The following is a 71,426-nucleotide window of genomic DNA, read 5'->3' as shown; positions in this document are numbered from 1 at the left end:
TGCAACTTCTTCTGTCTTGTAAAGAGTGTACCATTTTTTGTTAGTGAACATCCCACACTCGTTTTTCAACACACATACACTCACACACACACACACACACACACACACACACACACATATATGCACATACACACATACACACACACATTATTCCCCCAGTATATTTTGCCAAAGATTCCAGCAGTTGTACAGATAAAAGTCTCACTGAAGAGGTCATTACACCTCTCTTTGGCTTTGCAGGTAGGCCAGCCTCATGCAATGAGCTCCCAGAGCAGTGTGACTTTTTGGTCCACTGAAATTGGGCATATCAATGAGTTAGATCTCAGCAGTACTGTTAGTCACTTTGTCTTTAAAATTCTGTGCTGCTCTGTCTACTCTAGCTCTGTTTGCATGATGCAAGAAAGTTGTGGGTGGAAGGGATGTTTGACTCATGTGACCAGAAATAATTAGAAAAAAAAATCAAAGTACGTGCCCAAACTGAGCCTCTGGTCATAAGCTTGGCTTACTCACTATAAGGCAAAGCAATCCTGGGAGAGATAGCCCCAAATAAATAATGGTTAACATTTATTCAGTGCTTACCATTGTTGCTACCATCCCAAGGACCCTCTATGGAGTGTATAGTGTATACATGTATGGGTGATTTTATGCAATTTTCTTATCAGTCATATGTGGTAAGAATTATTTTCTGAGTCTAACCTGGTGAACCACACGCAGTCTAATTCCTCAGTTCATTCTGAGCTCTCATATTTTCATAACACATCTCTCATTTTGTAGAGAGTTCCAAATCAATCATATCATTTGATGCTCAAACAAAGCGATGCTGGGAGCTTGGGAGGACGGTATTTCTAAGGCACTCATCTTACATACAGAGAAACAAAGGCCTGGAGGTAAATTTCACCTCAAACTTGTAACTTGGTATTCTTTAGGCAATTATTTTGAGCAACTATTGACATCTTGGGTGGCTAAGAAGCTAGTTTCTTGCACACTGCCCAAGAATTGAACTGTTCATTAGCTCCAGCATTTATGAGTGTCAGCTGTGTTTTTCTCATTACCACTTGCAATTAACTCATTCTGAGCCTAAAGCCTTTGGGATTAATTTACATTAAAGTTGGGACTCTGGTTTCTTTTCTCCTGTGCTTGCTTTCTTTTTCCTTCTGTGCTTTTCTTTTTTGTTTTTCTTTCTTCTCAGGTTTTCTCTCTCCTTTCTTTCTTTTCTCTTGCAAAGAAGTTAAGATTTTTGGACATATACAACTGGAAACACTGGGGGCAGATCCCTTGCTGGCATTCCTGGGAGGGAAGAGACACACACTTCCCACAGGGACCCTGCCAGGATGCGTCAGTCTATTTTTTTTTTCCTCTGACAACATAACTGTGGTAGGCTACTTTTAAAGAAAAGTGGTTTGTTTTGGAGGCTAAAAGTTCAAGACCGGGCAGATGGCATCACAATGGTGAGAACGTGTGTGGGAGGAAGAGAACACATGGCTAAACAGGAAGCCAGAGGGTGATTCAGTGGTCTAGCTCGCTCTTATAACAACTCTCTCAAGAGCTCAAGGTCCCATGAGCAGTACATGAATCCCTCCTCACAGTAGCTTCCCAGTGAGCTAACCCCTGGAAGGTTGCATAACTTCTGTATCACCATACTGGAGGACAGCTTTCCAACACATGAATCTTTTGGGGACACACTCAAGCTCTAGCACAAAAGGTGCTTTCCTAGCCCAGAAAAATTGAATACATGTTTAAGACCCGGTTCAGGCTTTCTTCTAAGAGGCAACTGAGGCTGCGAGATGACAATTCAAGTGAGTGACGAGGTAAGGTTCTGTTGGGCTTGCGGAAGAGGGGCCCTTCTGTTCTGTGGGGACCCATTGCTCAAGGACCATGGATATAGTTCCACGGAGAGAACAACCATGTCAGATAAGATCTATCATCCTCACTTTGTAGTGAAGAAACTGAGCCACACAGGAGGCAGTGACTTGTCAAAGTCACACATCTAGAAATCGTGGAGTGTGAATTCACACCAGTGAGGACACACGCACACCGGGAAGGTTGAAAGTTTGGGAAGTTGAGTGGCCATTCCCTAAAACCCCATGTGAAGGCTTCTTGTGATAACTCACATGCCTTTCATGCATTTCTTTAAGAAACACTTGCTTTGATTTCTCCCCTTTCGGAGTGTATATTAGACAGCTGATGGACACAAGAAAGGAAATTGTCAAGATGACTGCTGCTTTGGACTGGCTGTCATAGATTAGAATAAGTCAGTTCCAGCCAGGCATCCTAAGAGCAGGTTAGGAAGCAGGGAGACCAGGGAGCCTGAGCCAGGCCTGTGACCGCTAGAGCCAGCAGACTGCTTTGGAATGGGACACCATCCAGTAAGGAACTTGGACAAGCCTTTCCCACTTGTATAGAGTCTCAGTTTCCTCCCCCCCCCCCCTGCAGAGCAAAAGGCTGGAAAGAGCCACTCTGTGTTATCTCCCACTTCCAAAGCCATCTGCTTTATGTGAGAGATTTGGCTTCCTCGTTCCTGGGGAACTCATGTGTGGATAGACACACAGTCTGCATTTGTTTTCTTCGGTGCATTCATTGAGCTGTAAATTCATTGAATTATCTATGTCCTTGATTAAAGCCTTTAGTCCTTATTGCATCTGAATTTAGAGAGACACCAGATGAACCTGAAAGCTGAAGTTTTCGGTGCCGTCGCTCTGACATCCCCAGTCATTGGCTACCAAGTAAGGCATGTAAACCCCATGCACATGTACTGCATTTTGCAGGCTAGTTTTTGTTTCTCCTTTGGAGGGTGTTTGCCTGTCTGAGCAGAAGGAGATGGAGCGTGAAGAAGCTGAAAGATCTAACAAAGAGGAAAGACCTAAGTTTATAGGGAAGATGGCTAATCCCTGCCAATGGGGTGAAAAAGTCAGACATCTGGTTGCTAGTTGTATTTCCTGCTGGAATTGAGGGCAAAAGGTCCCCTACAAATTTCATCTGGGAGGGAGAAGAAGAAAGGGAGTAGGAGGGTGGATGTAAGACAGGAATTCAGCTGCTGGGGAGGGAAGAGGCGGAAGACAGACGTTCTATATGCTCGCTGCTGGAATCTTCTGCCAAGAGTGGGAAGGAAACTTGGCAAAACATTCAAAGCCCTCAGCTTCCGGGGAGTGAGCGGTCTTTGCAGGTTCACTCTTGGCTCAAATCCTCATTTGTAGGAGGAGCCTCTGGGGAGTGAGCGGTCTTTGCAGGTTCACTCTTGGCTCAAATCCTCATTTGTAGGAGGAGCCTCGAGGCTGGAATCCAAAGTCCTGCTAGATAACAGGAGCTGGGAGTGAACCTGGAATTCCTCTTCAACAGTGCAAATTAGCCAAGAGAGAAACTCCAGATAGCCGGATGCTTTGTGTGTGCCCCCGATTACCAGAATCCATTACATTTTAAGCGTACTGTATGCTTTGCACTTTTACAAAAGCCAGTGTCTTAGCTCTGGTTCCCACTATCCTGTCTTGTTAGCAGGGAGGGTAAGGTGGGCATGACTGGAATGTGAACCCCATTTCACAGGAGGAGAAATGGGCTCCAAAGGGGAAATTAGCCAACCCACATGGCAGAGCCCTTTTAGGCCTCATGTGGCCTCTAGGCCCAGCTGTGTTACCACTCCCAACACCTGGGGTACCACCAGGAACTATGCAGAAGCCTAACCTCTGCGGATGGGAGCCTGTGGCTTTCTGACCACAGAGGGACAATGCAGCACCCTGAGGAGTCTCTGATCCTAAGGACTCCAGAAGTATTTGATAGAGACTACAGAATATTTATGTCACAACCAGCCAACCTAGTTTTAGTTTTTTAAGGAGTTAATTTTTAAAATTTAATTTTAAAGGAAATAGAACAATAAAGTGAATCAAAACATTGGTAAGACAGTAGGAAATCTACTATAGTTATGATGTTGCACATTGTTGTTCTCAAAAAAGTTGCTTGGACTACTGGCTTTATGCTTGCAAAGTCAATCAAACAATACATCTCTTCTAAATCAGCTGATTGCTCACCGCCGGAGAGGTGCTGTTCTGTTCCCAGCCCCTGTGCCAGCTGGCTCACAGGCAGACTTAGCTTCCTTCCTGGTTCTCCCCAGTCTGTACTCTGGCCTGCTCACAGGCAGGGGCCAACCTACTTTTAAATTCGAAATGAATTGATGTTTTTCCTTAAAAAGATTTTTGCTTAAAATTATTGCATGCTAATAGTTGTTGAAGTAATATTGCACAATCTCTCAACTTCCTATACATTTTAACATTTCTGTAATACACTAACAAAAAAATAGTTTTTGGGTTTTTTTTTGTCTAAAATGTCAAATAAAAGTGGAATGTTGGCCTTCTTTCCCTCCTTCCATTCATCACCGGGCAAGTGTTCACTGGGAGCTGTGCACTGCGTTAGGAATACAGCAATAACCAAGTGGATAGGAACTGAACTCCAGGGTAGAGGAAACTGACCATACACAAGTACACACATTGGAAATATCATGATGTCCCTTCCTAAGTGGCTAGAAGGAAAGAGGTGTGCTACAGTAGAGAAAAATTAACGGCAGGACCTGGGTTCAAGATGGTGAAGGAGAAAAACAATAGTAAACGAGTAAAGGGAGAACAATAATGAAGCCCAGTGGCAGGCAAGAAAGAGCACAATGGGTCCCAAGATCCAGAGCAGAGAGCAGTGAAGCCTGAGCTCCAGAAAGGCTCTATCAGAGGCTGCTCAGCCAATATCTTTGGCAACACTTTGTAGAGATAGTGTTCACCCAGAACCTCGTTTTTCTTATCTGTACCATAAAATGGGTCATTCCAACCTCACTGGACATTTTAAATGTTTACTAAGTTGCATCCCTGTAAAATAAAAATCCCAAGCCAAGATACTCTTGTACTCTTCTTATACGAGCAGAATTACTTCCTCTTATTACTGATCTTCATTAGAAATGACTGGAGGAATCTCAGATGGTTGAAGTATTAAATGATCCCTTCACAGACACTGGACAAGTTGCACCCCCTGTACAAGGTTGCTGCAGAACTTTGGGTCTAGGCTCTTCTTCACCTTCTCACTTACCCCTCAAAAGCTTTCCCTCCTGACGCTGTCAGAGGTCTTCTAGCTTAGACCAGATACAAGGCTGCTACTCCGCATTGAGATAAAAAGTTATTCTTTTTCTTATAACACTCCATATCCCTGTGTACTTTTTCAACTGATGCCATCTGGATGGCCTCCCTCCTTTGAGGGAAGACATAATAGAGTGAACTCTGTGAAGGAAGTAAAGGTATAATTGAACTCGAAGAGATAAAGGGAATCTGTCCTATGGCAGAGGGGGAGTACTACTTAAATTGTGCTTTTTAAAAACCAACTGTCTATGACAGGGTCATCATAAGTATGTTAACTTTTTTAAAAGCTGCAAAGGTAGAATACAAAAATGTATGCCAGTACTGTTTTATATTTGAATTATTAATGAACTTATATGTGTTTTCAAATATTTATCAGTATTTATTCAAGTGTATATTTGATTTATGATTTTTGCTTGAATTTCTTATGAGGGTATCTTTTTCCTTATGTTTGTAAAAAGCGCTTTATAGATTAAGTATATTAATCTTGTGCCATTCATATAGCACATACATTTCCCCAAGCTTATTTACTTCAACTTTGTGAAATTTTTTAAACTTGAAAAATGTATATACCCAAATCTCTCTCATTATATATGAATATATAATAATTTACTGTCATCCATGTTATTTCTTTAGAGACCTTGTACCTCCTTTGATATCAGATAAACATTCACCTGTGTTTTCTTCATCCTTTTTAATATTTTTTGATTTATATACTAATAAAATTTTTGAATGTTCTGCAGTGTTTTATTCAGTTGTACTTACTGGTTCCACACCCACGTATTTATTCTCCTTAAGACAGCACATACTCCTTGGAATTTGTCTCCATTATTTATCCTTGAAATACATAATTTCCTTTCTAGTAATCTTTATTGCTTTTCCCATTTCCTCTGCATTTTGTAAAGACTGCTAGTTTATCCTCTATATTAATGATGCAATTTTCTGGGCATTAATCTAATTCTTTATTGCCTCCTACTTGATGGTTTTAATCTTACTGTTAATTGATGAGTTTCCTTGCCCTCCTTATATGCCTTTTATTCTTCTCTTGTTTTCTTCTCATGGCTTTCTACTTCCAGTTCATAGAAATGATGTTTACTAGAAGTGCCAGTTTTCTAGAACCTTTTTCTCTTTTTACCTTAAGTCATTTGCACTGTTTTGTTGGTTCTCTGAACTTGCAGGGTGCCATTTGTTTTCCCAAGTAGGGTTTAGTTGTCCCTCTTAGGTTCCTCTGCCCCACTTGGCTCCTCATAAAGAGAGAACTGCAGTGCAGTGCACAGATGGCCTGGCCTTTCTTCTCATGAACCCAGCAGGAGGGCAGGTGGCTGGAGGAGCTCCTGATGCAGATTCCAGTAACATCAAGGATAGACATACAGTTCATACCTAGAACTCATCATAAAAATGGATAAAACTTTGACTGAAGAAAACAAAAAGCACCCAGGACATCACTCTAGCCATATGTATCTCTTGTCCTAAAATGTACTTTCTCCTATTTTCCAGTTTCCACCTCTCTGATGGGTTGGACTGATGGAAAACAAAAGAATTACAAACCTTTATTGGGTGCTGCTCTGAAGATACTCTTTCTTACTGCCACGCCATTGACCATGGGACCTCAGTCCTCCAAAACTCTCCACACCATCTCCCTCCCACCCACTGCAAGGCTCCTCCCCTCCTGCTTCCTGGGAACTGCAATCTCTGAATGGCCCTGGAAACTGTGGTGCCGGCTGGGAGTGGGAAATGACAATCCTCTGGGGACCTAAAAAGGCGGCCTCCTGGGGTTGTGAACCGCCTGCCTGATTTTATGGTCGTCCAGAATTCCCCCGAGGGATGACAAACACAGATTGCAAAAGATGCATTCTGACTTCTTTCAAGGAGCAGGGATGCCCTGTTTCTTGGGGGCTGCATGCTTGCCAGTATTTATTTCTATTCCACTGAGTAAGTGATTTTCACAAATTCAATTTGTGGCATTTTCTGCATACTGTGTGTCTCGGGTCTTTTCTATGGCTGCCACGGTATTTGGTAGGAAAAGCGATAGAATTTATTGAGAGGCTGCAGGCTCATATTTAAATCTGCAACTTCTTTCTTTTTTTCTGGTACTAAGAATCAAACCCATGATACTGTACTGTTCAGGCAGGCATTGTGTTGCTGAGCTATATCCCCAGCCCTAAACCTATAGCTTCTAAGGAACATTTTATGATTCAGTCGGAGGTCATGGGCTCTTACCTCACAATGAAAATGACTTCTATATTTATCTTAAAATTTTATCTTTTACATTTTTGACCTTTGTTAGTTTATGCGACATTAAAGATATCCATATAATATGTTGGAAGTATATACTGAGAAATGCTTACCAACAGAGGGTGTTGTGTTGCAACAGGTCTGTAAGGTATTCTGGTTTGTCTGACCCAGGAGGCTCATGTCCCACCCTCTGTCTCTCCTTTATTGCTCCCTCTGGGCTCAGGCCTCAGCTCTTCTGGGCCTCAGCCTAGACAGGAGGCACCCGAGCATCGTCCCTCCAACTCCAGACCCGCCTGCTTGGCTCCTACCAGACCCAGGGCTCAGACACAGGTGTGAAGGCCCCCTTTCTTCCCAGGTTGCTACAGCCATGACCTTGCTTGGGAATATTTTGTTCTGTTCCAAAACTCAACAAAGTCAGCATTTAGCTAATGGGCACCATATTATTGGGAATGTAAAAGACCCCATTGTTCCCCTCTCCTTTATGAAGAAACACAGGTTCCTGAGGTAAATTAACTTGCCGGAGGAGTCAGAATAACTAAAGCTTTACAATGAAAAACCCCTTGTGCCAGTCGTGCATGAGATGGAGCTGAGGAAAACAGAACTGGGGAATGTTTGCCTTCACTTCAGTCTTTTATGAAAAAAAAAAGATGTCTTGAAACTTTTGTTAAAGTGTTTGGATTATGAACTTGAAATTATTTTTAAATGCCCCTCTACATTCTTCCTCATCTTGCAATATCTGTGGAAGAGTTACAACTGCTGGACTGGACGAGGTCCCTGGAAAGAAGAAAACAGCCTACCTGGAGGAATTCATATGGAGTTTAGAGGGGATCACAAAACGCCTCACAGAGGAGAACAAAGGGTTGAGGCTTCGGGCAGTTGCATGGCACTAAAGGGGAACTGGTGGAGAGAAAAGCCTTGTGAGTGTGTGTATGTGTGAACATGTGCACATGTGAATGTGTGTGAAAAATTTTTATAAACTTTTTAATATTATTTTCAATTTTTGGTGCTGAGGACCAAATCCAGGGCTTCCAGCCTGCTAGGCAAGCGTTCTACCACTGAGCTAAATCCCCAGCCCCACTTTTTTATATTATAAAAGTCACCCTCAAGTGCTGGGAGTTTAGCTCAGCACATAAGTGCTTGCCTGGCAAGTGCTAGCTCATGAGTTCAATTCCTAGTACAAAAACATTTTTTTAATAAATTATAATGAAAGTAACTCACAAGGAAAATTTCAAATAGCCTATAAGGAAATACAGTGATTCAGGTACTATAAAAGTTAGGGAAATATACATTTTTATATATATACACACATTTATACATACATATAAACAAATATATACAGTATTTAATATTCAAGTTACTTTTTAATGAAAGTAATGTTTCAATAAGGTATTCAAACTATGAGTGATAAACAGTTTTCAAAAGCTGCCATGAACCCTCCTTTCTCATTTTCAGATACTTTTGGAATGAAATCCATTTTCAAGCACAACAACTATGTTAACCGAACAGCCAAAAATCTAAAAACAGGACAATAAAAGTCTGATATTATACAGAATAGATTCTCTATATGTACATATGTGAAAAAAACTGTCATTTTTTAATAATCTGACTTTTTAAAATTAGCAGTATAATTTCAGCATCTTTCCCTACCATTTGCTAGAAATAAATAGTGTTATTGCTAATAGCTGCATTGTGTTACATTGTAGGACTGCATGGTACTTAATTTGACCTGACTTTTGGACAGCTAAGTACATCCAGTTTGTTTTATGTCACAACCAAAGCAATGAACATGGTGATTTGGCATTTCCTTTGCACATGAATATGAGTCTTTCTGTAAGATAAGCAACTAAGAGAGAGAAAACTAGGCCCCAGAGTGCAGATAACACAGAATTTCAGGATAAGACACTAATTTTCTCTCAACAACCCTAAATAGAAGTGGGAAAGGGATCATGAGGTCCCATGCTTTATCTCTTCATTTCAAGTAGTCTTGTCTCAGTGCTCAAAACCAAGTTTCAGCAACTGTCTGAGACTGGATGACCGCAGAGCAGGACGAGGAAACACCAGGGCAGGCAGTGTGTTTAGTGGGTGATCTCGGGAAACACTCAAGGCTTGCAGCAATGCCACAAGCAGCAGAGGGTGGGCTATCAAATCCTGTCTCACTGAGGACAGCAGGGACTTGATGCTGCACTATACACCGACAGTTACCCTGACTACGGGACACAGAACCTGGAGTGTGTGCTCCTTACGGAAACACTGACGGAGAGTCCTCTGACATCTGTATCCCTGCCTGCTAGTCTGGTGTCTAACATTCTAATGAAATGTGTTGGCTGTGAGCTGAATCTTTGCTCAGGAGAGGTGAGTCCCAGGAGGATGCAGGAATGAAATGACAGCTTCTGTCTCGTCATTTCTCACGAAGCATCATAATTTTCACGCAGACCTGAGTATAGATGTCAGAGATCTACTGGTGACTGCTTAGATAGATACATGCCACTTCCAGCTGCCTGGAATTTAAAACTCCTCCCATAGGGGAAGACTTCTTTATTCTGCAGGTCCTTGAGGAAGACTGATCTCCTTTGCTACCATGAAAGTTCAAGCAGGCAATGTTTACACCGTGCTTGCTTGTATGTGAGACCAACAACCATGCATGGTGTGAGTAGTTGACTTCAGAGCCAGCAGAAATATAGTGGTACAGTAAAACTGGCTGGAGAGCACAACCAGGCTGTTCTCACAGTCGCCTTCCCAAGCATGTCACCTCCATGAGTTCTTAGCCATTTTTCAAGCCTGCTCTTCTAATTTGTCCTTCGATTCTTAGAGCTCTTTAACAGCTATCAAATAGCTGAGCACTGTGGCAAATGCTGTGGTCCCAGAACTTGATAGGCTGAGGCAGAAAGACTACTGTGAGTTCAAGGCCAGCCTGCACTACAAAGCAAAACTCTATCCTTAAAAACCAAGCCCAACCAAACCAGATCCCCTGAAACAAAAACAACTGTCAGATAAAATATCAGAAAGTTTACATTGTCCACAACAAAAGCAGTTTAATAATTATCTTGAATCAGTTCTCCTCATCCTATACCTTTTTTCATGGAAATGTCCATACAGTCACATAAAGAAGTATCACACGTCCTTAGAACATTAGACACCAGACTGTTAGGCAATGGTTTAGACATCAGTAGTACTCTCTGTCAATAAGTAGTAGAATTATGAGTAACATATTCTTTTATATTCATGAAAACATGAAGCAATAATACAGTCCGTGTGGAGACAGGGCATCTTAGATACCAATGATCTGTTTTTGTCTGCCGGCACCTCTTCTAGAATGACCCCATTACTGCCAGTTTGCAGCGTCTGTTTACCGTGGCCCTCTCCCCAGGGTCTAGTGCAGTGCCTGCCATGCGGCTGCCCTCTCTGGAGAGCTGAGGGCCGATGACTATATCTTCATGCCAGCCACGGATACACTGGACAGTTCCTGGAACACAGACAGTGGAAGCCAGCTCTCAGAAACAGGGCATCTTTTACTGAGCTTGCCAAGGAGACGCTCAGAAGATTAATGGTTTTTGCACCAGCTTCAGCACAATGATTTAAAAAAAAAAAAAAGAGATCAGGAAGCAGAGTTTCCAAGAAAAAGCTAAAGTCTAAAGAGCAGAGGGATGGCACAGAATGGGAGAAGGCTCTGTGTTCCTGTCAGTCCCTTGTTACCCAATAGCTGCACTCACATCCTGTATGTAACGTTAAATAAGATGACCTGGAAAGCTTCCGGCTCAGTCAGATTTCTTCTCCAGCGTGAGAATGGCAGGCATCAGATGCCAAAGATGTAGTGGGAACATGAAACTGCAGTGTTGGAGGGGCCGCCTGAAGAATGTGCAAGGCTTGATGATAAAAGGGCAGGCTATGTCTTTAGTATTAGGACCGTGGCTTCCAAGACAATTTCACAAGCATGTTGGTATTTGTTTCTGGGGCAGTGGCTCTGGAGTGAGCAAGACCTGTGTTTGGGTGAGGCCCTGGCAATTACTACCTGTGTGATTCAAAGCAAATTGCTTAACATCTCTGAGCTTCCAGATTTTTTATTTTGTTTTTTAATTTTTAATGTTTTGAAAATGAACAATACTGTCCAAACCTACCATCTAGGGCTCATCCAAATGCGTGTGCCTTGAGCCTCATAATTAATGGAATGTGCAGCATAGTGCTGGTCCCTAAAGAGCATCTGGTTTGTCATTTTAATGCTATTGCTGTGTGTCTGTGCAGGTAGGCTAACCAGAATGGGGTTTGGCACACAGCAAACATTGATCGACTGCAAAAATGATGTTGCAACGTCTCACAAAGCTAGCAGCAATCAGAGTAAACCTGGCAAATAAACTTCTTCTGGTGGTTGGGTTTGTGGAAGGTGACAGCAGTGAAGGGAGGTGACAGGCAGGGATGGTGGTAATGGCGGGGAGGGACTTGTGGGGAACTGGACATTGGCTAGTTACCAGCTAGTTATCTGTACATTTAACCACCAGCCCAGACCCACATAGCTGACCCTAAGCCCTGGCCTTGGTCTTGAGGCCGATGTGAACCCATGGGTGCTGTGCTCTCTCGGCCAGGGAGTCACCTGTCAATGCTCACACAGCCAGGGTCATTGCCCATCAGGCCACTACCTCCTCTTCGGGGAACTTCTTTGGGTGTTTCCCACTCAGGAAGCATCTGCACCCTCCAAGCAGGGCAACTTGGACCTGCCATACGATGTGCTTCTCCGCTGTCCCATGGACAGGCCTCTCTCCAGAATCTTGCCTGCAAGCCAGGGCCACATGGTCCCCAAGCTTCCTCTGTGTGCCCTGGTCCTTTCCCCACCCATGTTATGCCCTCTGCCATACAGCTGGGTCTTCACTGCCTGCCTGTCATCCCCCAACCTGGCCGGAGAATTCAGGGACCCTGCCCATTTGCCCATTCCCCTCCACCGAAGGAGCCGCTGGACGTTCCCTGCTCAGAGGGATGGGGCTGAGTCTGCCTCCCCACCCACAGCCAACTCCCTCTCAGGAAGTGGCTGGTCTATTTTGAGCAGAGGAACATGTGTCGCACCTCCCTGGGTCAGAACACCTCCTTTCTTGCCAAGAAACCACACTCCAACTGTGCTGAGACAATGACCTTTCAATCCATTTCTGCAAAGGCCTTCAGGATTATTTGAGTGGGCCAGATCTGCTGAGCTTCCAAAAAGTAAATCTTATTTTCTTTCTTCCCAACCACCAGCTATATATAGCTCCACACACAATAGCTGGCCTTGGACAGCGGAACCCTTGGACGGGCTTGGCCCATGGACCCCACACCCACCCACGTGCAGCCAGAAGCCTGCAGCTGCCAAGCAGGGCGCTGCCTGCAGGGAGGAGCCCAGCCAGAAGGAGAGGGGTGGCCATTTCAAGCTCCGCAGGCCTGGCTCTGTCACTTCCTCGCTGTGCAACTTTGGAGAGCTGATTTGAGGTCTTCAAGCCTCAGTTTTCCATGCTGTCAAAAGAGTATAAAACTGGGGCTGGGGATTTAGCCTAGTGGCATAAGTGCCTGCCTTGCAAGCAGGCAGTGATGAGTTTGATCCCCGGTACCGATAAAAAGGAAAAAGACAAGAAAAAGAGTATAAAATTGTTGGGAGGAGCCAAAGGATTATTCTATGTGCTTTTCAAGCGTCTGACCCACGGTTGGGGTCATGGTGGCAGCTGAATTCGAACTTGCTGCTAATTAAGTATCCAGCAGCTTTTTGAAAGCTTGGGTGTTTGGGCAGTTGAGACAGATGTCTTATTTTCCTTCTGTCTCTCACATACATGTCACACTTACACATGCGGCTCTGCTCCTCATCTTCTTCATGTTTCACTTTTTTCTGTCCACATACTTCTTCCTAACTTTGTGCAGCCCAGGGCTAGATCCATAAACAGGCTCATTTACTATTTTAGGTTTACTGAGGTATAATTTGACACACAACAAAGTACACACGCGAAGTGTTTGTTTGTTTTGAGTTAAAGTCTCACTATGTAGCTCAGTCTGGCCTCAAACTCATGGCAGTTCTCCTGCCTCAGCCTCCCTGAGTACTGGGATTACAGAGGTGTGCCTCCATGCCACGCACGACAGGTTTTGACATTTGTCTATGCCCATGAAATTACCACACGATCAAGACAGTGAACATGCAGCATCGTCCTGAAAAACACACCTCCTCCACTTTATAATAAGTCCTTCCCACACCTCCTGGCCAATCCACAGGCGTGGTTTGTTCTCCATTTTCTATCAAAGTAGATTAGTTTGCATTTTTTGGTTTCATACAAATGGAATCATATAGTAAGTACTGTTTTCATTTGACTTCTTTATGTCAGCATAATGATTTTGATATTCAGAAATGTTGATACACCTTAATATTTCATACCCTTTTATTGTCAAGTGGTATTCCATTGTCTGAATAAAAAATAGGGGTTTTTTTTTTACCTGTTAATGAACATTTCAACTGATTCCAGTTTGAGGCTACAATAAATGAAGATACTAGGAATATGTATGCACAAGAATTTATTTCTCTATATGTTTCTATTTTTTTAAGTAAATATCTTATTGTGGAATATGTAGATCATATGCTAGTATACATCAGAAACTGCAGAAGTCTTTCTTCAAAGTGGGGGTCCACGTTACACTCCCACCAGAGTGTTTGAGACTTCCGGTTCCTCTTTATCTGATTACTGTAGCCTCAAAATTGGGACACATTGGCATTCCAGTTTCACTCCTTTTCAATGTTATTTGGTTCTTTAATTTAAGTCCTTTTATTTGTATATGACATTTGGAATCAATTTGTCAAAGTTTTACAAAAAGAAAAAAGCCAATTAAGATTTTGATTAAAAGTGTATTGACTTATAATTGAGCTACATCTCTAGTCCAGAATTTTTATTTATTTTTAAGAATGGATGCTAGATTTTTCAAGTACCTTCTATAGCTATTATAGGATGATAAAGTGTTTATCTTTGTTTTAACATGACGAATACATTATCAACATGTGTAATATATTGTTATTTCGAATCAATATATGTGTTAAATGTCTTTCAAATGTTTGATTAACCTTTTATTCCTTATGGAATTATCCTTTTTATTGGGTTCTATTTATTAAAATTTTTAAAAGAATTTTGCATCTACATTTCTGAACAATATCGCTGTTGTTTTGTTTAATGAGTTTGTCTGTTAGTATTACCTGAGCACAGTTGGTCTCACAGAGTAAGCTAGCTTTCCCTTTGATGTGGCAGTTGTTGGGAGGAAGCCTGTCAAGCTTGGAAGCAGGCTCAGGGCTGTGTGGGGTTGATTCGAGGCTTCCACCTTCTGACAGTAGAAGTCCTATATATGTGTGCTTTCCCTCAGTTTCTTAAGTTCCTGACCACCCTGTGGAGAGGCGGGCACACAGAGCTCTTTCAGGCACTAGACTTAGGGCATCGGTCTGTTTATCTGGGATGAAGGTGTGCCACCTCCAGGAACCCTTCTGACACCCTGCCTGGCTCCCATGGGGACTCCTCACCCACTACGAATCCCATTATTTTCCCTCTTAGAATCCTCCCTTTATGAATCATCCTAATAAAACGCTCTGTAGTGTGTTTTTGACTCTTTTGTTTAATCTTTCTCCTTTTCAGCAGCATTTAGACATGCTCAGACTTCCTCCTGCAAGACCCATCACTGAACAAAGCCCTTCCTGCTCCTGAAGTCTCTTACAACCCATTCACAGCTCAGCTTCTAGAAAGAGCAGAACACCCTCATTCTGTTCCCAAGTTGCAGTCACCCCTTAACAAGCTCTCACCACTACCTCCACTCTTGCCAAAATCATCAAGGAGCTCCTTGTCGCCACAGACACTTGGGAACCCTTCCCTGCTCAACTGTTTACAGCCTCCAGTGTATTGGTGTGGTTGGTCCCTATCTTGGTTTCATTTCTGTTGACTTAGCTTGCATCGTGGATTTTTCTCCCGCCTCTAGCTTTTGCTTCTTCTACAGACTCCTCCCTTCACATTGGTGTTTTCTGAGGTCTCGTCTCTCTTCTCACTCCGCAATTGATCACCTAACTCCAGATGACTTATCCCAAACCCACTGGCAGCCATGTAATTGGCTCGTTTGGTGCTACAGAACTCCAGAGAGTTCCTCTCACACTGTGATCACTCTTAAAGGTGGAGCTCAGAGTTGAGCTATGTATGACTTAGCTTTCTTAGCAGGCTACTCAAAACTGTATCACTTGACCTCCTTCAGAGTAATGGTCTGTTTCACTTGTGGCTGTAAGGCTTTTGAAGGCCGAAATCAACCACCTTTTAATTGGTGTTGAAGGGACTGGTGCACAGCACACGGATCTTTAAAGGTGAGCTGAAGGGATGAGCCCACCACTGCATTCCAGCCAGCACAGACGTGCTACTGAACAGGGACACCACCTCAATGCTGATAACTGTGAGGGTTCAGTGGAGAAAGCAGCCAAGCCTCCCCTGGCCAGGCACTCAGTTTTATTGAGCCTGACAATAGCTGTGTGTCTTCCTTTGTTGATCCAGCAAATAATAAGATCTACCTTGCAGACTGTGGTGAGGATGTGGGGATTACCAAAGCAAAGATGTGGAAAGCTCCTTTACTCCTCCCCATACTCCAGGGAATTCTAAGATAAGGCCTCTGCAGGAAAAATGTTCCTATTAAGAAAAGGCATAGAGAGAGAAGAGAGATAAAAACTTTGACAGGTATTCCCTACCTCATTCACTGATAGGTCACAATTTCAGTTCTACTTCTGCTTGTTAGTATCACTTATTTATTATGCATCCATTTAGTTAAAAGTGAGTGCTTTCTATTGCTGGTGCAATGGCAGGTGCTGGTCGTTTGTAAGACAGATACAACTTCTGTCCTTCTGTCACCTGCACTCTACAGCACTTGGCAGTGTCTGGGTTTAGGTGTGTATTTGTTAACTGAGGAAATACACAGTATGTGACAGAGTAAGGGACGAGTGTGTGGGGAGGAGAGAGGAAGGTCTTCAGACAATGTGTCAGAAAGGCTTTCCAAGGAGGTGGCTTATGAACTGAGTGGTAAAGAATGAGCTAGGAACCGGGGTGGTGGCACGCCCCTGTAATCCCAGCTACTCATGCTGAGACAGAGGATAAAAAGTTCAGGGACAGCCAGGGAGATTTAGTGAGATTTTATTTCAAAAAATGGCTGGGGGTTTAGCTCTGCCTAGAGAGCTGAGATCTTATTTAGGATTTACAAAGATGGGGGATTTCATTACGGTCCAGGAACATTTGCCCACCAGGGGGAGCACCTGAGACACACCGGAGGACCTGAATTTCTGCTAAGTCAGTTCTCTCCTAAATTCAGGCTTTTCTATCCAAAGCCAAAATTTGATTAGGTGGATGGGAGGGTGGGCTGGGCCTGGAGAGCAGGAAATAATTGATGGCAACTCTTTCTGTAATTGTTTACAAAGCTGACTGTGTGCCTGGCCCAAACAAGATGCCTTATTTCAGCATTAACAGCCCCTTTGGGTATAACAACTTGGCAATTATATATTTTAATGTATAGTTTATTCAGCCCTGGCAAGTCTGTTGCTGGGACTGTATCCTGCAGGAACATTTGCCCAGAGTCATGAAGCAGCCTGTGCAAAGGTATTCTTTGCAGCACTAGTAGTAAATCAGTAGAAAAAAAAAAAAAGCAGAGATGACTTCCAGTTCCATCCTACAGGGGATGACAAAACAAATCAAGGTTCCTGTGCTCTTGGGGGCAATCAGAAATGCTGACAGACCTCCAGATGACACTGTGGGAGGATCTCCAAGATGTACTGGGAGCTTCCCACACAGAAGGATGTACACAGTGTAGTTCCTTCCTATCAAAGTGCAAAGATATATATTTTTGATTACCTTTATATTACAGAAAGCAAAAATAGTTATTTCTGGGGAGTGGTGTAGATTGGTCAAGAATGCATTTTATTGCCTGTAACCGTTTATTTAGTTTTACTAACGTATTTTTGCTTAACACAAAACGAACATCAGAAAACATGAAGAGCTTAATGCTACACTGCTAGAAGTGGGAAGCTGGGAATCAAACCCCAAATTGGGGCAGCACAGTTCCTAGCAAAATGCTGCCTTACTTTCCCCCTCAATAGCTCACGTAGCCCATGACCATTGAGCGTCTACGTGGATGGGACACTGTGCTGGACCTGGGGTAACAGCAAACACCGGAAGATCCCTATCTGTGCAGCAATCCTTTGAACTATTTTAAACTACGATAGGCAGACAAGCAGACTAACACTTCGGGTAACTCTTTCTCTTCCTGAGTTCAACTTTAGGTTCTCTATAGCACTTTTCCTAATTCCTAACATTTCAGTTTCTTAAACCCACTGACTCTCAGTTTATTTGTCTGCAAAATGGGGCCGAGATTACAGAGCTCAGAGTTGTCCCAGTCACACTAAAAGATAAATTCTGACAGCAGAGCTTGACACGTGGTGTGTGCTCCATAAATGGGGCTATAATTATTGATTATCCTTGAAACCCTTCCTTCTTGGTTAGCAACCATATGGGAAAGTTGCCATAAAGTCCATGAGTGCTCTAACCGGGAAGAAATGCAGACAGGGAAGTGGGGTGGGTTAAAGGAGAAAGGCATCTCCAGACTTTAGACAGGACCCTGACGCCTTTCTTGAGCTCGGAGGCTTTGAAGTCCTGAGTTTTCTCTCGAGCCATGGTGTCCTATTCATCATTCAATAGTTCATTTAATTCTCCACCATGAGCACCGTCCTTGGGGCCCAGTTCAGGACCTGGTATGGAGAAAAAACGACGGGGATCCTGCCTTTGAGTGGGCGATTTTAAGGCGGCCCGTGGCTGTCTCGTCGCCTGCCATAAAACTTCTGCAAGGAGGGGACTCTGCAGTGGCCTTGCTGCGAGACCCGGAGGCACCGTGACCCGCTCCCCTGCGCGCCCCGCGCTCTTCTCTCTGCTCTCCTAGGGACTCTGTGGCCTCCACGATGCGGAGCCAGGACCTGGCGGGCGGACGCGAGCCCCGGGAAGACCAGCTCTCCGGTGGCCCAGCGCCCGCCGGAGGGACGGGCCAGCTGACGCGGGCCTCTGGGGCGGGGAAGCCGCCGGCCCGGCCCCCGCCACGTCACTCCTCCAGGGTTTAGAAGTTTCAGCAGCGGCCCTCTCTCCGGGTCGGCTTTAGCTCAAGCGGTTACTTCCTCACGCTGGACTTATCATCTGTCTACATCCTGCGCTGGGGTTCGAGACCCGCGGGTGCTTTCTGACCCTTTTGTGCAACTTTCGCGTACACCGACTTCCACGCGCTCCCTTGTTTTGGAGACTTGGGTTGCGCTCTTTGTCCCTTTTAAATTCGCTGAAACTTATTCGAGTGGCTTTGATGATCTGACGGGCGGTGTGGAGGGTTCACCCCTGGGCTTGGCGTCCCTCGATGCTATAGAGGAGCTGATCACCTTATGCTGCAAATTCAAACACCTGGGAACCCAGCGCAGCAGAGCGGGGCGCAGCAGAGGCTATGACCTTGCGGTCAGAGGCGTCCGGACCTCCAGGCAGTGGTGTGGATTATGGATGTCATATTTCAGCAAACCTCCTCCCCCCTAATAACAATACAGACCACCTTTTGTCCTTTCAGACTATTTTCTTTGCATACATCGCCACCCACGAGGACTTGCTTGCTAAGTCCAGCTTGGGAGGCCCTCCCGTCCTGACTTGACAGCTACCTGGGGGCTGCCTGGGGATTTTCCTGTGAGTCCTCAAAAGCCCCAAGTTCTTTCCTCCTGAGCTGTGCAGTCACGCGTGGGTCGCTAAAAGTTCCTTCTCTTCCTCTCTCCACTCTATACTTGTTTGCTCCTAGTAGTCTGCACAATCTGCAGACATCGTATGTGATTTCTCTGTTTCCTGCCCTCTAGGATATACCATGCACCAGGACGGGGACCTCCTACCGTCGCGGTATTCCCAGTATTAAGCACATCGTGGGCCAGACTGAGTATTTTCTGAGTTAAGCGGAATACGGCGCGGAGATAGGCTCCAGTGTTTTCACATTAATTCCTGTCTGGAGCTGTAGCCCAGCTGCCCAGCCCTAGGGCGTCAGAGAAAGTGGCTGCCGCGCCCTTGGGGAAGACTGAGTTGGTGTAAGGCGGTGTCTTCCAGAGCGCAGAGAATCCCTGCGTCCCCGGGAGGAGGAGACCGCGCCCCGAGGCGGGGTAGCGGCTCTGGGGCTACCCTGGGGCCTCTCAGCTCTCTGAGCCTGTCCAGGATCCCGGCGAGGGCCCTTTCTCGCCACCCATCCCTCCGGGTCCTGATAACACCCCTGCGCCTTTGCTCCGGTCCCGGAGCCTCAGCTGCCTGTGCAGCCTCGCAGCTCTCGAGCGTGGGAAGAGCCTCCCATTCTGAGCAGAGGGTCTCGGGACCTTGCCCCCTCGGCTCATGCAGGTCGTGGCCTTCTTCCCGAGCCCCGCTGGCCCTGGAGGGCGGTAGGGAAGTGCCACACCATTGAATTGATGGCCTCTGGATTCAGTTCCTTTCCGTGGCCTCTGCAACCTGATCCCAAGAACCCTGACTCTGACCCTCCCTCTCCTTCCACCCGGAGCACTCGCAGCCACCCAGCGGGGCCCATCCGCCTACCCTTCACACAGAAAATGACCCTCCATTCCTGTTTTCTGTTAGGAAAACAGTAAGGGAATGCTCAGAGATCCTGGGTTCATATTAGGATACACAAACTAGCTGTCTTGGAGGGAGTGGGAGATGAACTCAGCTCCTTACGTGTGAAACCCAAGAGGCCGGCTGGAGACACACGCCAGCTTAATGCAAGAGCCTGGGCAGGAAATCGCGGATAATGAACATGCGTGCATCTGGCAGATGAAGTGGAGACAGGCGCTCTGCTGACCGGCTGCCTCCTGCCGCCAGGGACACGCGGCTCATAAAGCTCTCTTCCTTTCAGACTCGTCTCTGGGTCCCGACGTCATGGGCATCCTGACTACTTTTCCATGAAGGGCTCATCCCTCAGCAATCCGGGCCTGGCGGGAGGGGACCCTGCTGCTTATTTGGCCCGTCTTGTTGGCGTTCTGATTTTTAAGAACTTTTGTGTCAGAAAGTAAGCCTCATGAGACCTCCTAGCCCAGAGCCCTGGCGGTGGGAAGCTTGGAGGGCAGGGGCTGTGCTCCGGGAAGCCAGGGGGCTGCTTCTGTCCTCCACCCCCATGGCCCAAGGCCTTTCTTCTTCTCTATTGCCCCTTCCACATTCAGCTGTACCTGAGCAGTCCTGTCTTCAGAGCCAGGGAGCTCCTGCTCAGAGAGCTTTCTGGGCCCTGTGTTTAAAAGGGAAATCCTTGGGCTGGTGAGCTGGTGTACCTCTGTGATCTCACCTGCTAGGGGTGGGGGATGCTGAGGCAGGGGGGTGCTGCAGTGCAAACCCAACCAGCAATTTAGCAAGAGCCTGTCTCAGTAAAAGGTAGAAAGGGGTAAGGATGTAACTCAGTGGTAGGGCAACTCTGGGCTGGATCGCCACTACTGCAAATATATAAATAAATAAATAAACAAATAAATAAGTATTTGAAACTCCCACCCCTATGGAAACCAGTAGTCTTCCCTGAAAAAGCCCCTGATGACCCCCACCTTTTGGGGTCTTCAGGGCAGAGAAGGAAGAGGGCTCCATGAGACCCTATGAATTCTGAGAACTGGACAGTGATTCCAGCTTATTCTTCTCTGCACCATCGTGACCCCAGTGACCAAACTGTACCAACAGTAGGAACCAGTGAAAAGATGGTCAGTACTAAGTAAACAGAGACGCTCCATCAAGCAGCAGTGGTGCCCAGAGGAAACATTCAGTCTTGTCTTTCTTTAGCTCTCCTGAAGCCTGCGTACCTGTGTGGGTTAGAGGCAAGCAGAGTCAGTGTGGGAGGCTCCACCAGACACAGCCTGGTTAATCCGTCAATTACTAGTAGCTGTTTCCTTCACATCTCTAACCTAGAGCCTCAGCTGGGTTTTGCAGGAGCACAGACACAGCTATGCTGTCCGTCTTCCTCCCTGATCTGTGGCTCCACTGGCTGACTGTGACTTGGGCATATGCCAGTTTCTTCTAGCTTATTTATTCATCTGCAAAATTGGGGAATTAATATTACCTACATCATTGGGGTGACATGTGAAAGCTCTAATTATAAATAAAGATACCATTAATAACACAATAAATCATACTGGCATTCCTCCTGCCACTTCCTAGCACAGAGCCTGGCTTACGACAGGCATTCTGGAAAGAATGGAGGAATGAATGTAGAATGATAATCCTGGTCACTCCTATCAGAGAGGCACTATCTTTCCTGTTTCCTCAGCCCTGGGATACCCCACAGCTTTCCAGAAATGAGTGTTTAGGCTCCAGAAATTTGAGAGTTGAATTGAGAGAAAACAAACAATTCTGTTTTTCCTCTCCTTGGCAGTTGTTGGTGAACCCTTAAATGACATCTGGAGAGAGGTCTGAGCCAGGCCTCATTAAAATCACAAAGTCAAGGGCTTTTCTTCAAGAATGTTGCTTTTTGCATATTTACATAATGATACCAATGTGGCTGCTCCTGACCTTGTCAGGAAACAGAGTTCCTGCTGGGTTCCAGATGTGGCCGGCAGGAGCCTCCTGTGCTTCCTGCTAGGACTGACCAGTTTAAGCCCCCAGAGGAAATGAGAATTGGTGAGAGTCAGACACTCCCTCTGTGCTGGCCCTGGGCTACTGTACCAGATGTGTTCCCTACCTCTGATAGTGGCCCTCAGACTGTACCCCACCCCCAGGATCACCTAGGGAGCGTCCTAAATTTACAGGGAATTTGTGATGCAGTCAGGCTGAGATGGGGCCCCTAATTTCATCTTTAACAAGCACTCAGCTAATGTTGTGGGTCTCAGAACTAGACTTTAGAACACATTGATCTAGGGCAGATCTTCCAAACTGGGGACACTTGCCACTCAGAATGGGGCCCTGGACCAAGTAGCATGTGTATCACTTGGAAACTTGTTTGAAACACTTAACCTGGGACTTCACCCAAGAGTCCAAATCTTCATTTAAACAAGTTTTCAGATATACTAATTCCTGGACTTCTCCAGCACAACTGAAATAAGATCTGACAATGTGTAGCCTGGAGATCACACATGTATTTTTGGAGACTCGTTGTTTAGCACATTAAGAGTACCTGGGGAGAATTTTAAACCACTGAGAGTTGGGTAGTCACCGGACCAATAAAATCAGAATCTCTGGAGTTAAGGTCCAAGGATTAGGATTTTTTTTTTTTTTTTTTTTTTTGGTCCTTTTCATTTTTATTGGTACCGGGGATCAAACTCACAACCGCCTGCTTGCAAGGCAGGTGCTTATGCCACTGAGCTAAACCCCCAGCCCCAGTATTAGGGTTTTTAAAAGCACCTGGGAGGATTCTAACATGGAGCCAGGACGAGACTCACTTCTCTATGTTCTCTTGCCATTTATACACTTTCCCATTGGCTACCCAAAGCAGTGGTTAAGAGAGACTGCACTGAGAATCTTGGCTCCATCACTTCCTTAACAGTGTTTCTGTGGGTAAATTAACTGACTTAACTCAGACAGCTATAACAAAATACCACTGGCTTTTGAAAGTACATAAAATTATTACAGCATTAATGTCTGGGAAATGCACAGTCAAGGTGCCAGCCAACTTGACTCATGATAGAGACGTTTCCCTGATTTATAAATGGATACCATTTTGCTGTATCTTGGCTTAGTGGAAAAAAAGAGGAAGCAAGTTCCTGCTGGTCTCTTTGCAGAAGGGCACTGACTCCAGCATGAAAATTCCAACCTTATGACTTATGCCATAAAGCCCCATCTCCAAATGCCATCGCACAGCAGATTAGGATTTCAGCATATGAAGTTTAGAGAAAAACAAACATTCACTACATAGCTGTTACTCAACTTCTCTGAGCCTCAGTTTTCTTCTCTGTAAACCAGGAACATAAGATAATAAATTAGAATGTAAATGTAAATTACTTATCATGAGGCTTTGTATGAACCAAGGCTTCAGTAAGATGTGGCTTTGATCATAATTATTGACACCAGAGGGTGTGATTGAGGAGCTCCAGGGCCCTTTGCAGTCTAATCTGTATCTAGCCAGCCTTGTGGCCACCTCTGACTGCTATAAGGAAGAACCACTACGTGTTAAATGCAATGGTGCACCATTGATTCTAGAAGACCCCATCAGCTCTCATAGGCTATGCTCATGGGGAATAGAGCTGGTCGGTCCAATGTTATGCCACCATGCATGGATGTCCTTGGGTCATCAGCTATTGAGGGAGGGAGTCTGGAAACATAGAAGTGTAGGGATCATACAAAGTCCCTACCTGGGGTTAGCAAGTCTTTTGTTGGTCTGGGAAAGTTTTGGGGTCAGGGAATCACTCTGATTCCTGCAGTAAGGGAGGCCCCTTTCTGCATGGTGAGTGTAGGTGTTCACTGGGTCTCTCTGATTTCTAGGCCCAGAGATCCCTGCTGACCGAGGACCCAGGCTTTCCATGGTGCAAAGTGGCCTCTGCAAGTGATTAGTGAAGAAGTGCAGTTAAACTCATACAATTATTCCCAAATACGCACTTTTTCTAATGTTAAACATATAGTGAGAAGGGTTATGATGAAAGGGTGTTGCTCTTATCAGCCTTCTCCCTGTGTTAGTTTTCTATCACTGCCTAGCAAGTAACCACAAACTGAGGAGCTTCAAAGTAACACCCACTCCTTGTCTCACACATCTGCAGCCAGAATTCTGAGTGGGTTCTGCCGGGTTCTCTCTTTAGTTTCTCAGAATGGCGTCCATGGGGCTCTTACTGGAGGCCGCAGAGAGAAATCCCTTTCGAAGCTCAGTGGGATAGGCGGCTGGCTTCAGGTCCTTGTGAATGTAGATCTGAATGGCCAGCAGCTGGGGCTCTCTCCCTTCAGCCTTCTCTCTCTCATGGACCTCTACTCACTCACCTGTAAACCAGCCACACTGCACGGAGTCCTTCTCAAGCTTCTCTCTGATTCACATTTCAGTCACCGGTTTAAGGAAACTCTACTTTTAAAAGACTGTGTGGTTGAACTGGGAGCTCCCAGAGTTGTCTTCCTGGTGCCATCAAGGCAGTAACACCAGAGCTGAAAGTCATGGAAACTGTCTTAAAATTCTGACTCCCACATGCCTGTTTTATTTTGGAAACTTATTAATAATTATTTGAGCATAATAAAGGAAAATTACAATATGTTATAGATGCTCAGATTTTCCTCAAAAACAAAATCTGGAAAGATCTGCTAAAGTAATTTGACAATGTGTGCCCTGGCAGAATTGTATGTTTGAGTTTTTCTTTTTGCTGTTCTAAATTTTCTAAAACTTTTGCAATGAGAAAGTGTTAATTTTGTGAAAAGGAAAAACATTACCTTCAAAACCAAAGAGATCTAACTGTATACGAAGTTAAGAGATACTAAATTAACACCTATTTAAATGGTGTGCTACAGATGTAAGCATAGCTATATAGATCAAAGGGACAGAAAGTGTGACCCAGAGACAGGCGATATGAACAGGAAAGAAACATAGCAGCAGATGGGGAGGTAATTGATGAATTTCTGATGGAAAGGTAATTTGTAGGCGAAATTAATTCATTAGGACCCTGAATTTCCATCTTAGGGTGAATCAAAACAAATAAGCTAATGATTTTGTTCTAACACTAAAAAATTCATTTAGAAAGATGATAAAGGCTTTTATTTTTTAATCGATCACTGGTATAGACTTCATGAGCTCCACAATAAAGGATAGACTGTTGATAAATGCCTTCAAGATCTACTTCCTATGAATATGCTTAAATATGTAAATGATGAAATACAAATAAAATGATCCTATGTTACTTAAGTGCTTAAGTAGGAGTTTTTTGTTGCTGGTTTTGTCTTTGTTTTTACTTAGGTGTCCAGGATTCCCCACCAGTGTGATTTTCCCTTGTTAGAAGAGTTCTCCATCGTTCATCCAAGGAGTCCATGTTGCTGACATCACAAGGTCTATAGTGTCCCCTTACCGAGGTGGCCGCACTGACTTCTGAGGGCTTCTCTACCTCACACTGGTTGTTGCTTTCGTCTCTTTTCTTTCTGTCTCACTCCCTGCTATCGAGGAACAGCCTCTATCTCCTAATACAAGTGAAAAATGGGGCTTGGCTTGACAGCTGACTGGAGTTGTATGTATGTGTTAACAACCTCCTGTGCTCAGGGTCTAAGCCAGGTGTCTTAGGACTTGCTTGTCACATTTGGGAGGCATGAGGAGCTGCAGAATTCAAGTCAATCTCTAGTGTACTTAAAGGAGGGGCTTTAGGAAAAGGGTAATCGAAGTTGTGCGTGTTGTAAACATCTCTACATTTTCCTGAGGAAATGTCTGTCAGGAGTCCCTGGCCCGAAGGATGAAGTCTCCTGCTCTAGACTGTACCCAGTGGATCCGAATACAAGCTGTTTCTCTCGGAATGGGCCTGGGATTCAGAGACCCCATCCTTCCTGCTCTCTAGCAGGATCTGAGGAGCTTCCCCATGTGGCTGAGGAACCAAACACCCAGGAGTACTAATCCCCCTCCCCGATCCCAGGGGAGGACTAGGCCTCCTCTGCTCTAAAGCTGATGGGAAACAGCCTCTCCAGCAGGCCTTTGTCTCCACCCTCCAGTGAAGAGCCCAGCACAGCTGTCACCAGGGAAAGGTCCCTGCGTGCAACTGGCTTCCTGAACTTGAAATATTTATGGGCTATTGCCAAAAAAACCATAGGGATCCATTGGTCCCACTTCCAGGGCAAGAGAGTAATTTTCCATCTGTTTCCTCAAAAACTCATTTCTGCCCAAATGAGGACATGTAATCAGGAGTCTTTCCCTCTGCCTGTGCTACTCCCAAATCTCAAACCTCCCTCCTGCTAATAGAACTGGGGGAAGAGGATCTCGGAAAAGGAAAAAACTCTCTAAACATGAAACTTCCTTCTCAGAAGAGTCAGAGGGTGGAGTGGCCTACTGGAGAGGAAGGGACCCATTCCGTCATGTGATTACGAGGCCCTTTGTCTTTTTCTTGTACCCAGTTATTCTCCCCTCCAGAAGGATACCCCAGATGCCTGGGGTGGGGGACTTCTCTTCCTTTTTCAGGGGGAATTACGAGTCTGAGTCCACCTTACTGAGTGAAGAGTCAGTCTGTTCTCTGGGAACCAAGCTTTGGGTTAATTACTTTTGAATACTTCCTGTGTGCCCCGTCCTGTGCTGAATGCTAGGCAGAGCCCCAGCTCCTTCTGAGTAACTCATACCTAGGGGAGGAGGCCAAAAAAGAAGTTTCACAACAATGCGACATGTGCATAATATCACTGAACCATATGCTCAACGTTGGTTTAAGTGATAAACTGCATTTTAGCAGAATAAAGCAATGTGACCATGTGTACCCCTCCCCATGCCTCTCCCCAGCTAGAATGCTCCAGTGGCATTGAGAATACTGTCCAAAATGCCTAACACAGCCCCCAAGGTCCAGCATGGCCTGCTTCCTAGTCAGCTCACCAGGGAAATTTTCTCTATTCACTCCCTTCTTGCTGCACACAATTCATCCATTTGTCTCAGGTTCAGATTCTCTTGCACAGCCTCCACATTTATACTGTAGATCTCAGTGTAAATTCCACTGGGTCCTGGTATAGCGGGGCAGAAGGGAGTTGTGGGTTTAGGAGTAAGGATTCTGCAGTCACGTGGGCCAGGGCTGTGTCCAGCCTCTTCTCACTGTGTAACCTGGCAGATCGCCCCTCTGAGTTCCCATTTCTAGAGCAGCAGAGTGAAAATCTTACAGTACTTTCCTGGGCCACAGCCTTGCTGGCAGGAACAACAGAGACAATGTAGCCAGGCACCCAGTTCCCTGGAGAGGGTCTTCTCTGGTCCACCACTGGGGCCTCTCGATTGGCCACTGGGGACAAGTACGCCCATCCTGGAGCAAGCTCTGTGCCCCAATACTGAGGATCCTTGTAGTCCATATCCCAGAAGGCCCTGCCAGCCCCAGAGGGACAGCAAAAAAGAAAAGAGAAGGAACAAGGTCTGTTCCCTTCATCTGCTCCTTTTTCCTTGATGAGGACTCAGCAGTCAGGGCTCAGGAGAGGCCTTGACAACCTTGCACAGCCTGGTTGTGCTGGACTCTGCCTTGGACTCTGTGGGAGACTCTCCTGTCCCTCACCCACTCCAGGGAAAGCCGGTGGCTGAGCCCTCAGCCCTAAAGTTCCTCCTCCAGATGGCAGCACCTGATTAATGCTTAGCCTGGGACCTCATGAGAAACAGAGAGAGAGAGAGAGAGAGAGAGAGAGAGAGAGAGAGAGAGAGAGAGAATGTGTGTGTGTGTGTGTGTGTGTGTGTGTGTGTGTGTGTGTGTGTGCTGTGCTGGTGTGGTGGGCAGGCACTGTTCAGGACCCAGGAAAACGAACTGGATGCTCTTTGGCTAGAAGGTTGCAAGTGGTTCTCAGTGTTGGGACTCTCCAGGAGAGAAACTCAGACCCTCCCTTCCTGGAAGGGCTGGGGCAAGGGCAGAGGCTGGGGTGGCAAGGGAGATGGAGGGGAGACACGGGAAGGACCTTAAACATGCATTTGAGGATTTGACATTTTTAAGGAAATCATGTGGCAATTTCTATTTTAATTTTCAGGACCTTTAAAAGTTACATTAGTCATCTCTTTGGATAGGATGCTGTGTAAAGTCCAAGTAGGTATGTTGGGTGCTCAAAGTGCAGCCTAGCCAGGGATCCCAGAAGGAGCAAGACTGTCAGGGCACTGCAAGCCCAGCGACTGCTGGAGAGGCATAGCAGGGAAGAGCTGTGGGGAAACAGAGGCCCTGGGTGCACACACTAGGCTCAGTCTCACCTCTCGGGACACCTCCCTGACTCCCTTAGCTGCCCTTCCACTTCAGCTAGCTCTGTCCTTCCTCTCAGCATCTCCTGCTTCAGGCTGCCCTGGATACACCTTCCTCTGTCCTCCATTCCCCAGCTCCTTGTCTTATCTCTCCCAGAACTGCACTGCTTCTTCAGAGTCATAATTAGCTGATTAATGGATCTTTCCCCCTCCATAGGGGAGCTTCACGAGAACAAGGGTATGTCTGTTTCCTAGAGTCTAACATGGGGTGCGCATAGGTGGCCATCAACAAATATTTGTGGAATAACTGGGTGAATGGTTTTAGTGAATTTAGTGATATTATGTCTGTCCTTACATCAACTGGAAGCTCTTGTAAGGAAAGAACTCTACCTTTTCCCTCACTCTAGTCCTAGCAGTATACACTGGGTGGCATTATACTGCTGTAGACATCGTCAGGTCACTAGGTCCATGTAATGGGGTGAATCAGCCTTGGCAGAATGGAGTATAGGTGGCAGGACCAGGCCATCCTCCAGGAAAGTGAGCTGCCTTTGTGAAAGATACATACAAAAGCACATAGCTCCCCAGATCCTGAACATCCCAGACAGCATGGTAACATTCAGAACCTTTGATGCCGTACCCAGCATTCTGTAGGGATCATGAGATGAGCTGATGATTCAGAATAAAAGCAGATGAGACAGTTCTTTTCCTGGTACAGAAGCGGGGGCCCGGAGAGGCTAAATGATTACCCAAAATCACACAGGTAGGAGTAATGCCGCCACAGCTAGGTAGTACAGCCCTAGAGTGCTGAGCACTGTCTAGACAGCAGAGATTCAAGCAAGGAAGTGATTTCAGCATGGCTGGCCCAGAAGGTAGCATCCAAAATTTCCAGGCTTGCTCTTTGGTCACATACTGGTCTCTGGGAGCCAGCAGACTAGGGTGGCAGCTCCTTCTCCTGAGCTTCTGTCGCCTCATCTATGTAACGGGACAGTGCTGGCAGCTACTTCAGAGTGTGGGGCTGGGGAGCCAAATGTTCAGTGCAAAGATAGGGAATCATCATGCTGGCAGATGATGCTTTGGAAAAATAGGACTAAAGTGTCAGGCATGGGGAACACTGAAGACTTGAAACTTTGGGGATATGGAGGCTGAGATGAAAACGTTTAGCTGGCATGGTGCTGTGTGCCTGCAATGCCAGCACTTGGGAGGCTGGGATAAGAGGGTCGCTGCAAGTTTGAGTCCAGCCTGGGCTACAGAGTGAGTTTAAGGCCAGTCTCAACTACATAGCAAGACTCTTGTTTCAAAAAAGAAGAAAATGAGTTCATCATAAGTTTGGGCTCTAACAACTCTCGGTCATCTGGGGTCTGAGGGCTGCTGCTGGAGGGTCTCAGACACATCCTTTTCAGCTCTTTGCTGAGCTTCTCTGCATGGAGTTGAGTATGAGGAGCATGGCAGCCCCTGAGGAGCAGAACCCGCCCTGACACCCAGGCCAGCGCATGATCCCATCCGTACCCCGCATACATTTCTTTGGTTTTATTATTACAAACACACCATGACTGTGTCATATTCAGGGAACCTGGGCTCTACATGCTCTATCTACCCCTTCTTTTCTATCTAGATAGGGCCACATAGAAAGGTCCAAGCCACGCATAGATGCAAGACAGCTACAGAAACAGTTCAATTCATAGCTTATAATGATGCCATTTCTCCAGCTGTATAAGAGCTTTAAAAAACTGCTCCAGGACTTCCCAGAATGATGGCTTGCTTGATTCATGTTCTGTGAGCTCCATGATACCGCAGCTTCTTCTTCCAGGCACTCATTTAAGTAGGAAATTCCAAGTCTGGGATAGGTCCCTTCTGGAAGTGAATGTCAGGTGACGACATTCAGATCTCTGCATGCAGTGGGTTAACAGCCAGGTTTAGGGAGAACAAAAAATAAAAAATAAAAAGCACATCTCTCTCTCCCATTCCCCCACCTATCTGAGGCTTGGATTTCATGTTGCCGCCCATATATACTGAAGTGTGACCACTTGCTTTGAACACATTCAAATAGTCTCTTTGGCAAACTGAGAGAAACTGGTAAAAGCAGCTGAGGTGCTTTCCTCCTGTGGTCCTCGGTGCTAATGCTTCATCCTCTCTAATAACCTCTGATAGACAGGGGCTGAAAGAGAGAAGTTCAAAAGGTAAGTGAGATGTGGCCTTTCCATGGCTACCCAGACACTGTCAGAATCTTTAGAATGGAGACTCAATGGTGTCCTCCTGCCCTGCTTGCCTGCATACAGCAGATGCTTTTCGGTTTGTGAAACTTCACTTCATACTCAATGATGGTGTCCTGGGACTTTCTCCATCCGTCAGCTTGGAAGCCCATTGTCACCACAGGTTCCTATCAAGCTCTGTGTAATATTTCCATGCTCCCAACGCCAACACTCACATCAGCCCTAAAAGGCTGTGTTATTCTTATTATCTTCATTGTGCAGAGAAGGAAATTTCATTCTCTATGTTTAACCTCACTTCACCCCAGTGGTCTGAGCCTAAGGGTCGGGCTTATTTTATTGTATTATGACCTTATGTATATAGCATATGGCAGCCTTGGGTCTGCTGGGGTGAGGGGCTTGCTCAACAAGACTGCAGGATCAGCAGACCCAGACCTGACTTACCTAGTCTCACGGATCTCTGCGCAGCCTGAAAGAAAACACAAGACATCAAGTTTTCTCATGAAAATTATACCTTTACCCATTTATGACATAGCGTTGTCCAGTGAAACAGCTTTGTCCACTGCTGCCTTAGAAATATTGGGTTAAGGAAGAGGAAGAGAAAAACAGAACTGATAGGCCCTGGAGAACCACTTAGCCAGCCTCAGCAGCCCTTCCTAGCCTGTGCAAGCCCCTTTAAGTGGAGTCTGAGGTAGGTATTCCTGAGAGACCCCCATGCCATATTTCCCATGGAGACCACAGCCACAGTTTGAGAGCTAGAGCTGTATAGAAGAGGAGTAGGAGCTCAGGCACTGTAGTCTCCTGGAGGCTGCTGGGAGACCTTCCTGTTCAAAAGTGGGCTAGGATTCCACCTCTGGGCTCCCAAATGTGCCCTGCAGCCTCTTCTTTTGAAATGCAAACTTCTATAAGGTTGTACCCAGCGTGAAGCAAAAGAGCCTGTGTCCTGGGGAGCAGGAAGGGATACCCAGAAGGAAGAAGAGGCTCAAGAGGGAGGCATGGCTGTGGCCAGCAAGGGAGGCTCCACATAGAAAGCTGGTTCAGTTAACCCCATGCCCAGGACCCATATGGAGTGGGAGAACCAAGCAGCACTGAGGATGGGTAGTGCCACGGAAAATGGAAGACCACTCAGAGGCCCAGGCACAGGGCTGGGCAAACTGCTAGAAGACAAGCTCAGAATGGGCTGCCCACTTGGCCAGGTACAGTCAGTCCAAAGTTGTCCTCACCAACAATGGCTTCCTGGTGATCTGTGGCTCCTCTGTCTAAATGCCTAGGTTTTAGCCCACAAAAGAAATGGGAACTGAATTCTCTGAACTCCACATAGACTGGACTGAGGATGTCGCAGGGAAGGGAAGAAGTTTCAAGAAAGCCCTGGGAAAGCAGCCAAGGGCACCAGAGAAGCTCTCCATGGGCCCAAGCAGAGGCCCAGCAGTGCTCCTGCTAAGCACAAACCTAGTGGGTGTCTTACCTTGGAAAATGCTGATGCTTGTTTGAAGATTTCAAGAGCAGAGTCTGCCAGCTCATCCCCTCGTTCCTGAGGTCTGTTGGCTGGAAAGGAAAGAGAAGATGCCTTCAGTCAGAGTATAAAGCCGTTAGAATGGCATTCTCAGCAGCCAAGAGTGAGAGTTGGAGCTGAGCTTTTGGGCTCACATTTCCAAATGAAATTTTCCCCTGTAACTTTTCATAATTCATGGTGGATTTTGACCCATAGGGAGAGACCTCAAAGAAAGGTGAATGCACAATGAGAAGAGGAAGAACTGAGGCTCAACCGTGTGTGTGTGTGTGTGTGTGTGTGTGTGTATGTGTGTGTGTGTGTGTGTGTAGGTGGGGAGGTGAAGACATACCGTAAGAGGAGTGGCTGGGAACTCACAACCAGTAGTGGTGTGCGCATGAGCAACTGGGCCTTGGAGTAGTGGGGCTGAGACAGTATTGGCAATTCAGCAAGAAATGTGCCCTCCAGTTCCTTAGTGTGGTACATCTGAAACCAGTTCCCAGTTCCCTTCTTAGCCACATGAGCACTGTGTGAATGTCACCATGCAACAGTATTCTGATAGCTATTTAGCAGTTTTCTACTGAACACTGCTGGCCACTTGCAGAGCCAGCTGCAGAGCAAGTGGGGCTATGATGAGCCCACCTCACCTGGGGGCTGCAGAACACTGGTGATGGCGTAGACCACGCCATTTGTGGCCATGATGTCAGATTCGGCAACAGGCTCCTTATTGACGCTCACTACACCATTTTTCTAAGAGAAAAAGCAGTAACAACTGTTAGCCACAGCGCACGGCTCCCTGGCTGCTTGTTTGGCCAGTATGCCTGTGCCAGGTCCCATGCACATACTAGGAACAGTCTGGTGAGTGAAACAGTCCCCGCTCTCTGCAGATCTTCTATCCCTTCGATGGATTCGGCACACTGCAATTTAATGGGGATTAGATTGGGGAATGTTGATATTCTTGTCTCATTTAACAGAAGTGAACACTGAGACTTAAGAGAGGCAAAGTGCCTTTTTTAAAAGCTATGTAGGTTGGAAAGTGGAACACAAAAGACAGGCCTTCGACTCCAGCCGAAAGTCCCTTTCATTCTTCTTAAATCCCAGCTTAGTATTTTTTTCATGGAGGGTAAATGTATCTTCAGTCTTCCTGAACAGCCCATGGACTCCGGACAGAAGGACCCCAACACCCAAAACTAGATGCTGGGAAATTCTCTGGTGATCCGCTAAAGTCAATGCAGTCACTTCCACCCCTAGGTCCTTATGTGTTGTCCCATGTTCCCAAGAGACACTGGTAAGCAAGCGATGCTAAAGATCAGGAGAGCAGGCCAGGGAGCCACAGCCACTCATATGCCCAAGAGAGATCCCTCTATAGGGAGGTCAGTGGCCTCTGTCCAGGTAGCCAACGGGGGCTCCCAGAGCTTCTTGGCTCATTTGCTACTGGCTTTCTATTCTCCTCTCCCTCTTTACACTCTTAGCAAAGCTCTGAAGTAAACCAGCATCTTCAAAATGCAGAACAAGGAAGGCTCCGAGCACTGACAGGGGAACTGAGAAAGGCTATTGAGATGGTCTGGTTCGTGGGTTTGAGGGCCCGGGTTTGAGGGGTAGGGGTAGGGAAAGGTTAGGGAATGAGTCTCTCAAGATTCCCCTACTATCACCAAGATGCCAAAACAGATGGTTTATTCCCCTGAAAATCTGGAAGTTATAGGTCATTTTGTATTTTCACTTGATCTCCCCAATGACTCTACTCCTTTCTCTCTTTCGTTGGATAAATTGTACTTGGAAATTCAGAGTGTATCTTAAAGCCTGTGTGTCTAATGCCATCTGAGATGAGCTGAGCCACACAGCCCTGGTGGCAGGGTGTGGCCAGCCTTTTACTTGCTGGCACACTCACCGAGCTAACTTCTATCTTGTCTCCTTGGAGAGACTTCAGTCGTACCAGGGACCCAATGCCTCCGCTCACCAGGATTTCATCACCAATGTGGTATTTCAGAATGTTGGCAAGTTCCTTGGCGTTTCCTGCAGGTTTGTGGGGAAAAAAGAAGTACAGTTAATACTTAGATTAGTAATTGGCATGGTCAAGGAAAACACACAGGAGAAAAGCCAAATGGTTACCCAACATGGGGAACTTCCTGTCCTATTAACAAGCATTTACTGAGCACCTGTTGCGTGCTCATCCCATGACCCATCTGTCTGTCTTATGGTCACAGGGAGGAAGGATACAGATGCAGAAGAAATACATCCATAGCCATGAATCTGGGCTCTCTGGGATGCTGAGATCCCTGGCTGCTAAGAAGGAGTTAATGCATACTCTTCTGTGGTATGACTCATGTTTCCATGAGCTAAATATTTGCCTGGAAATCTAGAGACGTCTCCAACACCGGCATCTGGGACATTTCATCATCAGTATGGCTTCTGCCGGTTATAACACAGTAGTGAAATATTTACACATTCTACCCTCAAATGCATATTCTGTTTGAGACGGCTGTTTCCTGAAGGGAGGACTTAAAAGAGTCAACAGCTGTGCTCTGGAGGCTCGATGGAGCCTAGGAGTTCAGGACCGAGGGGCTATTCCCTCTCAGCATCCCTCCTGGCATGTCCCAGCCTTTCTTTCACCCAGCATCAGCTTCTCCACCAGTGAGGGAAGCGTCTGGTTGCTCATAAAGGTGTCCTGGCCTTTCCCAAATTAACTATGGGAGGCAGTTTCTAAGGTGGCCAGTGGCCTTCTCACCCTGATACTCTTGTTGCCAGCCAATGGCTGATTTACCAGGGCTCACAGGGGGCTATTTCTAGCACCTTGAAACTGAAAGTAGAAGACGTTTTGAAGCACTGCGAAGTGTCCCATTGGTTATTGATAAAAACGCAGCAGTTCCAGGGGATGGAGACACCCGAACCAACTGCTTTGCAAGCATCCACAATTGGGGCTGGCAAGAGTTCTCCTCCCCCAAAATACTGCCTGCAGGAAATGAATCAGTCAGGACCTGAATGCAAAGGTCCCCTCCTTTTCAGGTCACTTGGACCACGGTGCATGGCTACCCTGCACATAGGCCTGGGGATACTTCTGGGAAACCTTCCCTGTGCCCCTGCCTGGCTCTCACACAGCTGAAAATGAGAAAGAAGTAGGGCAGGCTCAGGCCACCTGGCCAGCCTTCCTCTCTTGCCAGACTCAGAGAAGATGGAAAGTTTATGTTGGGAGTGAACTTTTCCCCTCTTCTCAGGAACAGCCATAGCCTTACAGATGCAGGCAATCATTTAGCAATAAAGAAAATTAAACAATATGAATGTAGCTCAGAGTCAAGTGCGACCTGAGCCTTTTAGTGACCCACAGGAAGGGAGGCATAAACAATGTGCACCTGGATGCTTGGCTAAGGTCCTTCCTCGTCCTCTTCTTCCTCCTTGCGCTTACCTGTCTGCAACAGTGGAAGCGTCTTACAGGCATTCATCAGAGCTGATTCATCACTGCACCCCATCCCCCTCACTGTCACCATAGTGTCCACTGAGGACACGAGAGCCAGAATTTGAATGCATTTTCAGGTAATCCAGGAGCCCAAGCTTGTAACTGCCAGCTTGTCTCCTAAACATTCTCATCTAAATGTCTCAGGCCATTAGTAACCTGATGGGAAGGCTTTTATCCCGAGGAACATTTAGTATAGGTAAATGGATTCATTATTATTCTTACAGGTTATGAGTGAAAAACACACTTTCCGGACCTGACTGCTGGTTGTCACCTTCATTCAGTTCAAGTCTTCCTGTGGTAGCCTGGTCTGGCGCCCCCTGCAGTTGACCTCAATGAACTGCATAACCCTGGCCTCACACAGTTTAAGGAGCTACCACAAAGCCCAGAAGGCAACTGGCCTGTGGGAGGTATTATGGTTTATACTTAAAATGTCTCCCAGAGCTTCGTGCACTCACAGGTGGGGCTTTGGAAGGTGATTGGATTATGGGGGCTTACTGCTGATTTCAGTTAGGATGTAAGATCTGGTTAGAAGAGATCGGTCGGTCACTAGGGGTTTCGAAGGGTGGATTTATGTCCAGCCCTCCTAGGTTCAGCTCTGTCTACCTTCTCACTATCATGCCCTGAGTGTTTCCTACTCTGCCATGCCCCTCTACCATGCTCTTCCTGCCTTGGAAGCAGCTGACTATGGACTGAACCTCCACAAACTATAAGCCAAAAATAAACCTCCCCTCCTTTAATTTGCAGATTTTGGATATTTGTCTCTGATGAGAAAAGTAACACAGTAGGAGAGGGGCACTAGGGAACTTAGTGGCCTCTCTTGTCATTGTCCTGTTAGTGGCCACAAATGGCCCTGGTTGCTATCTGTGCCCTTTGTCTAAGGCTCAAACTCTCCCTGGCTCCTGCCTGCACCCCTACACCCAGGCCCTGGGGTGGTAAAGTTTTCCCACAAAGGTCACCTTGTTATGACCCTTCACTGACTCCCTTGATCCCACCCACATTTATTCAAGTTGTCTTATTATTAAATCTCTGGAATCAGCCTCTTTGCAAGGTGTCAGGTGTTTCCTGATGGGCTGTGAATTTAGAAAGGTGGGAACATGCACTTAAGTTGGTCTTTACCCAAGAGTTTGTTCAGTTCTTCTGGTGGTATAGCTCGGAAGGCTTCGTTGGTGGGAGCAAAGACTGTGTAGACTCCTTCCCGATTAAGGGTCTCTGTCAGCCCAGCAGACTGGATAGCGGCTACCAGCATGCTAGAGATATACACATAGAAGATGTCACTTACCTGTGAGAAAGTGAGAGGGCCACATTTTTTTCACATACCTTCACACAGAGAGCAGCAGAGCCCAGAACATGGTAGTGCACACACCTCACTGACTTTTGTATCACACTATGCATAGAGGGCATGATTCTAGTTTGCATCTTCCCTTCACCCAATGTAAACGTTATGATCCATTAAATGGAGAGAAGTCAGAGCCTAGAGAGTAATGCTTCTAGGGACAGCAGTGGGGGTATTGTCCTTGTGCAGGTGGCTGAAATCAGTGAGGTCAACATTGAAAATGATAGCACTCAGTGGTGAATAAGCCAGAGACAGAGAACAGAGTATAAGAATAAACTAATGTGGAGGTTTCAACTGCCAATTGATAGATTCTGCACAGAAGCTGAGACACTTGTCACACCCTCCAAGCCATGTGATATTCCTGCAGTAATGCTTCTTCTCTACTTAAGATTTCAAGGTGACCCACATCCTTACCCACCCCAAGCCTGGATGGTCATACCAGTGCATCTCTCGTGTCAAGCAAGTCTCTGGGGAAGTAAGAAGCTTGACAAAAAGCTGAGGTCCATCATCCTACCCAGTATGACCACTCGGCACAAGTCCCACTCTGGGAAGAGACTGGTTACCTAAAGCGATTGTCCCCCTTTAGGACATCCATGACAGTGCCCGTGGGTGGGGTGAGCATCCGGTCCATGGTGAACAGGGCCCCGTACCGTCCCCTCTTGTCATGGGCAGCGATGCAGCTATTCTCGATGCACAGGCTCTGCAGACAAGGAGCACAGAGAAGGGGACTATTATTCTCCCAAGGGGGAGTCTTAGTATGTCCAGGGGCTCATGAGGATGGGACCAAACACTCACAAAGGTCAGTGAATTTATGTTGGGTGAAGATTGGGATAACATGGCATATATTTTCCAGGTGAAAAAACAGTGCAAAATCATCTTCTTCAAGGAAAGAATAGCCTTAGGAACCCCAGTTAAGTTACACAGAGGCCCCCATAATGAGCATATCAGTTACATGTGAGGCCCACTGACAATCAAATAAATAGACAGAGGTCACTGATTCACTTATTCAATAGACAATAACCACCTTTAACCAAACGGTGCTGATTGGCCCCAGACCAGACACGATGTGGAGTTATGGTTCTCATTTGCTATCTCAGTGTAAGAGAAGACACAGAAGAGAAAAGGAAACATTTTGGGCTAAACTGTGCTTGCACTGTCTGCACACAGAGGTTTCTCTCTATGTAAGCTCAGGAGGATTCAAAACCACCATCCCTCTTCTGTGTGTTCAGTCCTCTGTGTTTCCAGTGGCTTCCTGCTTAGCAGTCTGGGTCAGACAAGTGTGTGGTGTATTCTCCAAAGTTTCCAGAGAAGATTCTAATCCTCCTGCAGAATCTCACTTAACATTGTATAAACATCCCAGAAATTACTTCCTTATTAGAAACCAGTTCTGAGACAAACTCTTGCTTATTAAGGTTCTTTTTTTTTTTTTTTTTACACTGCATTAACTCCCATTTCTTAGAGCTAAGGCAAAGAAAGAAGCAGGATTTGGGACCCAGAACTTACATTACGATAAACAAACACTCTGAGTTTTTTGCCACCGAGTGTGTCCAGGATCTGTCCGTGGTACAAATTCTTGGAGGCCACCTGATCTTTAACTATGTGGTTTAGAAGCAAATTCTTCATTTGTGCATTGACAGGAGGAGCTCCGTCTGTGAAAAGAGGTGAGGTTAGGTCCCGTGAGACAGGCTCCTGGGATGAAGAGAATGGCAAGACAAAGACAGTGCAGAGCCCACCCCTCTTTGAGTTTAGAAATGGACACTGAGAAATAAAGCACGTTGCAAATATTCCTTATCATCTGGCATCTTCTTTGGAAAAAAACAGTGCAGATGACTGGGGGATGTTGGCATTTTTCTCAAAGAGAGAAGGGACAGCATCTGGATGCTTTGGCCCTCCTTCCTGTCTTCTGAACACCTGCAGCTCAGCCAAACCCTCGCGTGGACCTCTTGCCTATACATTGGTATTGGCACTGCAAATCCAAACACTAGGAGATAATCTACTCTCCTGGCAGATACAAAGCCTTGAGTTCTGAGGCATAGATCCCCAAATGCCTTCTCAGTTCTACCAAATGAAACAACAGTAAACCTAAATTTTCTGCTGGAGTCTCATCTGCTTTGGACTGAGCTGGGAGGAAGGTCTAAGGCTCCATGGTTGCTGTAGGTCAGGAGAGTGTCATGGAGTCGAAGGGTGGGGTGGCTGCTTCAAGAGACAGACAGGGGTGCTTTTGTCCATGTTACCTTTGAACACAGAATTCAGGGGGGCCAAGAGGGTCAGACGTTCATTTCCAGAAAGATATGCGCTGAGGCCAGCTTGTTTGAGGAGGTCAATGACTGTGGAAACGTCAGACTCTGCAGCCAACTCAAACAGTGTCTTGGCTACAGGAAGGGGAAAGGGGTTCAGAAGTTAACAGTGCTGTTTGCACTTATCATTCATCCACCCTGGATCGTGACACTCATCAGCTGGAATCTCATCTTGCAAGTCAACAGCCCTCTGAACATGGCGGGGCCCCGTGGGTTTGTCATCAGAAAACCTAACAAATGGGGGAATGGAATGAACCGTGGTTCGGCAGAAGACAGCAGCTGTCCCAGGCCCCAAGACAGCTTAATCGAGGTCTGCCTAATGGGTGGGGGCAAGGAGACCACATTGCTGTAAGGTGCAATCAGACCATAACCACTTACATAGAAAGAGCCTATCTCTCCCTGTGAGATTCCCTCACTCATGGGCTTAACAGACATGTACCAAAGCCTATGCAGTCACCCACCCTACATTAGTGCCCTGGGATGGGCTTGCGTGCAAAGCATGCGCTCTGAAGTCAGCTAATAGCCTTCTGCACCTAACTATAGCAGGCAGATTATCTGAAAGGCTTCTTGGATTGTGTCTCTCTTGCTATGTACCCTTCATGGCCCCCACTGCCTCCAAGACAATATCTGAATTCCTGTGCCTAAAACTCAAGTCTCTTCATAATCTGGCTATAGCCTACCAGTTTACAGTAGTTAACAGGTTGTGAGCTGAGTTCAAGCAGGGAAGTGGCTCAAAAGGCCCCTGAATCTCCACCGTCCTATCACTAGGAATGGCAGAAGGATAGCAAGCTGGACATGAACAAGGTCCCTGGAGGCCTGGTGTACCTGAATCTGGGATAAGCAGCTCATCAATGAAGTGGATCACACCATTTGTAGCCAAGATGTCCTTGTTGGAGATGATGGCTTTCCCATTGATGGTAAGCTGGTCCCCACTGCAGCCCACCTCCAGAGTGGTGCCCTCTATCGTCTCCATGGACAGCCCTGTGACGATAGCCTCGGCACACATGGCTGACTTCAGGATGTGGTTGTTCAGCAGATCTGGGGGCAGCACAGGACACAGGTAAAGTCAGAGGCCCGAGCCGTTAGCCTGCAGCCTGCCCCAGCTGTGAAAACCATCTTCTGTCATGTAAGTACCTTGAGACAGGCTGGAGCAGCACAGGCTCTGGGGCCTTTCCCTCTCCCACCTGTCGCTCCCTAAAACTGGCTGGACTCTGCAATCTGGCTGCTTGAGTTTGAATCCCATGGCCACTGGCCTACTGTAGGACTCTAGGCAAGCCATTTAATGTCCTCAAGAGTCATGTCTTTATCAGTAAATTGGAGATAGGAACAGCATGGGTCTCCTCTGCAGAGTTAAATACGCAACTCTGCCTAATGGCAGAGGAAAGGGTCAAAGAATGCCAGCCATTAACTTCTAAGTACTGAACTTCAGGGGGATTCTCTTATGAGGACCTAAACTTCAAGGGGAAAGGGAAAACTTAAGTGAGCCTACTATAGGGCTTTTTAATCTACTGACCTTTATAAAAAATGTAAAATAGGGTAGGAAAAGTGGAAACTGCAGAATAGGAAAGTTGTGAATTATTTGTTTGTTTTATTTGTCCAGGTTTTGTTCATTTACCCAAATGACCAGGATTTATCTTAGAGGCTGAGAATGGGGACCCTGAGATACAGCCTTTGCTACCCCATTTGCCTCACCTGTAAATAATAAATCCAATTGCTTATCACTCATCCAAGTGTTACTTTAGGGAAGGGCAAGGGCTAAGGTTCCTGAGAAGGCCTCTGATGCCATCAGGGTTCTTCCTGGCACATTCATGACCTCTATATGGAGGCAGCTACAAGGACAGTTGAGGAGGATATGCCCCACCCCAGGCTGAGCAGTTTCCTAGCTACGTTCTCCAAGGCCACCAAGGCCCTTTGTTTTGCATTCTCACGACAGAGGTGAGTTTCACTCTGTTGCTGAGTGTGAGAACCCACACTGCGCTGTCCCGGACAGGAGGAAGTTCTGAGGCCCCGCGAGGCCTTGGGCTGCTGGCACTGGCTCAGAAACCCAGTGCTGACCTGATTCAGCCAGTGGGGAAGACAAAAGATGGCAAGACCCTTTGGGAATCTTTTCTCAGAGAAGGAAACTGAAGCCCTAGCATGGGTGACTTGCCAGGGCCACTCAGGGAGTAAGCAGGGCCAAGACTGGAGGTCAGGCTTCACACGAAATGCTCCAGCCTGGGGCTGCTTTTTGTCTATCTTCCAGCCCACTTGTAACAGCAGGAGAATGTGTGGTTAAACCTATTCCTTCAAGTTCACAGCTACAGCAAGAGAAAGAGAGGGTCCTTGCTTTTGGTAAACCAATTACTCAACAGAAAAAGTAGATCCACAAAGGCATAAATTAAAGGTTCTTCCACTTTATAATAAAGGGTGAAGATAAAATTATGCTCTGTAAAATAAGGTGTTTTAACGGGAGCTACAGTGTGTCCCTCAAAAGCCCATGTGTTAAAGGCTTGTTCTGCAGGGTGACGTTATTTGGATGTTGTGGAATCATTAAGAGGTGGGTTCTAGCAGGAGGACTTGGGGACAAGGTTTCAAAGAGGACTGGAAGACCCTATCTCTTTCTCTCTCTTTTATTTCCTTGACAACAACTAAGTAGCCTCAATGCCACAGGGATACAAGCAATGGGGCCAACCAACCATGGACCGAACCCTCCAAAACTGCGAGCCAAAGGATAGTTTATCTTTCTGAGTTGATTATCTCAAGTATTTGTTATGGTAATGGGAGGCTAACAAAAACAGTAGGAAACACGGTTCTCAATGGGACACAAACTAAGCTGAGACTTATCTAAATCTCATCTCTTCCGGCAGACTTTGAGATCCCTGACCAGTGTGTTGAGTGTCTTCCTGTTGATCATCTCTGTCATTGCACTCACCAGTTCAGATCCCAACATCCACTTTGAAGCCTGCCATGCTACTAGACTAACGTCTTGAAGACACAAATTTGGCTGCATTCACTTTTGGGGCCCCAGTTACTAGCATAATACAGGCATATAGAAGCACCCAAACCATCTAGAAACAGAACAGATCCCATCTGTGCTTTCAGAAACATGTCCTTTCCTAACCCTGGCAAGCCAGGAGGAGAACATTCTGAATCTTTAGGCTATCTGGGAGTGGTAGGCATTTTATATAGTTGATAGCAAAGGTATACTTAAATATATTCAAGAGAAATGAAGTCATCTCTGGATTATATTTGGAAGGAATAGCATGGTGGGGGACACTGGGGACTTAGGACCTACTCTCCTTTCCAGGGGAGTCAAGGCTCATCAAGCAGCTTAGCGTTTACAGATCTTGAGAGCTCCTGGAGTTGAAATGGTCCAGGTGAGGAGAGGGCAGAATCCCCCAATTTCCCTTCCTTTCCTCCCTTCACCAATGGTCATGCCCCACCTAACTCGGCAGCCCATGTTGGGCTGCGGAAGGAGCCAGCAGTAGAGAGTTAAGAGCTCACTATTGCTGGTTTATACTATAATTCTGACTTCCCTATGAGCCATCTAGCCAGACATAGGAAGCTTTAAAGAATCAGCATGATGATTCTACCTCAAGGATACCATGACCCCCCAACACACACACACACCTCCCGTACTTCCACCTGACAGCCTTGCTCTGGTCTTCATCATTAACTTTATCTCTTCTTGTGTCTGCTGATCCTCAGCTATGGACTTCCAACTCTGCCTCCTTCCTTAACCCTGTACAAAGGCTTCAAGTGTCAAGGCTTGTCCCTTAGAGCCAGGGTGGGGCTGTGCTTTAGATTCTGTGGAGACCTAGCTGGATGGGAGTCATGGAACTGGATGGTCCCAAGTTAGGTTGTAGTGAACTTCCTGAGAGTCACCTGAGATCAGGTAATGTGCTCATCTTGGACAAAAGTAGATCTTGGGGGACTGGGGATTTAGCTCAGCTGCATAAGCGCCTGCCTTGCAAGCAGGCAGTCGTGAGTTCAATCCCTGGTACCGGTAAAAAACCGAAAAAGACAAAAAAAAAAACAAAAAAAAAAAGTAGATCTTGGGCACAATCTGGCTTCCCCAATGAGGCAGAACGAGGAACTGAGTGTCCTTACCTCTCAGGGCCTCTGGATCACCCAGGATTCTGTTCAGAGTCTCAGCAGGGATCTTCTCAAAGGCTTCATTGGTTGGCGCCAAGAGCGTGAACTGGCCATCGCCCTCAAGCAGGGTGTTGAGCCCTGATGCAGCTACAGCAGCCTGTGAGACGGAAGAATGAATGCTCCCTGAAGGCTCTGGGTTCGGCCAGGCAAGATGCACAGGCATCCTTGCATGTTCTCCCTTGGGGACTCAAGGCCCAAGACGGAAAGAGAACCTGGTCTGTGCGCCAGTCAAACTGGCCACCTTTCAAGTGCTTCTTAACCTCCTTCAGGTCTTTGCTCTTAATTCTCTATGCCCTTTCCTCTTTCTTCGCTTTTTAAACTCTTATTCTTTTTTCAGGCCTTAACACAGTTTCTCTGGGATGCCCACTGGGCATCTGTCCCCACTCCCAAGCCTCCAGGCAAAGTGAGTCTGTCTGGTAGAGAAACTCCTTCAGCTTGCCACCATCTAGCAATTATAATTCCATAATTATTGGAATTTTTGATTTATGTGATCTCCAGCATGGCACAATAATTGGGAGGTAGCAGGTACTTAGTAAGCATGTGTTAGAAAGAAGGGAATATGGGCATGGAAGGCAGGTCCAAGGGGAGAAGGATTATTTGCTCAAACTAAAGATCAAGAGATTAGTCAAAAGGACCAAATTCTATTAACCAAGATATATGGCAACAGCTTTGTGGCAATATCCTTCCCTTGAATATCTCTGTGCCTTACGTGCCCCAGAAGAAAGGCAGGGGACAAGAACCTGGGAAGTAGTCTCCCAGCGCTCTCTAGGGCCAGCTAACAGCTGTCCCCACTTGCTGAGGCCCATCTGGCTTGAGTGTGTTTATCTCTCTGTGTTGGAGATCTCCAGGGAGATCTCCACTCCCACTGGTATCCTTTGTGGTTAGAAAGTTCTCCTTGACCCAGGGCAAAAGCCCTGACAAGGCAGCCTGCATTCACTTCCTCCTGAGCGGATGCTGCCAAAAGGAACGCCCATTGGCCCCTCCAGTGGTAAGACAGATGCCTGCTGGGCATGGGGGAAGGAAGTGTTCTTATGGCCCCAAAGCAGTGACAAGCCAGCCTACAGGTAGAACAAGAAGAACGTGGGCTCCTGTGTTCATACGGTGGCCTCTCTGCCAGATCTGAGGTCCTTGGAAATGAACATAGTTGGAGGAGTCATCCAGTGTAGGGATGTGTGGTCCAGAAGCATTACATAGCCTGACAGGCCATTTATTCCAGTGCCCCCCATATGGGAGCCAGCATCAAGAGGATGGGTCCTCCTACCTACACAACCCACAGTGAGAACCCAGGCAGCTGAGGGCTTAGAGGACCCCTTTTTGCTACTGCCACACAGAACTTTCCAGGGGAGGCAAGAAAAGGGAAGCATTACAAAAGAACACAGGAGGTATTTCACAGGGTAGGTGAAGTTAAGCATCTAATTAGTGGACTCTCCCTAGTTTCCTCCACCCAGGAGACCTTCAGACATCCTCTGCTCCTCCAACAAAAGAGATCCCACCAGCCCTTCTCTTGGCTCGCTCTGCGTCACTGGGCAGCCTCTCACCCGAAGTGTCTCAAAGGTGTCCTCAATCTCTATGATCTGCTGAATGCTGTTGGTGATGGTGGTGATGACTTTATCGATGAGATGCACCACACCATTGGTTGCATGGTGGTCAGCTTTCAGCAGTCGAGCGCAGTTGACAGTTACAATCTGCCCAAAGAAGAATCAAGGGTGAAGTTGATAACACAAGGAAGACCAAAACCTGGGAGCCTCAAGGTGGATGGACAGGGCCTCCACATATAGCAGCAGAATGCAGCTCTGCCTGGTGTGGAACAGGAGCACCATGGAGCTCAGGAGCAGAGGATACCAATGGGCTCCCATATTGTAGGACAGAACCCAGAAAGTCATCTTATCTATGGGGCAGACATGGGCTCATTATGCACAAAACAGTGTTGTGTGACTGCGTCTGCACCTACCCCATTGGGATAGTGATGGATCTGGATGTTGGAATTCTGGTACATGGAGGTGAGGGCCATGCCATGCTTCAGTTCTTCGGTCAGGACCCGCCTGTCCACCATGTGGTAGCGAAGAGCATTGAGCAGCTCGATGTTGACATTGCTCACTAGGGAATCCAGCACTTCCTAGAAGAAAGGGTGATGTGACAGTTACTGGGCTTTAGATCTCACATTCAAAGGATGGGCCCCTGCTCCCCTGGGAAGCATGCTTTCTAAGTCCCAAGTGAACACGGGCCTCCCTTCTGCCAAGGACCCCTCCTCAGGACTGCCAAGGCTTGCCTGCCTCAGACGGGATGGACAGGAAGAGACTCAGTCTACTCCCTGGAGGGTTATGGGAAAAGCTTTCAGAAACAGTCGCTGTAGCATCCCATTCTTCACATGTGCCCAGGCCTCAGGGACTGGGTGGGTCCCTGGAAGAGCCCTCTGGGCAGAAGGAGATTGTCTCACCGCTGGCAGGGAAGCCCAGGCCTCATTGCTAGGGGCAAAGATGGTGAAGCTGCCAGGGCCTTCCATCTCAGGCCTCAGCTTCTCTGTGCGGTCCGTGTACAGCTGCGTGGTGGTGGATCCAACAACTCCCAGGGTCTCATAAAGGTTTGAAAGTGGAAGGGCTGCAGGGACAGAGGACAAAACAGGGATAACTGCTGGGGCCACCCCAACCTAAACACCTACTCTTCCTTCTCTGCCAGAGAGGTACTAGGTGATGGGGGGGGGGGAGTAAAGAAATGGCAAAAAGCCCAGAGTCAACGCCTGGGGAGCTCAAGGCTTGCTGTATGTTTCTTAAAATGTCTCAGTAAGTCAGCTGTCTGTCTATGTGAACATAGCTAATAGGTAATTTCTAATTATTTTAAACATAGGAAAGCAAAGCTTTTATTCCTAGACATTTGTATAATAAGGGCAAGCGTATATATCCAGAAACAGATATCCTAACTCTAACCTAGTGTTACAGATTATCTAGGTATTAACACTAGTTCCCTAATGGCCTCTACTAGAATAAAATTTTTGAGATACTTTCTGCATTTGCAGGTAATAAAATGTTATTTCTACAAAGCGGCCTGAAGTAGAGAAAAGCCTTCTTGGAGAGGGTACCAAGTGTTCATTTTAAGAGTTCTGAACCAGGGTCCAGAGGCTGAGCTCCCTTTTAAAGCTAAACTCCTTTCCCTTGCCCTTCACCCTACTTCCACTAAGGTCAGTGATACCACCACCCCACCCATGCCAACATCGGCCTCTCTGTGGCTTCAATACCAACTCAGTATCCCGCCCTTTCAAGTTTCAATCTCATCTTCTTAATTTAAACAAAAGTTTATGTTTCCAAGTTAAAATGCAAACCCTGCTGCACAGTTGCTGGTGATATGTGACACTAAAGCACCTAAGATTCACAGGTGTCACACTGTCTTTGACCCAATGTGGCCGGCCATTCATGGCACTCTTGGTTGGTGCTAGGTGAGCCACTTGGGCTGTGGTTTTCCTCTCTGTTGCTCCCCTGGGCTGTGTTTAGATATATAGTAAATTGTGGTGGCTTAGGGTTCCCTGCCCAGCCAGAGACCAACTTATCCTATCTGCTCTCTAACAGGGCTGATGGGAACCAGTGAGCTGTCAGGCCAACCCTGCTGGATGTGTTCAGAATCACTGCTAGATAGAGTCAAGGCCAGGAGCCTGTATGACTTAGGAGAGGCCTCTACTAGAGTCAGGCTAGAAGTGGAGTTTGCTCCACCAGCTTGTTGAGAGGTCAGGAGGAGCATCTCAGGGAACCCATTACTTCTCAGGGAGTCCATTCTCTACCTCTGAAATGGGGCCTAGACGCCAGTGAGCACATGGGAGAATCCGAGCATGCCTCATCCCACAGGGCCCTACCCAGACTCCTCTGCCTTTTATGCTGGTCCCCCTGCCCCTCCTACTTCAGCCTCTAGTCACACTCCGAGACCGAGTCTGGCTCGTTCACCTGCTGGGCAGCCTTTCTCTCCCGGGACCTTTTCATATCCTGGACAGCACTCGTAGCTGATGACCCTGTAACGAGATTCACACATGTGTGTCAGGCAGGGTTTCACTCCTCACGTGCCTTCAGGCCCTCCCCAGGCACAGTCGCCTCAGTAACCAAGGAAGAGGAAGGACACAGTGCAGCACCTTCCCCCTAAAAAGTCACTAACAATATATATAACTGTGCATTTCATTGTCAAAGAGCTGCTTACTTTACCTTGGCCCAGAGAATGATCCTGATGGCTGTCAATACCTACAGAAAACCAGCCGGAGGACTGCATTGGGATAGCTTATTTGATAGTGTGGTTAGAAAACACAGCTTTACCAAGGATTTATCTCAAACACAATGCCAGGGAAATCCACTGCTAACTTGAAGCCTGCCCTATGCCAGCCAGCCCCATCTCCTCTCTGGGTCGCACTTTCCTTGTCTCTAAAATGCATCTCTGAATGAGGCAGAAGGGGAGGTGGTGGAGAACTCATTGGATTAAGTCTCTCACGTATTTCTGCTTCTCCGGTTCTATAACTAAAAAGGGTGGGGTATATGTGATCATCACGTTTTTCTCAGTCTTCACAATCCAATTTTAAGATAAAAACAAAGCTCTTATGGATGTTTTTTCTGTTTAAATTAAAAATTCTGAATAAATATACCTCGTGGTTACAAATGGGAAATATACAAAAGATTATATCTCCCAAACACCCTCATCCTTTCGCCCACTGTCTCCCAGGAGGTACCAATATCACCAGTTTCCAGAAGGGTCTGCATGCAGAAAAACACCAGCACGGAAGTGCACAGTTTTGACCCACGAAAACACCTGTTTAGGATAACTGAAAACCTTCTCTTCTCCTTATTTAGCGAGCCCATTATGGGACATTGACCACCATCTCCAGGTCTGAAAGACATAGCTTCAGCCAACCTGAGATTCTGAAAAGGCACAAAACACTGTGGGAATTTTAAATATTGCTTTAAGGAAAGGAGAATTCCAAAGTCTGTTCCATGGAACACTTGCTTTAAAGCTCAACCTCCACATTCGGCTGAAGTCCTTCAGCAAGGGGAAACAGCCGTGTTCTCTCTCCCTTACTCCTCACCATGGATACACCCTCTGAGATGAATGAGAAGCCAGACTGGAACCGAAGTGAGTGTTACCAGAGTTATTCACGTGTGATGTCTGATGGCATCACCGTGAGACAGGTAGGCGGAATGAGAAGAAACACAGCTGCGGGGTGCTGGGGGTACTTTAGGGTGCCCGCAGGATCTTGTGCCCATGAATGCAGCTGGAATCAGCTCAAGCTGTGTATGTCACAAAAGTAGAAATGGGCTCCCCAGAAAGGACTGAGGAGTGACAAATTCCACATTGCTGTTTGCTCTCTCTGCCTCCTGCTTCTTCCTCCCCCTTCCTCTCCTCTTCCTCCCACAGGTTCCTTCCTAGCCTTGCATCTCTGCTTATAACATCTTGGCCCAGCTACAATTTTACCTTCAGCAACTAAAGTCTTTTTTGCATCTAAAGAACTGGCTGATACACAACTTGTGAAAAATGGTTTAAGAGGAACAGTTCCACAATCAGGAGACTTGGTTTCTGACCCACTGGTAAATAGCTAAGTGACTTTGAAAATTCATGGCTGTGTCTGGTCTCCGTTTCTTGATCTATAAAATGGGGTAAAAAAACTAGGTGATTTCTAAATTTCTTCCGATGTCACACTCACAGTTTTAGTCAGTGGGCTGATACCTCGGGACTGAGAGGCATTCTCTCACAGAGTGAGATGGCATGTGCCAACTTCCTCCAGCTAAGTCCAGGAAGAGTGCCAAGCCTTGAGTGCATAGCACCTGGGACATCTTTGTGTGAGACTCAAGGATTTCTTTGATAAATACTAGGGTCCTGTGGCTGGAGCTAGGGAGGTGGGATTAGGCAAGACCCTCCCCAACCGTGTGCTTAATTTCTTTCCCAAAGTGGCTGTGTGAAATTCCAGAGTTGGAGCTGCGCATTGGAAAAAGTCTTATCCACAAAATCCTCATCTCTGGGGTCCCCTGCACACAGGGGTGCAGCATACCCCACAGCTTGGAACTCCCAGCCAATCAGCCGAAGATCTGATTTCAAAACTGTTGGTGTCTGAGTTTCATTCCAAAATCTGCAGGAGAGCTGACTAGTTCAATGGCCTCACCAGGATTTGGGGAGGACCAAAGAAACCCAGCTTCCTGAATGTGAATGTCCTGGTTCCTGGTGTGTGTGTGTGTGTGTGTGTGTGTGTGTGTGTGTGTGTGTGTGTGTAGGAAGAATAGAGAATGACACCAGGAGAAATAGAGGACAGAGGGGCTGGGGAGGAAGGGACAGATGGAAGTAAAACAGTCTTGGATGGTGACATCTAGGATGGAATCAGAAAGAAAGCTGCAGGGCTCTGAGGGGCACTGTGGTCTCAGAAGATCCCAGGTGGGTAGGGGCAGCCCTAACACTCTTCTCATACTTCACCACATCCATGGTTTTGTTGCTGTTGCTTTTGCTGTTGTTATGTACACATCTGAGGAAAGCAAGCTATTTGACCTATGTTATCCCTAGCATGGTCCAGGCTAGCCCTGCTCAGCACTCTGTGCTTCCCCAGGTGGGCTCTCTACACTCCTATCTCGCTGTAGCTAGACCAGGTCACACACGGAAGGTTTCTGCAGCAAGCTCCCGTGGCAGAGGGTCAGCCTCTGAGACTTCAAAGCCTCCCTAGCCGAAGGATTTATCCTGGTTACCTGACCTCAGATCTCTCCCAGGAAGCTTTCTCTTCATCCTCTTCCTGCACAGGAGGGCAAATTTGCCAGAGCATACCACCCTTACAGCTTGTGGTGGCTCCACAGCTGGTGGGTTCCCTGCTTCCAGCTGATCCAACAATACCAGCCTGCCTGGCCCCACAGAAGCAGAAGGCAGCTAGAAATTGTAGACTGGGAAGAGAGTTCATTGAGATGACCTTCCACGTAGTCTGCCCTACCTCCCAGGTCCCAGGGCTGCACTCTGCCTAGGCTCTGTTTCTGGGGAGAACAGAGACGTTTGGGGAAGATGGACTGGGGCTTGAGCATAAGGCTGGGTTTGATGCCATCTAGGAGAAGTGCAGAAAGTTCAGAAGCCACAAGGAGTCTCCTGTCCACGCTCCCCAGTTGCTAGGTACTCCTGAAGGCAAACAATCAATCTCTTGGTCTCTAGCTGTCACCTCGTCAGCTAAAGCCACTCTGATTAAATGTTCCTGGCTTCGACTTGGGCAAAGTCAAATACAGAAAAACTTCAGGTCAGAAAAGCACCCTCTCTAGGGCAGTGAGCTACTAACTACCCTGTTCTAGCTTCTCAGTATAGAAGAATAATTTGAGGATGAAATTAAGAGGAAAAAATGCCTGACTTAGAAGGGCATTGAGATCAAAGGAGGGGTGGGCGAAAGGAGAGTGTCAGTGCGAGGTCTAAGTGTAGGGATGTGCGAGAAGCTGTCCTCCACTCCCCTCCAACATCTTCACTCAGGGCTGGACAGGGTGAAGTAATTGTTCGTTTTCTCCCCAACGTCATTTCCCACAAAGTCCATGTAAAGTTAACACAGTCGCTCTCCAACTGTGCTTTACAGGTTCAGTAGCTCCCCTGGCTGTGAACGCTCAGGCATTACCTGGACTTTGGGAAGAGATGGAGCAAAGAGTGGAGACAACAGCCCCTCTCCTGTGACAGAAGGTAAACCATCCAGTGTTTCCAAGAGGAGTCACAGAGCACACAGACCTGTGGCATCTGGACATTGGGCAGACCCCAGGGATTGCCTGCCTGGGGTGGCTCTGGTTTGTTTCTCTCACTGCTGGCCTTGGGAAGGTGGGTGAGCTGATTCCTGAGGTCTCAGGTAGAAAGTCAGGACTCACTTAGATGACTGCCAGTAAAGGCTTGTGCCAGTGCCACTGAGCACAAGCCAGCCTGGGTGGTGGAGACCTCAGACAATGGTGGCAAATGTTTATATGTGGTATTTGGGGTATTTCAGGGCACTCTAGGATGTTGACTGAGTCCCCATTGATTCCCATATCGGAATGAGGTTTTGAGGATCCCTCTTGCTACAGGGGATCCTCATGACCATCACACTGGGAATGAGCAACTGAGATAAGGTTGGTGCTGGGCAGGCTGGAGGTTACAGGGCTTCTGTGGCCCCAAGGCGGCCTTAAATCTGGGACTCACAGCCAAAGGTTTCGGGGGCCACAGAGAGAAGCCCTCTCACTTGGGCCTCTCCTGTGTCACTGACACTGGTCGTTAGTCATGATTCTTTCTGGGGTGGCACATAGAGAAAACAGACCTCCCCCATGCACCAGTGGGTGAGTTTGAGTAAAATGCCCAGGCTGCTGAGCTTCAGTTCTCCCATCTCAAGTAGGCTAATTCCTCCTCAGATCACAGAGTGACTCCATGACATGTGTGTGAGCTTATGCACACGCAGCACAAACAGAAGCTTGATATCTATTGAATGCTTCATTATTGAGCTTTTTCTAAAAAATCTAGACAAATGAAAGCATGACAGTTCAGATAGAAACTTTAAAGTGGAAGGGAAGTTAAAACCATGTCCTCCACGAGACTAGAGATTGCGATAATCTTACACAATACATTAGTGGAACTCAAAAAATAGGGCCTGTATTCATTTTCTATAGTTTGCTATAACATTATTATAAATTTTATAGTTTAAAGCAATACAAATTTATTGCATTATAGTTCTATAAGCCAGAGTCAGTGATCTGCCTATGGGGTTAAAATGATACATTGAGTTCTAACCAGGGGCTAAAGGATTCACCCATTCTTTGCCTTTTCCTGCTCCCAGAGGTTGCTGCATGCCTTAGATTGTGGCCCCATCAGCCCAATTTCAGCTTTCGCTATCACATTCCTTTTGTGATTCTACCTAATAGGCCCCCTCTTATAATAGAGGACCTTGTGGTTACACTGGACTCACCACATAAGCCAGGACAATCATTTTCTCACAAGATCCTTAATCACGTTTGCAAAAAGTCCCTTTCTGTATGTAAGGGAACATATTTGTAGTTCTGCAGATTAGGATGGAGGTACCTTTAGGGGTACCTCTGCCTATCGCAGGTCTTTATGCCATATAGCATATAAGTGCATGCCAGATTCTCAGTAGAGCAAATAGCTATGTCAGCTAAGCAGCCTCCTGATCTGAAGAGTGGTAAGAGCCTGCAGGAAATACTACCAATAGATGTGTTTGGTGAATCTCTGGTGTTTGCTGCATGTTCAGGCTCCATTACTTCAGAGCAGAGTGTCTATGGGGTCCCAGCTAGTTGCACAGTAAATATGAAACAGGGAAGGAGGCATACGTCTGCAGACCTACATGGCTTTTCACTGTTCTCTTCCTTTTCCTCTTGGGTTCAAGGTTACGGGACACAGGAAGAGGAGAAGGAGGTTGGCTCTTCGTCAGCTTCATGGCAGATGTCTCTGAGTGCCCTTCTCAGGAAACAGACCTAACAGGTGGCAAAGCTTGACCATGTCCCAGCTGCCTTCCAGTAAAAGGTGAATTGTAAGCTTTAATGCGTGGCTGAAGCAGTCTTATTCTGCCTCTGCATAAAGCAGCGCTTGCTACTACAGAATCGGTAGTGTCCTGACAGCACACCTTAGCTCCAGGGAACAGCTTTTGCACTAGTGAAATGCATTACTCATGAAATAATTTCAAGACTTAGATGGACAATGCCACTCTTCCAACTTGCCAGCTTCCACATCAATCCTCCCTGGGCCATGTTTGTGATGGCTGAGATTTTGCTATGACAGTGACATCTCCATGATGTCACCTTTGACCTGGCTGATATACAGAATCCTTTCTCCAGGGCTCACACAAAAGAGCCCTGCTGAGAGGCAGCCAGGTTTCCTAGCCACAATCTCCTACACCTTTGCTCAAGCTGCCAAATAAGAAAATTTTATGGTTCCCAATCAAATCAGGTTCTGAAATCATAGAGTGCAGTGCCATCTGCCTCCCCCATCCCTCTTTGATTAGCCATTGTAGCACCCTGGTGATCTTTAGGATCTGAAATGAAGGCTAAAGTGAATTTTTAAGTAAAAATTCATTCAAACCCTGAAACAAAGGTTCACTGGTAACTCCTTCCTACAATAAAACCCATACGTCCACTTGACACATTGGCATTGTACCAATCTCAGATTCTTTCTTTGGGAATGCAGAAAAGCCACTGTGATTCCACTGCTTCACCTGACAAGGACTGTGCTGACTGTGACCAATCCCCTGTCTTCCCAGAGGTGAACTTGAGGGCCTCACGGTAACAGTCAAGTGGCTGCAGGTCCGGGCTCATCAGGCCTGTCCTTGTGTTTCTGTGTGACCCTATACCACAAGGTCTTCACTCCAAAGCAACTTAGTGATTGCTTCCTTTCTGCTTTCAGTTCAAATTTTTCCTTCCAGTTTTGGGCCCCTTGAGGACCTGTGCTGTCCCCTTCCCCCACGAAGCTTTGCTTCCTTGTATTCCAACATACACATCTGCTAGAGCCTCTTCTCCGGAGTCCTGCTGAGAAAATGCTCACTGCCTATGCCTGCCCGGCTGAGACAGTCCTCTGCTCCAAGCGTCACCCTGCTCCCATTTCTCAGCCTGGTCTTCATCCAACTACATGCACGTAGGGACCTACTCTCCAGAGGGTGACCCTGACTCCAGCCTGCACAGTCTCTCCCCTCCCCACCTTACCAACTACACAAAACAGTTCAGTCTGACCATGTGGTAGTCAGATGGCAACCCCTCAGGGGTCACAGGTATATAAATGTATCTTTTGGCTCTGGGGCCCAGCAGAAATGAATTCAACCTCTTCCTCTTTCCCTTTGAGTTCTCTTGTTCCCTTCAACTCCGTGCCACCTCCTGACACCACATCTGATGCTCCAGGAAGAGCCTCTCTTGTCCTGAATAGTGAAGTTTGCTATCCATTCACACTTTTCTGTCCTCATTTTCTTTTTTTTGAAGCTGCCCCCAAACAATGGCCACAGTGAAGAGCTGAAGAATATCTTTTCCTTTTGACTTTGCAAGGACAATAGCAGGGCCTGGGTACTGGGCTTTGCCTGACTCAGCTCTAAATCTCACTTCCCCACCACACCCCCATACACATCCCCCTTCCCTGGAACATTTTATCTACAGAGCTCTGTTGCTGGTGCCTTTTGCTGGCGCACACTTAGAGAAAGATGCAAGAGTCAATAAGCCAACGTGTCAGCCTGGAAGCCGCTGAAGAAAGCCATCAAGCTACTGGTAATTCGTTGGGCAAATGCTTCAACACAAGGGCACCTGAAGCAGCACGGCAGGTACTGCCCTGTAGTCACTTTGATGGAAGAGGTTGATATTACAGCTGGGCCCCATGTTGCCAGAAATCAGAACTAACCAAATGGCTCTGAGATGTGAAGAGCTGTTTTTTTGCATTTTGGTGATGGTCCAAGAAATAATGATATGGTGTTCTATATTCAATTAATTAACTGCTTCTTTAAGTAGATAATGAAAGCAATTAATCAGCACCAAAGGTATTATTATACTTTAAATTTAGGCAGCATGGAAGCATGTATGGTATAGAATTTGCATAATCTCTTTTTGTTCAAAACAGCAAAAATTATTGCTGAGTCCAATGCTCTCTTCCAGATTTATTAAAATGGGCTCTATCTTGTGCAACTCTTAGATTTGAAGCTGGGCTTTTGGTCAAGGAGGGAAGCAGCCTCCACAGACCTGCCCTGCACAGGCTCCCAGGGAAGGGCTGGTTTCTCTCCAGTCCTGCCATGCTTTCTGATTTCCCTTGATTCAGATGAGGATTGAAAATTGCCTGACATAATAAGAGTCACATAGTGGGATACTTGTTTCCAAGAACAGCTTTAAGGAAAGAGCATTTTCCCTTCCTTCATTTGGTTATTAAGTTGGAGGAAATGGCTGCTTGAAAACAACATCACAAGCAATAAATGTAAAAATCCCTAACAGTGGGAGAAGCTCGGAGTAGGTGCTTAGAGTCTCTTAATCCACCTATTGCAGACAAGAGGAAGGTCTGACCCCACAGGTGGCTCAGAAGGTTTTGCACAGCACCTTTGCCTCTGCCTAACAGCCAGCTAGAGATCTGTTGACGGTGCCAAAACAGATTTGCTTTACCCAGCACTCTGCTAGAGCACGTAGCCTACCTTGTTTCTAGAAAACAGCTAGGCAGTGGGGGGAGGGCTGCCTCTCTTTGTGTTGACAGGGATGCCAACAAGCCCCACTGGTCCACAACCTGTGGGCAGGCTTCCTTCTGTGGGGTCTGGATTTCAAAACTCGGGATAATAATAATAGTAGGTGTGTAATGAGCAGTTACTATGTGCCAGGTACCATATTTCTCCTGTTACGTACAGAATCATAACAATCATCGTAACAAGGAAGGCCTTTAGTTATTTCCATTTTACAGATGAGGTGATTGAGGGTCCTAAACACTAATCCTGCCCAGGTAAGTGGCAGATTCAGAGCTGAGGGGCTGAGTTGGCATCGGAGCCTGCAAGGTCTTAGAAGGCAATGCTGTCCAGTCATGTGCACATTTCTAGGCACTCTGGGTCTCTTTCAGGTATCCAGCTTAGCAGGGCAGGGTAGGGCAGGCTCTTCTTTAGGATAAGTTCGCTCACAGGTTTTCTTTTCCGGAGTCACACACTCACAGCATCTCCATGAAATATTTAGATCACTTAGTAAAGATTAAGAGAAACACACACACACACACACACACACACACACACACACACACTTTTATCCTTATTACAATCTTAATCAGCCCTGAAAAACGTATCCAAGTTCTTGTCAGCAGCCTTAAAAATGCAAAACAAATCGGCCAGCTTCATAAAGTGCCACTCCCGAGCACACAGTTCTCTGACATGTCTGCACATGCATCTCTGTGGCTCCTTAGGCAGCCTGGCCTTTCTGAGGAAGGCTGGCCCAGCCTGGAGGTACCTGCGGCTGGCACACGTGCCGCGTAGTCTCCTTAATGGCTGGTACTCCTGTGGTCACAGATACTCACGTGGGTTTGCCGCAGATTTTCCTCTGGTACCACTGCTTGCAGTTGGTGAAGTACTTCTTGTTGGTGCCGAGGACCTTCTGTACAGCACACACATTGGGGCTAGAAACAAAAGCAACAGTGTCAACCAGATGGTCGGCGTGAGCAGCCACCTTAATGTCTTTTGTACCATGTTGGCCTTCCTGGGTCATCAGAACTACCAAAAAATGAAGGAGAGACAGTCATTCAGCCTTGGTGCCAGGGGTAGTTTTAGGAAAGGCTTTGGTTCCATGCACCTAGATTCCCATCAGCCCCCCTGAAAGCCTCCCCTCAAAACGTTGGTCAAGTCTATCTTACACATCAATATAATTTCATGTATGTTTCTGCTTTGACACAGGCAATTGGTAAGTGCAAATGAGAACATCTTACAATGTTTAAATTACATGTTACAAATCAAGAAAACTATCAATGTCAAAGCTTGACCAAGCAGAGAAGCTCTGAGAGACACCCGAGTTTCTGTGTATCCACACCCCACACTGAGCACATACATACCTGGCCTTCCATGTGCTGCAGGCCCTGGTCTATGTGGGAAGCCCCAGCGACTCCTAGACAGAATCATATACAGACATACTCTGCCTTGACCAGCTGGCTGGCTCTCAGAAACAATCCGCCAAGTGTGTCCACTCTGTCAACCAGGGCACTTGGCCAGCTGCTTTTAGGACAGCTGTGATCAGCGGTGCTCTCCGGGTTAACTCTCAGCTGTTCACTACTTAGACCTCAGCGTGAGTCCTGCTCACCTCAGAATCCCTTCCTCACTGCTTCAGGTAACACCCTTCCCTCCGTCTGCCTACCTGGGGTGCAGCCTTTGTACCACGCTGCCAACAGACCCTACTACTGATGCGAGCGAGAAGTGTAAAGCATTCCTTGTGCACCAAACAGACCCTGTGCTCTGAGTGTCCCAGTGAGGGTGAGAGGAGTCAAGGCTGGACAGGAGACCACAGCCAAAAGTGGACCAGGCACAGGCTGCCTAAGTCCCCAGCAGGGTCTCACCAAATGCCTGTAGCCCCCAGCGGACTTCTAAATGCTTGGCTTCTCTGTTCGCTGCCCAGGTTCACAGGTTAGACAGTCCCTACTGACTCCTGAAAAGTCCCTGCCAGCCCTGTATCCTATTCAGCTTCGTGCAGTCCCAGAAGTTCTTCCCTCTGACCAAGCAGGAAATTACTACTGTCGATGAATTCCCTGCAACTTTCCGTAGGCGGCTGGCGGATCTTCAGTGAGTCTCTGTGGATGTGGCTCCAACATTCCTCCTCAGAGCGAGTTTCCAATGCTGCTGCTCTGTGAGACAGGGGTGGAGGCCGGGGAGCCCTGAGCCTCCTCCTCTCACACTGGGAGTGTGGGTGAGCCGCACACACAGGAAAGTAATACCAAAGTGTAATAAAAAGTGAGTAACCCATTTCTGGGCCTTTTGCCTCCAGCACAGCAGCACTGCTTCGCATATTGGATTTGAAAACCAAGTGTTTCAGGAAGTTCTGTTCAGCTTTTGGTTGTTGATATGCAGAGGTGTGGTTGCGTTTTTACTTCTCTTTTAATGTTACTTTTTTTTTTTCCTTCTTCTCTATGGCAACATAGATATGGCTGGAAGCCAAGAGAGCTTGTCACAGATACTACACTTCTGTTTAGACAAAGTCACTCTGTCTCACTAAGCTGCAATTTCACCATCTGTAAAATGGGAACAACTGCAGTAGATGGATGCCAAAGTGCTGGAGGGCAGTACAGTGGTACCCCTGGGCAAGGCCTAGTGCTCATTTCTTCCCTCACAATGTGGAGCACGCTGCCTGCCCTTCAACTAAGAAAGTTTTCCTTCGTTTTCTCCCAGTCTCACTTGGAATAAGGAGTTGGAGCTTGAACAAGGTCATTAATACAAGGCACCCCACCCATGTGCACAAGACCAGGCAGCCTTGTGGTATTTTCATGGACACTTAGATCAGAGTAAAAGCAGCCATGCCTGCAACATGTGCCTCAGCTTCCGTGCCTGCACAGATCACCAAGAAGGAAGGGCCCAGTGATTTGATCATTTCATCCCTCACAGGCTACTGTGGATCTTTTCAGCTGCACTGCAAGAAGCTGACCAAGAGGATTAGGCTGCAGGGGTATGGATGGGAATTAATGCAATATCTGAAGTTCATAATAAAAGAACATCTGTGTTTTTTTTTTTTTTTTAACTTATTTTCAGCCTGGTCAGTATCTCTTCTGGGCTCTGAAGGGAAGGAGCTTTGCTAGGGACTGTTCTTTATGCAAATCCCTGAATTCCTCTGGGAACACTGCTGTAGCCATGTACAGAGACACCATTCTGGGTGCCTGCTGTGGGCGTGCCCTAGTGATCTTCTCCTAGGTTAGTGGTTAGGAGGCCAAATTCTGGAATACACCTCCCGGGTGGTCTGTGGTCCCCAAACATAACATACTTCATTGGTAAAAAAGGCAGAGGGACCAAAAGTGAAAAGGGCTGAAGTAATAAAAATGTCAGCTGTCACATTTTGACTTTGATGCATCTTTTAATGTCCTTTGCTTCTTTGACCTGCCCCCTCACTCTTATGCATAGGGTCTCAGTCAAAGGTGACTGTTTCACTTCTTAACCACTTCAGGGCACTCCCCCACCCCACTGCTCCTTCCAGGAGGGTGTTGAGGCTGCAGCATCCCTGCTTGATATTCTGCAGGGTGGCCAGACTTGGTCCCAGCACCCCTTTCCCCCACCTGAAGGCCACATGCAGAGGAAACAAAGGGACAGCCTATACCTCCACCCAGATGTGGAAGCCAAGGCTTTTGGGGGGACCTATGAAGTCCACGCTATCTCCTCGCTCCCCAACTGTGAGTACTGATCTGAGAACCCATTTGCTCCATCTCTTGGAAGGTTAGGCATTGCCTGGGGCTTAAATGCCAGAACTCAACAGTATCTGAGCTGCCCCCGAGGTGTCACTACTGGTTTTACCTCAGTGTAAAAAAAGAACTTGGCGCAACCAAGTGGACTGGGAGCCACAGCAAAACCCAGCTGTATGTGAAGCAGGTATGGCCTGGATTGGGATGCAGGAACACTGTCCGCCTCCCGCTGGGTCTGTGCCTAGGTCTCCACTAGGTTGCACCTTCTGCATGGCTCTGTCCTACAGGCAACTCACCTGTAGTGTGTCAAAATGCTGCCTGTAGTGATAATGCCCACACTTACAAACCCTTTTTGCTTTAAGACAGACTCCAAAGTGGTTCCCACACACACTGCGGGATTGTGGGGAAATTCTGGGTCTTCTCAGGACTCAGTTCCCCCATCTCCACAGCATGCTGTACGAAGGCCCTGGGATGTTTGCTTTCCCCTGAACAGGGGCCCTAGCTGCTACCCTGCCCTGCTGTGCCCACAGAACACTGTCTTGGTGCCTGGGGGTGGGTGCAGGATATGGCCAGGTGCACAGAAGCCTGTGTGATGTTGCCACCCATGTGGTCAAAGCCTACTCAGGAGTCACTGGACAACGATCTGGTTGGCAGTACCGCTGGGGGGGGGCTTCCTTGCTGACTCAGGTGCCCTCCCACAATGATACCAATGATCACAGACAGAGAACTGCTTGGCCCCTTCCACCTATGGCTGAGAGAAGAGGCCGAAAGTGGATTCTCTCTCGAGCCCTTGGTCAGCTCCTCCAACCCTTTCCTCTACAAAGTGTCCGGCGCTGACTTTCCCTCCATGGTCCCGCGCTTCTCTGCCTCCACCGGCTAGAGCGCTGGTCTCCTGGAGTCCTGCACTTTGCCTGCTTATTTGGGGCTTTGGGGATTGTTCCTCTCGCTCCCAGCCTGCTTTGATGCCCCAGGCAGCAAGCCCAGCGACCCGTCCCATCCCTTTGCAACGCTTACCCGTGCTGGCGACCCCGGAGCCGGCTGTGCTGCAGCACCAGCTGGTAGGGTGACTTGGCGGGACTCGCTAGGGTCCCCGCAGGGCCCAGGGCCAGCGCCAGGGCGAGGGCCAGCAGCCGCACGAGGAGCGCCATGGAGGGAGAAGACGCGCAGCTTCCGCGGAGCAGGCGCGAGCTGGAGTTGGCGACTCGGGGAAGTGAGAGTCCCGCCGGCCCGCGCCAGGTTAAGTAGGCGGCAGCCGAGGGAGCGGCCAGGGGCGGGGGGCCGGCCGCGCTGGCGCCTCCCATCCCGCGCCCGGCTGCGCTCCGCACCCACTGGCCCCTCCGCGGACGCAGTCACTTTCTTCTCCGGGCTCTCCAGCACCCAGACCCCCTCACTCGTGTCCCCTCTCCTTCCCTCCCTTCCTCTCCAGCCAGCTGGCCCTGCGCACAAAGGGGGAGGTCTCCAAGGAGGCGCCTCAGGCTTCTTCCCAGTGGGGACACTGAGAGTGAGGGGCAACGGTGAAAGCCCCGAGCCCAGGCCTCGCTGATCTGGCTACAAACACTGCAAGAAATGAGAGAATGCTGTGGCCCATCAGACTGGACTGTGCATCCGCACCACCAGACAGGCTCAGGGAAGCACGGATGAGAGCAGATTTTATGGTTGACAGAAGCCCGACAGTGCCAGTGCAGGGCAGGTTGTGTTAGACTGCAGGCTGCACTAGAAACCCTGGAGAAGGGTGGGGTCCTCACCTTGGTACTGACCCCCCCCCCCATCTTGGCAGCACTGCTTGCCAGATACTGGTAGCACTGAGGTGGAAAAGGCAGGACTCCTGCCCCGGAGGAACTCTGAACAAGTAAGCAAGCGTCACGCGGTAGGGAGGGAAGTGTGGTAGGAATCCCAGCACCTATGAATCACCACCCACCTGGTGCTGTTGAAGCTGGAGAGACAGAGGGATAGGCCGATGAGACTTAGGCCCTCTGAAGAAGTTCACGGCAAAGGAGAGCCAGGAGCCAAGCCAAAATGTGCCATGCAAAGAGCTGGCTGGGGCCTGGGGAGTCCAGAGGATGCATGTGGCCCAGACTGATGGTTCTGCTTTCAGATCTGAAGGATGGAAAGGAGTTAGCCAGGCAAAAGGAGGCATGCACTCGGGTTATACAGCTGGCTGAGACGTGAGGGACGGAGCTGAGGGTAGGGGATGAAGGCAGAAGTTAGCAGGGCCCAGGCCTCGCCTAAGAACCCACAGGTGATAGGGAGCAAGCAAGCGACATGGTCAGTATTGTGAGAGGCTTTGAGAAGACCAGATAAGATGAAGGAAATGGATGATCAGTTGGGGACCATGTGGGAGCGTGAATTATGGTAGTAGAGATGTTGATGGAAGGGTATTGTGGTGGATTAACTAATGGTCAGCTTATAACACCCAGATGAACTGAAGCAGCGGGTTCTGGGTGTGGTGGCCGGCCTGAGGACTGTTACCAACAGCATAAAAGGAGAACTGGAGGGGAAGCTGGAGCCCCTGATTCTCCTGGAGAAGCTGACTCGCTGGCTTTGCTGATTGAACTCAGCTGTTCTTAACATTGACGCAGCTCTGGTCTTTACCTTGAGTGTCGCTTGAGGGACATGTGGAATGGGGTGTAGGTTTTCCAGGAGAGGGTGAATCCTTGGGACATACAGAGTGGAAGTGCTTGTGACTCATCCAGGTAGAGGCTTCCATGGGCCACTGGATGTCTGCATGTGGGACTAAAGTGGGATCTACAGGATGGAGATTCATTCTTGTAGAGCAAGACATGGGGGGTGATAGATGGTGGACAGCAGACATGGGCAGAGAGCAATCACAAAGGTAGACGAGTGTTGACAGCAGAGGAGCAGAAACAGAGAGTGTTGAGCTGTCATGGGAGGAAGAAGCTGTTCACAGAGAGGAAAGCTGCACATTAGACAGATCCCAGCACTTCCACGGAGGCAAAGAGGTCACTGGAGACTCAGCTGTGGAGAGCAGGATGGCCGAGGCTGGATATTGCAGTTGGACGGGAAGACAAAGCTATAGAGACGTTGATGTACAGCATAGAAAGGGAAGAGAGAGGATGGGAGTCAGGGAAAGTAGCTCAGGAGAGACTTGGAGAGTTAGAACTTTCATGGAGAGGAGGGAGGGAGGAAATGAAAGCCACAGGAGTGAGAGGGATAGTGAGAATGAGAGCCAGGTGCTAGAAGAGATTGAGGCAGAGTGGTCCTGTTCTGTGCAAGAGGGAGGAGCCTGAGGGCAGAAAGTCATTGAGAGTCTGACTAGGAATGGCAGAGGGGGTGGGAAGAAGCAGGCAGATTGAAGGAAGGTTTTAGTAGCAGCCCTGGAAGACCTGGAAATCCTCAGGCCTGGAGAGTAAGGGAGAGAGGAAGTCAGTTAACTGGGAGGCTCAGAGTTCGAAGACCCTCAAGAGGTGTGCGGCTTGGAGATGCAGATTTGAGGTCACAACCACGAAAGGTGGAGGCAGAAGCCGTGGGCCAGAGGAGCTCCTTGGGAAGAGGAAAGAGAGGAGGAGCAAAAGAAGAAGAGGAGAACCTGGGTGGGAGAAATGGAGAGGCTGAGGAGATCAAGAGAGAGGCAGAAAAGGAATTCTAAAGGGACAGAGAGGCTCAGGAAGATCCAGAAAGACCACAGGAGCAGAGAGTTTCAAAAGCTACTGCCATTGCCATGTGCATTGTATGTGGATGATGGAGGTTATTTAGCTTCACAGAGATTGTGATAATGAGCAGTTCTGAGTGTATGGTTGGTGCTCAGGAACAAAGCTTCAAGGCTACAGAAAGTCTTTTGGAACATTTTAACTCGAGCCTATATTGTTTGCACTGAAGATTAGAGACGGCCCTGACCTTGGGAAAAGCCAAGACCTTCCCTTTCCTGTCGGGAGTCTCATCCAATCTCCCCAGAAGAGACAGGTAATACATTTACTGTCCAGACTGCAGATGAGGGCCAGGCCCAGTGCTAGAGTCCTCTGCCACATGGAGCCCATCCTGTTTGCTGGAGAAGAATGTCAAGAATAAACTTCAGTCTAGAATAAGTAGCTCTCCCCCTACCCCCAAACAGCTTTTCGAGAGAAGAAATTGCTACTCATGCTAGATTGGCTCTGGCTTTAGGCCCCTGGAAGTTAGTTCCAGTTTGTCTACGAATCGCTTTCCTTATCTTGGTATTTACTATCGTTTTATTTGTTTCCTGGAACCTCAGAGAGAAAATCCAAGAAATATAGTAGGAAGAGCACAGGTGATTGCCACATCAGAAAATCCTGACCTTCTGCTCAGCCAGTGGATCAGAGAAGTAGCAGCAGCAGCAGCAGAGCTTTTGTGTCTAGATGAATGACAGTGATGATCCCAAGTTAAGAAAGCAGGGCTCCTCAGGGAGAAGGTGCAGAGCACAGTGGCCTCCTTGAGCCACCATCACAGTCCGAGCTGCTGGATGTGTTTACCAGAAGTTAAGGCAAGAAGTGAAGGAACGTTTGTGGGAAGGGTGTACACTCAGAGCAAGGAAAGCAGCCTTTGTCAGCTCTGCTCAGTGGTTTAGAATGATGCTTGGATTCCCAAGCCAGGATCTCCTGGTGAATGACAGTAGAACAGAGTTTTTGAGGGCTGATACTGGAGGCAGGAGAATCTGGGTTTCAACACTAGCCCTTCTATTTTCTAGTTATATATAAATAATACAGGTTATTCAGCTTCATAGGGATCATGATAAAACCACCTCCTGGGACTCTAGGATAGGTTACATGATGTAATTCAAGTAAAATGGTCAATCTCTATGAGTTGTGATTAACTTTCCCCAGGAATTGTTCTAGAGATCAGTAGAGATCAGTGAAAAAACAATACATATAATTTAGCAACTATGAAAGCAATGATCTGAAGATGCTCATTTAATTGAAAGCAAAGCATTTTTCTGATCCTGACTGTCTGGCTTCCAGCACTGGAAAGTACCCTGGGAATGCAAATGCAGGACTGATTGCAGAAGTTTCTCCTGGGACCAGGGGAACTGACTGCATCACAGCTCTTAGGGAGATGCCCCTTGAGGTCAGCAGCAGGGCCAACTTCCACCTAGCAAGATGCAGGAGCTCTGAGCAAGTCAAGTAATCTCACTAGAACCCTCTTTCTCATCTGTAAAACTGACATTTGATGACTCAGATTTTTCCATGAGCTCAGGAAAGAGATCACAGTAATCAGTAACTGTTTGGATATTAAAAAATGCCAAGCCATGTTCTACCATCCACTGCCTTTCAAAAAACAGAGCCCCATGAACATAAACATGTTCTCCCATTAAGGAATGCTGCTTCTTTGCAGATAGGGTGACACTGCTGGAAGGAGAAGTGGGGTCCCCCTTCCCTAGATGACCCAGAGCCACCAAGGGCAAGCACACCACAAAAGACCTTTTATTTCAGAAGGATTTTTTTCTTTCCATGTTAGAAAATTTAAACAGGAGAAAACAAGGCTTGTTTGGAACAATAATTATAAGACTTTTTCAGCTAATTTAAAGAAATGATTACTTTCACATTTTGTGGTACACACAAGACACCAAAGTCAGTTTTTGAAACAATCCTGTAGTGCATGACAACAGGTCTTAAGTATCAAGGTGATTTAGTTCCGACAAGCTCCACACAAAGAATCTAAGAAAGAATCTGGCTCTGAGGCTGTTGGTGGGAGGACTAGCATTTGGGGCACGACTCACTAGCCTCTGTTCACCCTTTGTCCTTCTTCCCAAAGCATTTGTACATCAGTGGAGAGAAGTGACAGTCATTTCCAGAGGGCACTGGAATTCAGGACTTGCTAGGGAAGAGGAAGGGTAAGTTGAGGCATGGGATATCTAAATTAACCAGGCATGGTGGCACATTCCTACAATCCCAGCTACTTGGGAGACTGAGGCAGGAAGATTGCAAGTCTGAGGTCAACCTGAGCAATTGAACAAGACTCTGTCTCAAACTAAAATAAAAGACATTAGGGATATAGCTCAGTGGTTGAGCACTTACCTAGCACAAATGAGACCCTGGGTTCAATTCTTAGTAACTTAAACACACACACACACACACACACACACACACACACACACACTACATACATTGAAGAGGGAAGTTCTGTTCCATATATAAAGCACAGCACTTAGCACAGTACTTCACATACAATTATGCTATTTACATAAGCAATACAGGCAAGAAGCATTCCAGTTTACTAAAATCAAGGGGACAGTTACAGTACCATTGAAGGGATTTAGAATTGGAAATTTCAACAATCCTCTACAACCTTGCCTCTGAAAATAGCCTGGAAACAGAAGCATCAAAACGATCCCAAAACTTGTCAGAAATTTGGACTCGGACTCGTAAGCCTTCTTTAGACCTACTACTGTCTTTGATGCTGCATGAGACCCCTTGGTGACTTCTGATGCACATCACGATTTGGGAAGTATAAGCCTTAAAGGTTATAATGGATATCTAAGGGTTCAGATGAACCTAAAGTAAGGTTCAACTTACATAACTACTGACAAAACAAGAAATACACCCAAATATGTGCAGTAGTGAGCTGACCATAGAGGAAATCTAACCTTGTCCTGGGGTCCAGCACCCCTGCTGGTTGCCTGCCAGGTAGTTTTTTTCTGTAGGTCTACTTGTTGATATTTGTGTCTTCTACACACTGAACAGGGACAAGAAATTTGGGTTCTGTTTGAGGAATCTTCCATTTTTCTTCCCTCTTAAAGACTGTAGAGGGGGCTGGGACCACAGGTTTGTAACAAGATGAACTTAAAGCAAACTTGCTGTTTAGGGTCCCTAGGAAACAGATAGAAACAGAGCAGCTGTCACGGCCCTGAAATGACATTAGGTCCCCTGTGTTCACTCTGGTAAATGACTGGTTGTTTTCTCAGCTTCTCCAAATACTGCCTTTCTTAATGAGAGCTTACCAAATGCTACTTTCTGGTTAGAACCCAAATTTGTTTTTCAGGGAAATTGATTTTTCAAAAGAGGGTTTCATTGAGTTGGCTCAGCTAAAATATCTTAAAAAAAAAAAGAAAAATTCAGAGATGCTGTGAGGATTGCTTTAGTTGCCTGACCTGAAGTATTTTTGTGCAGCCTACAAATGATTGTTGGGTTTCTTTTGCTTTCCAGAGCTTTCCTGACGGGAGGCGAAGGCCTGGGAGCACAGATACTGCCCTGCAGCCATGCAGCCCAGAGTGCAGAAATCCCAAAGCTTCTGTGTCTTCCTTCCCTTCTTCCTTCTTCATTCCCCATGCCAGGCTGGACAACTTGTCTTCAGTTTTGCTGTGTTTCCTTTATGACTCCCACATGTAGTTAAGATCCTACATGTGCTCTTTCCACGTCTCCTGGAAGTTACCGCGGAACACCCAGACCCTCTGCCTCACCTCCTATCACCCGTGGCTGCCCCTCCAGTCTCCGTGACATCAGCTGCCATCCCGACCTCTACCCCAGGCTCTCATCTTTCTCACACTGCCTGGCTCACCTTCCCAAAACACTTGCACTGAAACGCTGCTCTCCAGACACGCCTGATGGTTTTTAGTCTTTATGAGAGAAAATTAATTACATCTTGTTTCCCCAATTTTGTCAAAGACAAACAAAGGACTACAGATATATTACAAAAAGTTGGGAAAAAACTGACAAGGCTGACTAAGAAGAAAATGTTTCTCATCCTTAACCTTCTGTACCAACTTTTAATTATTTATTTGGCCTCCTTTTACTACCTGACTGCTAAGCTTTTTCCAGAATTCTTTTTTTTTTTTTCTGAAATACTCACTGAACCAAGAGTGCTGAACTACGTCTCTAATCTTTTAAAATTTTATTTGTATTGCTTTAAAATTTTGAGACAGAGTCTTATGAAGTTGCCCAGGATGGGTTCAAATATCTGTGATCCTTCTGCCTCAGCCTCCTCAACAGTCAGAATTACAGTTGTGTGCCCACCACTGTGGGCTGTTTCCTCCTTTTGAGCCATCTCACCTGCTTGCCCAGATGTGCCAGTGTCAGCCTGGCTCATGCACACATATGCTTCCTCTGCTCCTCTCTGCACAAAGCCCCCTTCTGCCCCCTTGTGCAGATAGCGCTGGGTTCCTGTTGGCCTTTTGTTCTTCTATAGTTCTCTCTTCAAGGCCTGCCTTGCTATTAAGAATTTGCAAAAATCCTTAGCTGGGTTGCCGTTCTCTCTGGTGGCCCCCTTTCTGTGGCTTTCCCACTTGATGGAACCTCTCCTTGTTGAAGCCAATGTCTGTTCACATAGTTGGCCCATATGTTTGCTTCTGTGATTCATTTATAGCCTTATAATGAGTCAGCATGGAGTCCACATAACCTTCACAGATCCATGAACAAAGTGGATGTTTATATTTTGGAAGGTCTAGCCTAAATCCTCTCTGGTAAGATGCATGTGTTTGCCAAATAGAGGTTGAATTAGGCTCAGAACTCATCGGGCAGTGCTTTAGGTGGCCATTCCACCACACAGTCGGACTAGACTGCATCGCTAGGGACTCTAAAGGACAGTGAAGGACACTGGCCGGCTTTTTCCTTAGGCTTCCTAGTGTGGGACATCCAGTTCCAGCATGAAAGAGTGAGATTCTCCAGGCTAATGCTTCTAACATCATGTCCTGGTTCCCTGAATTTTCCCCTAAGTCAGGGGAAAGATAGACTCATCTCCTCAGGGGCAGTACTGTGCCAAAATCAAAGAGAAGCAAAGGGAAGGCAGCCTCAAGCACCTATGACTGCTGGCTTTACAAAAGTTGTTCTGAGAACAGAGGCCAAAACTCCCTACGAACTTACTGCCATCCTAGCACCACTGCAGGCCACCTCAAACACCCTGGACATTTGGATCTAACCTATATGGAGAGGGCAATTTATGGAGGCTGGAGAGCTGGTGAGATGAGGGCCACAAGCTTTTGTGTGCATGTTTTAACACTACGGAACATGTCATTGTCCAGGTCAGCACTTTTTCCCTGGCATGAAAGGAAAAAATTAAACTTCATACAGAATGCTCCATGCTCCCATCCACCTCGATCCTCCACTCCACATTGTGCAGCACTGGGCCCAGCTAGGAAGACAGTATCTGATAGGGCAGGTCTGTGAGAACTCCGCCGCTGTAATCCCCTGTCCCCAGCCTTCCCCAGCATCCTCTTCAGCAGTCTTCCACTCATGGGGCTCCTGATACTCCACTGGGACACGAATGGGGTAAATGTTGTGCTTTACACAAGGCACACAGTGCCCAGAAGTGCAGAACAAAAACGTTTAAAAATGATAAGAGGAGTTAATAAAAGGAATTTACTTGGATTGCTGCTTCTAAAGCCAGGATTAATCTCCCAGGTTCCTATGGACGAGGCTGTGATTGGGAAGGAATGTAGGTTTCAGAATGACGCAGGAAAGCAGTCAGAAGAGGAAAAGCAGATCGCGCATACATGTGCTCACACAAAGTCCTCTCCCATTAATGAGTAATTATAGCTCACTAATATCAGGGGCTCGGGTGAATACTTTCATGTATTAAGTCATTCGATTCTTGAAATAATCCTGTGTGTTGGATATTACTACCTTTTCTTAGAAATGAAAAATGCAAGTCTGGGAGAGGTGAAGAGACTTGCCTTGCTCCCTGTGAGATCAGAGCAAGTAGTGACAATGCTGGTAAACAGAAGAGTTAGCATTTGAAAGGAGACAGCCAGGCCCAGCGCCTGCCCTAGGACACCAGCTATGACTGTACCCTTTTTAACATAACACAGTTGCATATTTTTAAAAAAGTCCTTCTGCCTTTTCTCCTACAAAGATGTTTATTGAGCCAACCCTTGCACATCCTAGTAGGCACTCTGATGAATAAGAGAGCCATGGTGACGAAAGCAATAACTGCTTGCTCATTTTCCAAACAAGTGGGGAATTGAGCTGCCGGAGCCACTGTTCAGATTCATCATGAAATCTCGTTGACTGGATCAACTAGCAGTATTCAGCAATACTCAACAATCTTCCTGTTGCCAACCCCAGCCAACCAGAAGCACACTCGGTGTTTACAGTTTGTTGAATCTCAATAAACCAGTGCTTTGCAGGTTGGGGGAGGGGATTATGTATCTCTTATGAAGGTGATTTTCTGCTCTTTCCCAGTCATCCTGTTTCAGAGTCTCCCTCTGATGAAGTCACTAGAATTTGAACTAAAAATAAAAATGTCACTTAGCATGTGCAAAAGAGAAATTTCTTCCATGTATTTGTGACAAGCACTTCTCTGTCTTTCTTTCAAGGTCTGGCTGGTTCATCTGACTGAGGGGTTCCAAGGCCTGAGGGAGTTTGCAACACTATCATCTGGCCATCAGTGGTCTGAAACTCCTAGATGAGACATGGTCTAGCCCCTTCCCATTTAGAAGCAGTAGCCTCCAGGCCTCTGGTGTTAATTTATGACCTTAGCTCCCTGGGATTCTGAAGCATTCTGAGGCAGCAGCCAGGAACTTTTCACCATTTAGCCTGGGTTGTCTGGACCCCTCTCTAGACTTGTGCACTTCAAGTAATGACCTCTGTCTGACTCTGGTTGGCAAGATGGATGATTTTCTCCCCTAATGCGTTTCACCTAGAGGATACACTCTCTTACACTAAGCCGTCACTGTTTCTCTTAAAGTACCATAAAATATGTAAAATAAGAAGTGAAAGAAATGGGGGTTGGTGCTTGGCACAGCCCCACATGTGACAATACTTTGGCAAGGCATGTTGAAAGAAAAAAAATCTTTCCTTTAATACGACACCTAATTACTGGTCAAATATCAATAATCTTCCCAAGAAATAAACTAATAGCATGGTCATTTCGATTATTATTAAATACACTCAAATCCTGGAACAACAAAAGAATTAAAATAATCCTTGGAGTCTGTAGAAAATAAATTTCCCCTATTAGCTGGCACATTTTTGGAGCAACAGTCAAACTAGAGCCTCAGTTAGCTTTATTATTCCATCATGAAAAAAGTACAACTGACTGTTCAGACAGCCAGTGTGCTCAGAAAGTGGGTCCTGACTGGTTCTAGCAAGGCTTTCCTGAGCTCACACTGCCAGCCAGCAACGGGCTGTACACTGCGCTTCCAGACAGGAATGAGTCATGCTTTGGCCAGGAGGCCCTCGAAGGCGAACGTACAGTGAAATAGATGTCTCATACACGGCTGTATGCAAAAGGCACGCCAAAGGGAAGTACCAACCGCACGCCACACGGCGGGGGGTCAGCAGGGACCAGCGGCTATGGGGGAAGAGAAGGGAACAAGCAGGGACTACTGCGATGCTTCCCAGAAGGGGTGATTCATCTTCGGGTTGAGAGTGACGCAAAGTCAGCAAGGTAGACTGCAACTCATCAAGTCAGAAACCAGAGACGGGGTTTGTAGGAGAGACGGGATTGCTTGTCGGGATTTCTGGTTCTTGTTAGCACTTTGTAACTCCTGAGACATACAGGAGCCTGGAAGAGTTGCTTTCATGTATTTGCTCTGATTTATCAAGAGAAATGCCACTCTGATTTTTCTATTTAAAACCATTCCTTTGTCCATTTCTCCCCTGCACAGAAATCTAAGTATCCTGAGACTGCATTTGGTCTTTCTCAACATAGATCCAAATCTTCGTTGTGGCCACTTCACACTCTAAAACCGACAGGCCGTGAAGCAGTTGCCCAGCACCTATGACCCCACGTAAATCTTGAGGGCACCATCACCCACTCACGGGACACTGTGCTGGTGCCACATGAAACAGCCCAGGCGCCTTCTGAAGGCTCTAGTTGCTTACATGTTGATGGAAGCAGGGATAGGCAACAAGTATGTGTCTGTCTGTGTGATGTGCACATAAAAGACTCAATCTGTGTGACCAAATAGAGTAAGTACAATTTCTGTCAAGCCTTGAGAGGGATGTGGCAGAGCCTGCCAAACTGGGGAGGGGCCCGAAGCTTAAGGCAGGGCTTACAAAGGCTTGGCTTGGTGATTAAAGCCCAACACTACAAGCAACTTCAAAAATGTGTTTGTTTAGATACAAAGTCCATCCGAGACCCCGAAATAAGACCATAGCCTGTTTTCATAATCTTGGGACAGTAGTGGCCTGTTTTTTACTTCAGTTCTTATGCTTACTCTGGGGACCCAACTTGATCACTTCGAACTAAATTAATAAATAGAGCGGCAGAAAGGAAGACTGCAGGTCATGAGACCCAGGCTTTTATGCCTCTTGTTTCTTCATAACTGTTTCCAGATGTAGAGTCTGGCATAGTATCAGCTCTGGGACAATAACTAATGAAAGTCCTTTTCCCTTAGCTAACAGCAGGTGGCTACTGGTTGCAACAGAATGGCCCGATCCTGTTGTCCTTAGAGAGAAACATCTGATCAGCAGCATTTGCCCTAGTTTAGGGTTTATCTGGCATAGGCCACACGGTGGATGACAACCAGACGCAAGAATCTCAGTGCAAGATGCACCTAAAAAAGGGGGTTGTGGAAAATGGCATATTTTTAATAGTAGTCTTAAACAGTGGGGAAAGATAGGCTAGATTTTGAGTGGAAACATCCCATCATTGAAGAAATAGCATACAAAAAAGTCATCAGCTCAGGGCTCTGTCCTTATTATTGATGAAATACCTGTTTGCTCTACAATTCTAGAGCAAGG

At 46.9% G+C, this 71,426-nt stretch overlaps 1 protein-coding gene across 1 annotated transcript; it reads right to left on the bottom strand.

Moving 5' to 3' along the window:
- Positions 1-29,642: 29,642 nt before the first annotated feature.
- Tgfbi (transforming growth factor beta induced) lies at positions 29,643-60,063 on the bottom strand. The gene is made up of 17 exons (XM_003473267.5): positions 59,851-60,063; positions 55,987-56,085; positions 46,971-47,035; positions 45,479-45,639; positions 44,993-45,157; positions 44,580-44,726; positions 42,997-43,138; positions 39,733-39,945; positions 38,845-38,982; positions 38,114-38,259; positions 37,174-37,310; positions 36,394-36,524; positions 33,715-33,839; positions 32,474-32,576; positions 31,803-31,882; positions 30,782-30,806; positions 29,643-30,285 (listed from the first exon to the last, which is right to left on the bottom strand). Exons 1-17 carry the CDS (start codon positions 59,982-59,984, stop codon positions 30,245-30,247), a joined length of 2,052 nt encoding a protein of 683 aa, XP_003473315.1. The 5' UTR covers positions 59,985-60,063; the 3' UTR covers positions 29,643-30,244.
- Between the last annotated feature and the right edge of the window lie 11,363 nt (positions 60,064-71,426).

This window comes from Cavia porcellus, unplaced genomic scaffold (genome assembly GCF_034190915.1).
Source record: "Cavia porcellus strain 051 isolate PalLab524CR breed Dunkin Hartley unplaced genomic scaffold, mCavPor4.1 scaffold_19, whole genome shotgun sequence".
Lineage (NCBI taxonomy): Eukaryota > Metazoa > Chordata > Mammalia > Rodentia > Caviidae > Cavia > Cavia porcellus.
Note: the sequence above shows the minus strand (reverse complement) of the source record. Positions and strands in the feature narration are given on the sequence as shown.

Excerpts from the sequence above, each read along its gene's own strand:
- Tgfbi (XM_003473267.5), bottom strand. The coding sequence starts at position 59,984 with ATGGCGCTCCTCGTGCGGCTGCTGGCCCTCGCCCTGGCGCTGGCCCTG. Across the intron at positions 44,727-44,992 it reads TCCATCACTATCCCAATGGG|ATTGTAACTGTCAACTGCGC; the intron begins GTAGGTGCAGAC and ends TTCTTTGGGCAG. Across the intron at positions 37,311-38,113 it reads GAGTGTTTGTTTATCGTAAT|AGCCTGTGCATCGAGAATAG; the intron begins GTAAGTTCTGGG and ends CCTTGTCTGCAG.